General features: G+C 35.8%; 6 protein-coding genes across 19 annotated transcripts in view; 3 read left to right on the forward strand and 3 right to left on the reverse strand.

Annotated features, from left to right (window-relative positions):
- Window positions 1-3,824, reverse strand: part of LOC143304411 (omega-amidase NIT2-A-like) — a 12,740-nt gene extending 8,916 nt beyond the window's left edge. For all 3 annotated transcript variants that reach the window (XR_013061100.1, XR_013061099.1, XM_076626870.1), the window contains exon 1: window positions 3,712-3,824. The gene's annotated coding sequence lies outside the window, so the exon portion shown is untranslated. The remainder of the gene's footprint in view (window positions 1-3,711) is intronic.
- Window positions 1,866-6,261, forward strand: LOC143304412 (venom serine protease Bi-VSP-like). Of its 5 annotated transcripts, none has more exons than XR_013061102.1 (7): window positions 1,896-2,632; window positions 2,961-4,458; window positions 4,671-4,766; window positions 4,843-5,121; window positions 5,197-5,465; window positions 5,526-5,622; window positions 5,785-6,261. XR_013061102.1 is itself a non-coding variant. In XM_076626871.1 (6 exons), the coding sequence occupies exons 1-2, from the start codon at window positions 2,501-2,503 to the stop codon at window positions 3,036-3,038; spliced, it is 210 nt and encodes a 69-aa protein (XP_076482986.1). In that variant the 5' UTR covers window positions 1,866-2,500; the 3' UTR covers window positions 3,039-4,458; window positions 4,671-4,766; window positions 4,843-5,121; window positions 5,197-5,622; window positions 5,785-6,261. The 5 variants fall into 5 exon arrangements, 3 of the variants coding, with proteins under 3 accessions (XP_076482986.1, XP_076482988.1, XP_076482987.1); XR_013061101.1 differs by having other exon boundaries at window positions 2,961-3,838; window positions 3,915-4,458; window positions 5,197-5,622; XM_076626871.1 differs by having other exon boundaries at window positions 1,866-2,632; window positions 5,197-5,622.
- A 9,570-nt stretch (window positions 6,262-15,831) lies between these two features.
- Window positions 15,832-31,311, reverse strand: LOC143304417 (omega-amidase NIT2-A-like). 3 transcript variants are annotated; one of them, XR_013061109.1, is made up of 5 exons: window positions 31,199-31,311; window positions 26,348-26,532; window positions 25,778-25,946; window positions 25,270-25,503; window positions 15,832-16,313 (listed from the first exon to the last, which is right to left on the reverse strand). XR_013061109.1 is itself a non-coding variant. In XM_076626878.1 (4 exons), exons 2-4 carry the CDS (start codon window positions 26,429-26,431, stop codon window positions 25,370-25,372), a joined length of 387 nt encoding a protein of 128 aa, XP_076482993.1. In that variant the 5' UTR covers window positions 26,432-26,532; window positions 31,199-31,311; the 3' UTR covers window positions 24,763-25,369. The 3 variants fall into 3 exon arrangements, 1 of the variants encoding a protein (XP_076482993.1); XR_013061108.1 differs by lacking the exon at window positions 15,832-16,313 and adding an exon at window positions 24,763-25,118; XM_076626878.1 differs by lacking the exon at window positions 15,832-16,313 and having other exon boundaries at window positions 24,763-25,503.
- Window positions 29,656-30,824, forward strand: LOC143304418 (venom serine protease Bi-VSP-like). The gene is made up of 2 exons (XM_076626879.1): window positions 29,656-30,119; window positions 30,448-30,824. Exons 1-2 carry the CDS (start codon window positions 29,988-29,990, stop codon window positions 30,523-30,525), a joined length of 210 nt encoding a protein of 69 aa, XP_076482994.1. The 5' UTR covers window positions 29,656-29,987; the 3' UTR covers window positions 30,526-30,824.
- Window positions 31,312-43,245: 11,934 nt separating the features above from the next.
- On the reverse strand, window positions 43,246-56,204 carry LOC143304414 (omega-amidase NIT2-A-like). Of its 3 annotated transcripts, none has more exons than XR_013061105.1 (5): window positions 56,092-56,204; window positions 51,242-51,426; window positions 50,672-50,840; window positions 50,164-50,397; window positions 43,246-43,787 (listed from the first exon to the last, which is right to left on the reverse strand). XR_013061105.1 is itself a non-coding variant. In XM_076626874.1 (4 exons), exons 2-4 carry the CDS (start codon window positions 51,323-51,325, stop codon window positions 50,264-50,266), a joined length of 387 nt encoding a protein of 128 aa, XP_076482989.1. In that variant the 5' UTR covers window positions 51,326-51,426; window positions 56,092-56,204; the 3' UTR covers window positions 49,657-50,263. The 3 variants fall into 3 exon arrangements, 1 of the variants encoding a protein (XP_076482989.1); XR_013061104.1 differs by lacking the exon at window positions 43,246-43,787 and adding an exon at window positions 49,657-50,012; XM_076626874.1 differs by lacking the exon at window positions 43,246-43,787 and having other exon boundaries at window positions 49,657-50,397.
- On the forward strand, window positions 56,125-58,641 carry LOC143304415 (venom phosphodiesterase 2-like). 4 transcript variants are annotated; one of them, XR_013061106.1, is made up of 6 exons: window positions 56,125-56,218; window positions 56,295-56,838; window positions 57,051-57,146; window positions 57,223-57,501; window positions 57,577-58,002; window positions 58,165-58,641. XR_013061106.1 is itself a non-coding variant. In XM_076626876.1 (5 exons), exons 2-3 carry the CDS (start codon window positions 57,090-57,092, stop codon window positions 57,352-57,354), a joined length of 189 nt encoding a protein of 62 aa, XP_076482991.1. In that variant the 5' UTR covers window positions 56,500-56,858; window positions 57,051-57,089; the 3' UTR covers window positions 57,355-57,501; window positions 57,577-58,002; window positions 58,165-58,641. The 4 variants fall into 4 exon arrangements, 2 of the variants coding, with proteins under 2 accessions (XP_076482991.1, XP_076482990.1); XR_013061107.1 differs by lacking the exon at window positions 56,125-56,218 and having other exon boundaries at window positions 56,500-56,838; window positions 57,577-57,845; window positions 57,906-58,002; XM_076626876.1 differs by lacking the exon at window positions 56,125-56,218 and having other exon boundaries at window positions 56,500-56,858.
- Window positions 58,642-60,948: the final 2,307 nt, after the last annotated feature.

Genomic DNA, 60,948 nt, shown 5'->3' on the forward strand with positions numbered 1-60,948 from the left:
AGTTATCAAGGTTCATCCAGGCGCCGATGGTGTCATCCGGACAGCTACAGTTCAGACGGCAAAGAGCATTTTGGATCGGGGCGTCAAAAGGCTTGTCCCACTGCCAATTCAACCCGATCTCGAGAAACCCGAACAACTAGCCACCGAGACGAAATAAGATGGGAACTTCAACCACACCTCGCTAGTTTGATCGGTACCCTCTCAACGGGGGGAGAATGTTACGCCATGCGGCTTACCATAGGTCATATTCTTAACTATCGATCGCGGCACTATAATGTCGCAGACGGATCGTCGCGTCTGCCCGGCAAACAAACATTGTAGTGGCAAGCGCGTGGTTCATTAAGCAGGGCGACTTCCAGAAACGTCGACTCGTGGCCCGTATTTTACCTCGCAGTAAAAGAATGTGGCGTGATCCGAACGTAGTGGGGGTCGCCTTCCAGAAAAAACGAAAAAAATCGAAAGGCGTTCAGAACTTTTCGAGAAGTCGAACCGTCAACACATGTGGTATGTCGCGCATTACTTATCAACCAAAACGCAGTTACATTTTTTTTGTTCCTTTTTATATCTTTCTAGTTAATAAGTTGTTGAAATAAACATTAATTTATTTGTGTTAATTCTGTGGAATTTCATTGAACTACCCTTATTATCATAATCGAAATAAGGGGATCGATCAGTTCGTGGCGTCGATTATTTAATCGTAACGGGAACTTACAACTCTCGTTGACGTGCTATCTCGCGATCGCGTCTCTCCGCGAACGGTCGAAACAAAATGATTCACTAAAAACTGTCCTGAATTCCTAAGAATTTATTTACCGCAAAACTGACAAAGTGTTTATTTAAAAAATGAGGTTGAAGGTAGTCCTTTTCTTTCATTTCATTCATTTTCATTTTCTTTCTTAAGTATGGCTAACACAATATCTAATCAATTAAAATTTTATATTTTCACGTGAAAAGTTTCTTTAGATAATTATTATCAACATGATGACTAACTCTTACGGATTAATACGTGTCTGTAGGGCAATCCGGTGGACTTGATCGGCTTTTTACTTCGAAAGTTGAGTAATCGGTGTCGCTTTCTTACGCATCTTTGAACTGTATAAATGTTTTAAAATTGTTTGATCCAGAATGTACCACACCGGACAATCAAGAAGGCAGGTGCCTTGACTACAGAAAATGTAAACCTCTGCAAGAAATATGGCAGATACAGTACCGTACAGCCACCGATTTTTATAGACGATCAGTGTGCAGATACCAGGGCAATGTTACGATCGTTTGCTGTCCGAACGATCCAAACAAAGAGAAGAGAGAAATTTTAATAAAAACTGTGTACAAGTATAAGGCTTTGCGACCACCATACTGTGGTTTTAGCAACGTCTCTCATACCAGGCTGGTCGATGGTAAACCAGCTGAACTTGGTACGTTTTATGTCTTTCTTTCCGATTAATAATAAGCCATTTACTGCAAAGAATGAACTTTAAAGGCATTAAACAGCACATCAATGTACATTTCAATTAGACTAAATAATAATGCTATGATTTCATCGGTAGTAACTTTACTTATTAACTTGAATTATTTCTTTCTTTTACTTCATGTTAGAAAGAGTATCTTTTTGCTTGAAATAAAAAATTGATATAGGAGTAATAATATGGATAGAGATCAAAAACTGTTAGGGCAGAAATTACACGTTTGAACTTTATAGTTCAGTATAGTTCAAATAGAAATTATATAGAATTATTTAATAATTTGTATTTCAGTGGAATAAAAATTTAATTTCTGTCTTTATCAAATCTCTATTTCAGAGTATTTGTACGTATGTACTTATCGTCTGCTGTATGATCGAATATCGAATAGGTAATAATCGTTGTTACTCGTTACGTGAGAAAAAATTATGTATATTCACAACTATGACTATTGCATTTTAGGCGCTTGGCCATGGATCGCTGCATTAGGTTTTCGTAATCCCCGACACCCAGACAAACCACTATGGAAGTGCGGAGGTTCCCTGATATCGGCTAGGCATGTTTTGACCGCAGCACATTGTGCACATATGGATGGAATAGAAAACATACGCAATCATAATATTGCCATTCTTAGATTGGCGGAGGAGGTGCCATTTTCGAGTAAGTCCTCAAATATATATATATGTATATATATATATATATATATATATATGCTATTGAGTATTACTGAAGTATCATATCCTGAAATTTCTTACTGTACACATATATTGTGTCATAAAGCGTGTACAATTCTTTCTCATACTTTTGGTCATTCGTTTCCTGCATTTTCATTTATTTTTTTATTTTTCAGGGTACGTATATCCCATTTGTACGAAAGAGCCCCTACGAAAGAGCAACTTCGTCGGCTATAACCCCCTTGTTGCTGGATGGGGAGCGTTAAGATATAGTAAGTGATATCAATTTTATAATAAAATTAAACAGTTCCAGTCTTAAATATCTTTCTTATTTTCTTCGTAGGACGACCACGACGTAATGCATTAATGGTAGTACAAATGCCAGTGATTAAGAACGCCGAATGCAAAATAGCTTGTTCCAAATTTCCTAATGCACCTGATATCACTGATGGTATAATATGCGCCGAACATGCTCAGGGTGGAAAGGATTCTTGTATGGTAATTAAGTTACAGAGTTACTACAAACTATACGGTATCTGAAGACACGTCAATTCGAATTAACATCAAATCGACGTCTTAAACATTAGAAATAATAGATAAACACAATTCAATAGTTTTGCCCACTTCTCACACCTCATTATGGTATTTAATCTAATTTCCTTCTAATCTTAGTTTTGCTCAAAATACATATAACATGTACATTATAAATTGGAGTATTTCAATACACAAATCAATAGAAGATTATTACTGTATATAAGTATAATTTCAATACAATTCGATCGATATATTTCAGTATCTTTGATTAAAAATTTAACGATCCTTTCAGGCTGACCGCGGCGGACCACTGCTGATACAACATTGTATTAACCTCGTATTTAATAGGTATTGTGTCTTATGCTTATAAGTGCGGCACAGCTGGCTATCCCAGCGTTTACACTAGGGTCACATCGTACCTTGACTTCATTCTCCAAGCGATGCAATAATATGATATTACTGTTCCATAAATATCATTGTGTAAAAAACCTAAAGTTGGATTTTCTTATTGTGGAGATCAGAAACAGCACAAATTTGCATTGTTTTGTACGTTACAAATTATAGGCTTAAAATGTACGAAATGTAACTTTGAAACGACACTAATTTTCTACGCACGATAAACCTCCACGACTTAGGTATGTAAAGATGATAAACGTATATTAATTCTATTAATTTGGTAATAATAAACCAACTTTCTGAGAAGTTCTGTAAATTTCGTTTCTGTTGTATCAAGAGAATAATGGAATATTCCACTTAGATCGTATACTTCTTGTATGTACATACAAAATTTTCCGGCTAATCTAAAACACTTCATAAGATAGAGAGATTCTGGAGATTCGGACACAGAGAGTGCATAAAATACAAGATAAGTCTCGTGTCTTTCAAAATTATTTTTTATTCGCTAAAAACATCCTGTGAACTCATGCAATCACATGCAACCTCGAAACTTCGCTTATTTTTTATCACTTTCCAATTCAATACACTGTTTCTGCATTTTTGACTATATGTAAGAGAAATTTCCATTCAGCCAAAGGTGTACTTACAAATTATAGATTCCTATACGACTCTCGGTAAAAATTTATCCGCACTCCAGATAGTTAAAATTTCTGTCGACCGTATTGATCCATCTGCACTCTTCGTATGACGTCAATATCTGTTCAGTGCTGCTGCGTAGGTTTCATTATGTTACGTCAATTCGTTTGTGACCGTTGCGCGAGTAATGGCGCTTTGCAATGGCGATTTGCAGGAGAACAGTGCAGGATGCTGTGATTCGTTTCTTGTGGTCGGAGGTTATGTTTGATGCCTATATTTATCAAAGATTTAATGCACATTATGGAGAAAGTGTTTTGTCACGAAGTGCGTTTGAATGGGCACAAAAGTTCAAAGAAGATCGCACAAGTGTTATGAAAAAACAGCTGGACGCCCGTCCACATCCACGATGACAACATTGAACGTGCTCATGAACTTATGCTCTATGGAATAGACGAGTGACACTGGATAATGTGGCAAATCATTTGCAAATCAGCCACGGCTCTGCTTATGCAATAGTGCACGACAGATTTGGGTTTTAAAAAGTTTGTGCGAGATGGATGCCGAGAAAGCTGATGAAAAGGTGAAGACGACGATGCATTCGTGGTTCGCAGCTCAGCCCAAAACATTTTTTAATGAGAAAATACGAAGGTCCTTCAGCAAATGGACAAAGTGTATACAGAAATTGAGTGATTATGTCAAAAAATGATGTATGTCTTTTTTGACAATTGCTTAAAATAAATTCTACACCGACAGAGCGGGTAACTTTTTACTCACCCTCGTAAGACACTTAAATTTCCAATCTATTATGATGAATAAAAGAGCTTATACTATTAAATCTAATTGTATTTTGTTGCATGAGAGTACACGTGTATGTGATGTACATTACCTTTATATCCCCTTGAACGCTTCAATATTGCGCATATATACTATATTTTGTGCAGCTTCTATAAAATTTTGTATGTTTGTTTAGGCTGCTAATCCAGAGGCTGGAGTACAAAGAAGTGGCACAATGATGTGGGCTGATGACATTTATAATTATCGAGGAATCACCCCTACATTCGCTCAGGTATATATCGTTGACTATAATGTATTTAACATATATGATTGTTAGAATATTAATAATTAATTTTTAATTCTATCAGAATTTTAATGAAACTGTCCCTTGGGAAGGAAGAACTGATACCTTGATATCACGGTTTGTACATCCTATATGTACGACAAATTTTAGAACATTATATAACGAAGAACCAGATCGTCGTGGCCATGTGATGTGAATAAAAGGACTTGAATTTGATGATATTTTTATAATGTTAGATAACATAACTAAGTATCTTCACAGTAAGATAGGATGACATGGTTTACATGATCTTAATGTTGTTCACTTGAGTGATGATATTATAAGGAAAAGTGTAATATCACAGGTAAGATGATTCATAATTTAGAACTACTAACTCATGTATGTATTAAAAATTAAAGAAATATATTAAATTTTATAGGATATTTATGTTTAGTAACCAGTAATTCAGAGATCGGTATTCGTGGTTACTATAACGAGGCTGTAGAAACGCACCCTTTCTTCTTTGCAAATGGTCCTGTATTTATGTCTAAGCCGAAACTGGAACCTCTGAATAATTTAGATTTATTCTTGTTATTTTCTAAAATACTTCTCTACAGTATACCATAAGGAATGATACCGTATCGCACCTAATCAAGTGCCTTAAGAAACATCAACAGGATATCACAGTAATCCCTTATCGACTGATATGTAAGTAAAAGTTATGTGTCATTGTTATACACAGTTATTTATCATTTTCTATTAATTCAGTTGTAGCCACTACAATATCTATGACACTGGTAGTAATTATGAGAACAATAATGATGTTCTATAAGAGGAAATGATGATTGGGAACAAAAACTTACAGGTAAGTCAATGTATATGTTATTTGCCATTTGAAAAGAAAGTTACTAACTTAGAATTTTTTGATAAATAATAATTGTGCAAAATATATTGGATTTCAAATTTGTCAAAAATTGAAATTTAAGAAGCATTGTAATAATATAACATTAATATTTTGATTTTTCAGGAGATATCATGCGGTGGATGGATAATATGTAAAAAATATTAAGCAGTATATGAATTTTCATATTGCGTAGAGATAACAAAATGAATTTTAAAAAATGTCGACATGGTAATAAGAAATAGCATCATGACAAAGAATATATAAAGACAGTTTCATTTTTTATAAATAAAAATTTGTTGTTCCAGATTTTGAAATATAGTGAAACGTTTAATTAGTATCTTAATATCTTCAAATAATTATTATTTTAGAATCAATTGTAATTGTATCATACGTACTTTTGAATTCGTGCAAGAACATATGTAATTTTGAAGTAGTTATTATTAGGAAATTGTTAGATGCGAACAGTATGCGAAATGTTAGTATGCAGTGTAATAATTATCAATCAAAACACAAGAATTAAATTCTTGAGGAAAAAATTTCCGGAATTTCTTATTTACACGATTATAAAGAAATCCATAATAAAAAGGAGCTGCTTTCTAATACTTCTCTTCCTTGTAATGCCTATGTTAATGATAACGAGGTTCGACTTTTTGTTTTTAGAGGGATACTGGAAAATTTGAAAGTACAGTACCATTGGGAAGAAAATCACGATATTGAAAACGATATTTGCAAGTAAATTTCCAAAAAATCTGTTTTCAAATTTTCGCTTTCTATTTCACATTAAAAGAAAGGGAGGGCTGCCTTCTTTTTCTGCAAGACAAAACAAACATTCTGAATCTCGTATCAATGAATGATGTCAATGAGTTATTTTTCTTTTCAGATTGAACAATATTCCAGATTTATTCATAATTTCATACTACGCGAAGAATAGACTTTCATAGGTATATAAAGGAAATATTAAGTATAGGAAAACTCTTTTTCGTTGTAGGTGACATATGCTTCACGGTTGAACACATATAAATGAAAAAGTACTCTTATGGAGAAAAAGAATTGATACCTTCGATTGACATTAGATAATGTATATAAACTTATGAACAATCACTATCAGTTTGTATTTTAGGTGCACACGCAGATTTGTTGGAGTTCTTATAAAATGTACTTCCTGTACGAACGTTTTATTCTTCCAAATTTTACGATACTATGTCTCATATAATAACTATATGGATTAAACGTAATATAAATGATCCGAAAATAGACTCGAACGACATTAATTGTCTTTCTATTTATACCAATATCGAAAATACAAGTAAAGCCGGAGCAATAGTATGCAAGAATGGACTATTTATTATTTTAAAGCAAATCATAGCATATTCAGAATGCACAGTATTATCATGAAATGTAAATGAATCAGTTGTAAACGAACGATTTTACTGTAAAATCGTTGCCTCCTTTTTTTCATCTGAAATATAGCAGCAATGAGTACATTCTTTTAATATATAATAAAACGAGATATCTTTATAAAGTTACATATGTCATCACTGGTAACTGTTATCTCGTATGACACCAAATATACCGTTAGTATGGAATGATATTTTTATGAAGATATACTTTAATGATAGATTTTATGAATGAAACGTTATATAAGAAAAATTATCTCTTGTCATTCTATGAAGTGTAGTAGCTAATGAAGATTAATTTTACGAAGTATTAGAGCAAAAGAGAATTAAAAAATTAAAAAGATCTAAATAAGATTGTTCGTGTGGCTTAATTATCTCAATTCTGGTACACCACTTGTTACATTCTAACTAATTAGCGCTAAACAATAACTTGCAAATATTAAAGATATTAACACCTTAATATTAACACCTAAAGGTTTTCAGGAAATTTTATAATATTTGATTATTGTATATCTAGTCATTGATTGATAAAATTTCTTGTATAAGCATAGATCGAGGTTGACGTCATACGCAGATTGCATATCATTGACAGGTATCGTTTTAATTTATTTTATGGCTAGAATCATTTGAATATTATACGAATAATTATTTCCATTCGAACGATTAATAAATCACGTACCTATAAAAGATATATTATGAAAAAGACGTGACGAAACAAAAAAATATTGGAAATTCCGTTGTCATTAGATCAATTATTTTTGCAATGATTTTTATTTCCATGTAATTACATATGAAATGGGTAATTCATTAACATCTCCTCGAATCGAATATAATTCGTTACACTTCACAACGATTCAAATAATGGACGGGAAATATATAATAAGTTTCCTGTCCTTGCGTTAAAATAGTACTGTACAAATCAGATGATACAGGAAATACCCAAAAAACCCAATTACATCCACATTGCATGACAGCACACTTGCAATGGATTTTTGTGATTTCAATGTCACAGACAATGACACAACTAATCAGAACACGTTCGAGGCTATAGACATTGAAATTACCGCGTGTTTAATACGTTTAAAGCATAAATCTAAATTTCACGCGATTATTTCTTTGTACATTGTGAAACTCTTAAATTATCTTAATCGAATAAATAATCCTAATGTAATAAAACATCTTGAAATAGACCTAGATATCTGAAACAGAAACTCGAAGGATAAGAAATCCTAAAAGGTACTAATCCTAAAATAACAAACTCCTAAATAATAAACAAGTGATAAAACCTGTTATAAATAATAAACCTTACCTGGAATAATCAAATCCTAACTAATCGAAAATAAAATAAGGCAAGCAATTCTTAATCTTTCAAGTAATTTTTCCGAAAACACAGAAAGATAGAGAAATTAAAAAGACGCAGCACAAATTGCAGCACAATGAAAGTTTCAGAGCGATGAATACGATCGTATTAAACTAAATAATTTTCAAAAGTGAAATTACACTGAAACGTATATCGATGATATTTGTCATTTCTACGATCTGTTTCGCTTGATCGTGCTTCTTTTCTGATGTAAATTCAATTTATAATACGAACTAAGTTTCCTTTATTATTATTAGTCCTGCGTCTTTTTAATTCGTCACTTCTTTTATTTCAGAACAATGACGAGCTCCAAGATGCTGTTCGGATGTTTGGCGTTAATTGCTTTTCTGCATCCATTAGTTCACGTTTGTACTTCGAGTAGTACAGCTCAAGGTTTGTACTTCGAGTTGTCTTTTTCCATGCACTTCAAATTCCAATACGATCTGGTCACGTGGCCTTCGTACAATTTCGAAATTTTACCTGTTTGGTAATCGTCAATGAAAAAAGAAGTTATGCGTGACCTCAACACATTGAAACAATTTTTATGATTCTTTATTTGCCGGTTGGTCAGCAAGTTAATGGAAAAATTTCACTTAACTATTCGCGTTAATTTCTTCGGTTTAACTTTTGGGAAATGCTTCGTTAGCTTCGGGAATATTCCAACGATTCGTTTTACGTACAAAATAAGCATGATAAATATTACATCACGGTAATATCGGAATATATTAAAGGTGTAATTTTGTCCGATTAATTATAATTTATTAATAATGGATTGAAAATACAGATATTAGTTAGACAGAGAAACGATGTTTGATTAACAGGAAAACTAAATGCAACGCTCGTATTTGCAACAAATAACTTGACAACTATTTGGTAACTCTCTCTCTCTCTCTCTCTCTCTCTCTCTCTCTCTCACTAGCAACTCTAACACTCGACAACACTCGCAACTCAATTCTAACGACTCTATGCTTCGACGTCTCGATCAACTCTGATTCTCGCAACACGCACACTTTTCGATTCGCCTTGGATAGCGAAACCGTCCTTCTTCTAACGTGGTCTATTGTTTCCCTCATACATACGTAAGAACTACCAACTACGTGCCTTTAGTCACGTAGGCACTCTTAAATGTAAACGAACCACAGAAACACGACGTACACGGTTTTTCTATTTTCAGCCGATCTCCAATCAAAGCTATTCTACGATATTACAATCGGCCTTTCCTGACAATCGCATCTGCCCTCAGATGTGCTCATCATCGCCGCTCGCACTTACATCACTATCGTCAGCATTCTACCATTTCATGTGATCGGCTGCCGTGGAAGTTGTACGTGGCCCTTCGTGCTCCCCCTCTCGCTGCACTATGTATCGGTCATTTCGCAGGACTTTTATCACCCGATACGGTCCAAGAAACTTCGGATGCAGCTTTAGCCCGGGACCCCTCTGCATCCTCTCGATTGCCACTAGATCTGCCGTCCTGTATGCTGTCGCCTTCTTGCGTCTCCTGTTATACGCCCGCTTGTTTCGGATTTGGATCTCCTCAATCCGTCTCTTTGCGTCCGCACGCAGCTGATCTCGTTCCTCTTGGAACACCGCGGCCTGTTCGTCCTCGATGCTACTGCTCCTCTTTCGCTCTTCCTCTATCTTCCTCTCCGTTGTTTGTTTACCCATTTCACTCTTGTCAGGGGCTTTGATCGTCGTGGCAGCATCGTGACATTTTCGTAGGCTCAGTTCGTACATGGAAGACGTTAACAACTTACCATCTACCGAGACTATGATCTCTTCTTTTTCGAAGGTCTTCACGTTCATCGTGTCCTCGACAATCCCATCGTCGTCCTCGTCATCCACATCCTCTGTATATCGAATCTTCGTATCGATATTATTGGAGGGATTCCGCGCGTGCGACTTCCCTTGTCTTTTCGTTCGCCTTGCATTCACTCTCTTCGAGTCTATCCGAAAACTTGAAACAACCCTCACACCCGCAACGCTATCCTTCTCAGTAAATTCGCAAATATCATCAACAACATCCTGTTGCTGTTGTTTAGCCAGATTCTTCCTCCTCGTGATGTTCGCTAAGTCCTCCTGCTGGCCGCAAGAATCCGACGAGGACACCATCTCGTGGTCCACTTTACCAATCACCACGTGTCTTGCCACTATTCTCCGTTCCTCCGACACTTGCTGCACAGCTGCCCGATACTTCTTCAAAACTTCTGCTAACTCTTCTTTATTTTCTTCCAATTGCGACAGTAGCTCAGTTCGTTCGCGACTAGCTACATTAATCACGATCTTCTGCTTCGGAACGTTGCCGCAGTACTTCCTGCAACGAAGCCTGCGTCTCATTCGGTTCTTGCTCCAGTGCCTGTTTCGCTTTAACTGCAACTGCTCTAGCGCATTCTGCATCTTCTAACTGGTTCTTCAGCTGTCGTAAAGCTGCTTTACCCGTCGAGTCACCTTTCGATCTCTCCGGCATCGTTTGAGCGTCTCTTAGCAATGCTTTGGTTCTCTTCAAATCTCTTTTTAGACTATGCTGCATGTCCTTAACGTGTGACAAATCTATCTCACTCGCCTGTGTCTCTACATCTATCTTGAGGACTTCCGGACACTCATCGGGATTTTCGTCCTTTATTCTACTAATAAAAGATTCTCCCCCTTTTATACTTATTTCAACAGTGTCCAAAAAGTCTGCGCCAATAATAAGCGAATGTTGCATCACTGTGTCTGGAACTACGTGTATGGTTATACAGTACGACTCATTGTCTATAATAATGTTCGTCGAAAATTTCCCGAGCGTAAAATTCCTTCCGGAACCGACACCGCCAAATCCAACGATTTCCCGACTTAATCTGGGCGCTCCGATTTTCACATGCTGATCTGCTCGCATTAGAGTCAGCTCACTACCGGTGTCTATCAACGCGCTCTATTCGAAATTTTCCATCTTAATATCCTTACAACGCCTTGTTTGTAACGACCGAAACACGCTGTAAACTTTCTTTGACGGCTCACCCAGTGCCTTGTCGCATTTTGATGCGATGTGTCCGTACTCCCTACATTTGAAGCATTTAGGTCCTCTCGACTTCCTCGCATCTTCAGATCGACCGGGTTCCTTGTTCCTCTCGGTTTCGGACAGCTTCGCCGCCGGCTTTACCCTGCTACTCTTCGGCTCCTCAAATTTCGTCCTCATCTCCATATCTCTTTTTATCGCTTCGTAGCGCCTGAAACGCTCTTTTAATTGCTCGATATTCCTGGCTCCGTATAGCACAGTCTTGTTCGCGACCTCGTCGGGAATGCCTTGAATAATGTAGTCTATCAAGGATTGCGTATCAACCCTTCCTTGTTTTTCAATCCCGCACATGTGATACATATATTGTTGCAGACTCTCATATGCTTTCTTCTTTCTATGGCATAACTCGCCATGTATCTGTTGGTCGCTTACTACATTTTCAAACTCATTCCTCAACGCCTTTTTTAGCTTTGCCCAGAACTTCGCGCATCGCTCTTGTCGTACGAAGGCCTGAGCGGAGCCTGCGAGTAATTTCTTAGCATAGGCCACCATGTGGGCGTCTGACCAACCCCACACTTCTGCCATTTCCTCGAAGTCTTCCACCCACTGATTTACACTCAGCAGATCATCCCCGCTGAATTTCTCTAATGAGTCTTCCACGTCTTTAAGACTCAACATCGAACCGACGCATATACTTCTGCTGATACTCATCGCGGTCCTGATACACCGCTCGCGTGCCTCTCCTGTATTCTCGCGCGCCTTGTTTATCGTCCTCGCCTTCACTTTCGTCGGAGCTCTCTTCTTCCGACGATACATCGTCTCCTTCTAGGGCCGCCTGTAGCCGCGCGCGTAGTTCGGATTTTCTTCCCGTTACCTTCAACCCCAAGCTAACGAGACGCGCTCTCAGCTCTTTCGTCCTCAGCTTCTCGAGGTCTTCCTCTCCCTCTTGACTGCGTTCGGCTCTCTGCTTGCTTCTTAGATCTCGCTGGTTTGTTGGTTCTTCGCCAGGCTTCGAATCCTTAGGAGTAGATCGACCAGGTTTGCACGCTTTGTTCAACCTGGCAACCAGCACTGATCTCGCACCGGATATAGGCAGATTCATCTGTGCGAGCTTACTCCTCAGCTCCTTCAGCGTCAAATCCTCTTCACCCGACAATCGTTCGTCTTCAACGTTTGCCATTTTATTCTATTCTTTTCTACTCCCGCACAAATAGCTCCGTTAAATCGTATCGTTTCTCTGTCTTATTCAATCCCGGACGAGCCCCCACTTGTAATATCGGAATATATTAATAATGGATTGAAAATACAGATATTAGTTAGACAGAGAAACGATGTTTGATTAACAGGAAAACTAAATGCAACGCTCGTATTTGCAACAAATAACTTGACAACTATTTGGTAACACTCTCTCTCTCTCTCTCTCTCTCTCTCTCTCTCACTAGCAACTCTAACACTCGACAACACTCGCAACTCAATTCTAACGACTCTATGCTTCGACGTCTCGATCAACTCTGATTCTCGCAACACGCGCACTTTTCGATTCGCCTTGGATAGCGAAACCGTCCTTCTTCTAACGCGTTTTTAAAACGCGAAGGCGCTATCACTTTCTAAAAGCGTCGTCTTTACATTTCCGATGGCCACGGGCACATCCGACTGCCAGATATACAATGTATTATAAGAGTATCATTACCATACTTTTCATGAAAAGAGCAATTTTTCTTGATAACTATACTCTGTAACATAGATTGAAGTCGCTGATTTGATCCCTCTGATATCGTTGTCTTATGAGAGTCTCGCCTGGTCTTGATTGGTTCTGTTGACTCTTATCGTTGTGAAAAATCGATTCGTTGTGTACCTTTTTTGTATAGAGAATTATTTTGTGGTAGAATATAACGTTGTAATATTTGTGGTCTTTACTTTGCTAATTTTGTCACTGAGCCGCTCTTTGGTTCGTTGAGCGATTCATATTCCGCATATATTCCGTACTTGCTTCGCTTGGTACTTTTATAATTTTCGCAGTTACAATAAAAAATTTAATTCTTAACAGATTAAAGATTTAACCTCTTGCTTTATAGTGTACAATAATTTTTTTCTTTTTTCTTTTTTTTTTTTTGTATAGGTTATGTGATCCATAGTTTGAGTAAGTAGTACATATATATATATTTACGTGACAAGCTTTCATTTCAATCTATATTTAAGATTAATATTTTATCAGTTTCTGTTCGTAACAACATCGAAGTAGTCAATAAGTTTGAAGAGTATAATTAAGGAAGTTATGAAGCAAGAGCTTAAGAACAAATTCTGAAAGAGGTTATGTACAACTCAGTAGTACTGCTTTACATTACTTTGCGAATTACTTTTCAAGCATAAAAATAGTTTAACAGCCACTTATAGTTACTTCCTTACCATTACATTCATTAAATTCGTTTGATTTTGTAAACAAAATAACCACGCTGACCAGTCTCTCATTTAAAATAGAATTATTTTGTCATATATCCAACAGTTTACTTTCTCTTCGTAAATATTATTAATAATTTTATCGATTTCGTATACTTCCATCCTTCGTATAAGTGACAATGAATCAGAAGAGTTTCATAGCAATATTGAACAACATACAGTCAACTACAACACCATTAGATACATCCACCATACAGTCAACTACAACACCATTAGATAACAGCAATACAATAGATTATAATTTTCTACGTGTCATTGATTCATCATCATCATTTTCCATTTTTTTAGCATATGTAAAAACCATCCAATTTAAAATGTTTAAATAACAATAGCCTATACAATATAATTTTATGTAAAAAAATTGATTATACCGTGTTTTAAAACCGTGCTTTAAAATCGATATTCGCTGAAACAATACATCGCTCTGCGCTTCCAATTTGTTTTCGCACGAAGTATCAGTCCACTCATTGTTACCGTCACCATCTCTACCGTAATCTATATTACTCGAATAAATTCTATATCTTGATTATTTTAACGAACTTCCTTATTTTTTGTTTTTTATGACTTTAATTGGCAATTTCCATAATGTTCTATAACTTGACAATAGACTGATAATATTTCAGGATATATATATACATACATCATGTTTTTGAGGATTCTGTAGTAAAATATATTATAATAAATTATAGGAAAAACAAACTATTTAAGAAAAAATTACCACCTTCGAGTAATAAATTATAGAAGGTTACCAATGTAATTTAAAACTTAAAACTTAAAAATAATCTATTACACGTAACAAAGAAAAAGATTTCTTCGCAAACGGTAACTCGAAAATTACAGCCATTGCTGTAGAAACATAGTTTTACAGGGAGAAGAATTTCGCTAGAAACTCTCGACGATGTCACATCAAGCGAAAATTCAATAAAGCGATTACTAACCATACTACCAGCGGCAATCGTGTTACGGCAATTCGTAAATAAGTTAGTCTTCTATTTGCAGAAACGTCTCTGGCAATATCGTCACACTCTTGATTACGTCGGCGCTATCAAATGGTCTTTGGAAGAAAGTTTTCCATTATCTACTTTTGCCCATGGCGTCGTTCCAACAAATGAATTCGAGTTCTGAATCGCTTTGTCTCGTATTACGACTTTATAACGGTGTTTCTTTAAACTTTAAACGATCGTAATAAATGTATTTACCCTGAATCATTTATAAACTGAACCGGAATATAAAATTTTATTCCGCAAAAATCATAAAGTTGAAAGTTAGGAACGAATAACAAATGAATAACCTAGTTTCATTAAAAGGCACGTGGTTAAGGTACGCCAATCCGCGTAATAACTTTGACACTCCAATTATTATAAAATATGTATCCTTAAGGGATTTTTTTGCGCGAATGCAAAATACTTTTCATACGTGCATAAATACTGAATAAATGGGACGTGATTTTCAATATTTCTTTTTGTAGAATTTATAACAAAGTAACTTTTTCACAAATGTTTTCGCTAACATTTTTACAACGTAAATGTCTTCTTTTGTAATTAATAATTTCAACATTTCTCTGAACTTTCTTCGTTGCGATAAAAAAAATATACAAAGCTTATGACGTGCTTGTTTAAAAATATTTATACGGAACAAGACTTTGAATTTGTCAGACCAATCGTCCTAACGAACGAATAAATTAAACGACCCGTAACAAAAAATTATTCCTGTCATTGAGTTGCGTTGAGTGGCGGAAACCATTTATAACACGTCCCATACAGCGTAGATCGCATACACGTCTTAGGATGTATTTTTGGTACTTATATATACTCTATATATATTCTTACTCTATATATACTTATATGTACTCTATATATATTCTCTATCTTAGATATACCATAAAATATTTCGTGAAATCGCGTATTCGTGTCTAATGTCAGGGATCCTCTTTCCACAAGTCCGCGTTTTCTATATTATCTTTCTTCCTTATCAGTAGGCATTCTCACAATTTGTGATTAATACTGCTCGTACAGGAATGTTAGGTTTTTGACGTTGTAAAATTTCACGTGAAATAATAATGCCTATATATTGACTAATTTATCAATTAATTAAATCCGTGTATATCAAGTTTTCTATAATTTACTACTTTCGTGTAACTACAGAAATTTGATGCAATATAAAACTTGATTAAAACAGCGATTCATTAGGAAACGAGAATAATGATGCAAATATTTTTTGTAGCCATTATATAAGATTTCGATCGCATAATTAATCAGTATCAACTTACCGGTCTTTAACGGTAGAATAGAAAGAAGTGCAGGCGGTACAGAGACCGCAATTATGATCACTTTCAGGTAGAATCTCCAACAGTGGTACATCTTCTTAGTCGTAATAAGTCGCGATCAGAAGCGTAAAAGAAGTTTAGCAGTGGCGTAAGTACCGCACTAGCCAGAAGTATCTGCGACAGAAATCAGAATACACTCTTTTTCGCATGGTTGGATCAATTTCGCGTGGGACTAACCTGATTGAACCTAACGCGGGATAATTGTGTTAAGGAAGTGATACATTTACACTGTACATGAGAGTGTGTGTGTAAGGGCCAGAGGGCGTCAAGGTCTTAGTGGAGACAAAAGACTGTTGCCAGATGTTAGAAGAATCTAGGATAGTCGGTTGGCGACAAGCGTGCGTGCAAGACGTTCTTCAGAGTGTAATATAGATGTATAACTGTTGTGTGGGAAATATAGTCAATTATTTGTATTCCCAAATCCTCGAATTTCCTTAACATGGTAGCAGAGCGTGGTTACTAGTTTTGCAAGATATTTAGTGCGTGGTTACGATCTTGCGAGTGAGTTTTCAGTAAAGAAAAAAAAACTTTCAGAGGAACAAAATATACTTCGAGCACGTAGGAACGCTTGAGTAAGAAAAGAAAAAAAAAAGAAGAATCAATTAAAATGGAGAGATCGGAAATCATGATACCTATATTCGATGGCGAGGATTATGGAATGTGGAAGCAAAGAATCACGATGTTTCTCAAATATAAGGAATGCGAGGTTGTTACAACTAGAATGAAGAACGAAAGAGACGATGAAGACTGGGACAAAAAGGATTTGAAGGCGATAAATATAATTTATAGTGCAATATCGAACAGACAATTGGAGTATGTTAGGGAAGGAAAAACGGCGTATGATATAATAAAAAGGTTCGATGAAATGTACTTGAAAGAGTCGACGGCACTGCAGATCGTATGCAGAAGGAGATTGGAAAACATAAGACTGGAGAACTACAGTGATTCAGCATCATTCTTTAACGATTTCGAAAAATTAATAAATGAATTAAAAAGTGCGGGCGCACAAGTAAGTGAGAGGGAAAAGCTGAATTACATGCTGAATACGTTAGCCGAAGAATACAGCTACATAGCGGACATAATAGACGCATTGAAAGAAGAGAATCAAACGGTAGCGTATGTGAAAAATAAAATAGAAATAGCAGAGAAGAAAAATAAATCCAATGGAGGAGAAAGGCAAACCAACGCCTTTTCTGCAAAAAAGGAAGGATGCTTCAGATGTGGAAGATTAGGACACTTTGCGAGAGAGTGTCAAAATGGCGTCCAAGCGGGAAGCAGTAACGGCTATTGGCATGGGCCAACACGTGGTCGAAACAGAGGAAGAGAGAACAAAGGCAATACGAGCAGAGGACGTGGAAACTTTCATCGTCAATCAAGAACCGGCACGGGCGAGCATGGAAACTCAAGAGCAGGCATATGGACAGCAACGGCGCACGCAGCAAACAGCAGTGAGACGAATGAAATAAGTAAGAACGAAATAGTGTGGCTATTAGATAGCGGTTGTACCGATCACATAATTAATAATATAAATTATTTCGATAAATCTATCGACCTAAAAGAACCGGTAAATATATTATATATTTAGGCGATAATAGACCGATAAAAGCGACAAAAGTTGGGAATGTTATAAGTCATTTTGAAGCATTCGGAAAACAAAATAAAATAAATATGAGGAAAGTATTTTACGCGAAAGAAATGTCCGCAAATTTGATTAGTTTAGGTAAACTAACAGACAATAAGAATACGGTTATTTCCAAAGGAAATATTGCGAAAGTAATAGATGAGGATAATATACTTACAGCTGTAGCGTTCAAAGAGAATGGGACATATAGAATAAAAAGTATATTGAAAGGGAAGAAGCACTTAGTAAACAGCGCCGAACGTAGTGGTATGAGTAAAAAGGAAAGATGGCATAGGATGCTAGGACACGTAAATTTTAAATATTTAGAGATTTTGGGTAAAGAGCAGCTAGTGACTGGCATACCGAATGAATTTGAAAAGGAACTTTTGAAATGTAGGGTGTGTATAGAAAGCAAAATGCATAACTTACCTTTCAAAAATAATCGAACTAAGGCTAAGGAAATAATGGAAATTATTCATACGGACGTATGTGGTCCCTTTAAGACTACCGGATTCAATGTAGAAAAATATTTCATTTCATTTATCGATGATTATAGTAAAATAGCTAGGATCTATTGTATAAAATCAAAAGATGAGGTCTTTGATTCTTTCGTACAGTTCGTAAATGAAGCCGAAAATTTAACGGGCAAGAGGTTAAAAATATTAAGATGCGATAATGGTAAAGAATATTTAAATAATCGAATTTATAAATTTGCTAGGGATAAAGGTATAAGAATAAATAATTGCCCAACATACGTACATGAATTAAACGGGACAGCGGAAAGGTATAATAGAACAGTGATGGACATGGCGCGTTGCTTGTTAGCGGAAGCGAAAGTACATAAAAGGTACTGGCCGGAAATAGTTTGTACAGCGGAATAACACCAGCTCAGATAAATGACCCTCTAACTTACCTTTGTCCTCATCGACGTCAGTGATTTTAAAGCTAGTTATAAAGTGCACTTCTCAGCCAGCGTCCACGGCAGTCAATATTATTTAACGGGTCTTAACGCGATGTAAAAAGGGAAAAAGGAGGAAAGAAGGAACAGGGAAGCAAAGAGGAAAAACGAATATTTCATTTTCTCGAAACTGGATCAAGTTTCAGGCTGCTCGCCAAAGAGTCTGTAGCTAACGAGACAAGATTAGACAAACCACGCTTTAAAATTCCCACAGAACTATAATAATCCTCGAAATCAATACGATTCGTCGATCCATCGCCTGATTAAAAAATGAGATAGGATGAAGCTCACTAGTCGGCCTTTGAACCTTCAATAGTGATTCTCTGTAAATGCTTGAAATTGACGCTTGGATTCTTTCCGGATTAACTAGCTTTGCCCCTCCCTCCCTTTATCTATTTTCTTAGATCGACTTAGACTGCCACAACATATTATCTTTCTTCTTTTCTTTTCTTTTCTTTTCTTTTCTTTTCTTTTCTTTTCTTTTGATCTTTTAAAGCCCTAAATCGCTGGCTATTTTGTATACTATATATTTTGTACACTCAATTACTCTGTAAGTCATAAGTACATATGTTTTACAACGTTATTTGTCATATTTCAGTTAAACCCCAGAAAAGCCAGAAATATATGTAATATCGTGATGTAATATGTTTACAAAACGTGGACAATAGAGATGTTAATCAGACAGATAAGACGATTGTGGCTTAACTTGAACTATTCACACCAAACGTACAGAACACAGCGCAATCCACACTCTCTCGGCAACGCCACTCGCAACCTCCGTCTCCGCTCGACTCGCACTCTGCTTCTCGACTCGCACTCTCGTTCTCGACTCGCGCTCTGTTTCCCGACTCGCACACTGTTTCTCGACTAACTGTTGTCGCATTCTATTGCCCTTTTCCTAGGCCCACCGCACACGTGTTCCGCAGACGCTCGTGGCCAGGGTCACGTAGGTCTTTTCCACGAAACTATGCACTTGAAAAGACCGATGACACATTGATGGGCCCGACGGCGCCTCGGCTCTCGCGACACTGTTCATAGTTCGTCCGATATTGCCCAGGCCTTTCGTCCACGATACTACATTCGGCCATCCTGCAATAACATCTGCCCTCAGATGTTGCCTTCTATCTCGCTGTCATCAGATGCGTCACTTTCGGCATTTAGGACCCAAGGTTTCATAAAATCGAGGTGTGCACGGGTCCTTCCTCAGGTACTGCTTCGCACGCTTTCTTCTTTTCTTGTAATTTCGCAGGTTCCCTTCCAGCTTACCTATGTTTCGTTCGGTTAGGCTACAGTCAAGGCAGTTGGATACCACGTGTTCGACCCTTTCGCGTAACCCCTTGAACCAGAAGTCCTTCTTGACCATAGCTTCTGTTTTGGTAACCTCGAAATGCCCACGCTCGTGCGCTTGCCTGACTACCTGAGCCCGCATCGCCTTCGATACTACTATTAGCACATCGTCCTCACACTCCTTATACAAAATATTGTTTCTTACTACCTGCCCATCGGCCTGACTGCACGTTGCGGCGTCCAAAATCCTACAGACTTCAATGTCCTTGTTCTGTGCCCTTCTCAACCGTGCAATCAGCCCGTCTTCACTCTCCGTTACATACATAGTGCTCGGCAGGGGGTTCCTACTCGGAGCATCTACATGCTGCATACTTTTCCCCGGCCGATGACACGCCTGATACTTAATCTCGCCTAGTAACAAGGCCCATCTAGCCACACGCACACACAAATCTTTCTTTCTAACTACACCTATCGGACTCGCATACTCCAAGTCTGACGATTTGATGACACCCTCGTTTATCCACGCTTCCATCAGATCATCTACTTCCTTTCTTTCCGACGGCGCCAGTCTTCGCGGTCTTCGCGCTACCGGTTTGTCGCTTTTCAGAACTATTTTCTCGGTTATTCCGACGTCTCGCTTCTTCTCCGGCCTATACCCCCTAACGATATCGCGAATCGCTTCACGATAATGCGGTTCCCGTACGCGTGTCAGGTCTGTTTCGTCGGTCTGTTCTACCGCGTTTACCCCCAGTACATCCGGCGCGTCCTCGTGACCGTCGGTCTGATCGTCGAGTCGTAAAAATGTCACCTCGCCCCGTTTGACTCGCAACTCTACCTGGTCTAAAAAGTCGGTACCTAAGAGTAGACTGTGTCTTGTCATTACCTTATTCGAGACAACATGCAGAGTGACAGTAAAGTCGCACCCGTCGACCGTCATTACCCTTGTGAACTCGCCCCAGGTACTATTGCCAACAGAACCAAAACCATCGAACCTAAGTTTGCAGTTTCCCAAAGGTGGTGATCCTAACCCCGCATACTCATCCGCTCGTATGAACGTAAGGTCACTACCTGTATCCACTAACGAGACAAACCTGCAGCCATCTATCGACACGTCCTTCAAGTACTTTCCCTTTTCGGATCTTGACACTACGCAAGTCTCTTTCGGTCGTGCCGTACACCTCGCTGCAATATGTCCAAATCCGCTGCACTTGAAACACTTAACACCTTCTCCCCTCTCCGGACACGTAACACTTAGATGATCCTCACTACCGCAAATGAAGCATCTTCTTTTCTTCATTGCGTCTACAGATTGACTGGGCTTCCCGTTCTTCTGGGTTTTAGCCGGCTTCACAATCGACTTTGCTCTGCGACTCTTCTGCTCTTCGTACATTACTAACCTCTTCCTCAACTCTTTGATTGACGTAGCGCCGTACAATACAGCCTTATTGTTCTCGTCGTCTATTATTCCATCCACTATGTATTCCACCTTTGCTTCCTCCTCCATGTCCACATGGCTGGCTATCTCGAGCATACGGTACATGTACGCCAAACATGCTTCATCACTCTCCTTTTTTGTTTCTTCAAGTTTCTGATGAACTTGCCTACTGTTGACTTTCCTCGAAAATTCTTTCACTAGCCCCCTCTTCAACTCATGCCAAGTCCTGGCATGACACTCGAAGCTCGCAAATATTTTCGCTGATCCCTTCAGCAGCTTCCTGGCGTAGACTGCCTTCTGCCCATCCGACCACATGCACGTATCAGCGACTTCCTCGAACGACTCGAACCATCGTTCGACATTTTCACCTCTGTTGCCACTAAACGACTCTAATGGATCTTCGACGTCTCTAAAATTCAGCGTCGAACCAACACATGCCCTTCGACAACATTCTTTTCTTTTCTTTTCTTTTCTTTTCTTTTCTTTTCTTTTGATCTTTTAAAGCCCTAAATCGCTGGCTATTTTGTATACTATATATTTTGTACACTCAATTACTCTGTAAGTCATAAGTACATATGTTTTACAACGTTATTTGTCATATTTCAGTTAAACCCCAGAAAAGCCAGAAATATATTTGCAGCGTGTTTTAACGCGTCCCTGGCAAAGATCTCAAAAACGAGTTGCGACACAATTTAAAGCGACAAATAGCACCGCGTATCTCGTTGTGGTAACACACGGTTCGCCAGCTTTTTAAAAGCGCTCTCCGTTTGCTTTTTCCTCTCTTCTCTTCCCCTGTCTCTTCGTTTTTTCTTAACGAGCAAAACCATTTTCGCGAGGACGAGAGTACGGAAATGACGTACTGGCAATTTTGTTTTGTGATAATACAAGCAGCTCGGTTTCAGTGAATTAAACTTGGCCCCAAGCTTCTACTTATCCCCACCTTCCTTTCCTTTATTTTCCCTTCTATATCCCGTGTTACTCGTGAAAACGAACAATGGTTCAGATAGATGATAGGCAGATTTTCGAGAACTAAATAAATATACGGTCGCGGATCGGTATCCTTTACCCCTCATTGCGGATCGAGTCGCGAGATTGCAAAAGCGAGATATTTTATTATTCTGGACATGGCCGGTGGGTTTCTCCAAATCCCTATTCATCCTAATTCTAGGAAGTATACAGCATTGATTACCCTCGATGAACAATTTGGATAATAAGTTGTTGTTTTCTTCGAATTCTTTTGTGCCTTTGTTCGATCCATTCTAAGTCGATCTAAGAAAATAGATAAAGGGAGGGAGGGGCAAAGCTAGTTAATCTGGAAAGAATCCAAGCGTCAATTTCAAGCATTTACAGAGAATCAAGCGGGCTGGTTAAGGTCGTGAGTTGAGCAATTATCCCGCGTTAGGTTCAATCAGGTTAGTCCCACGCGAAATTGATCCAACCATGCGAAAAAGAGTGTATTCTGATTTCTGTCGCAGATACTTCTGGCTAGTGCGGTACTTACGCCACTGCTAAACTTCTTTTACGCTTCTGATCGCGACTTATTACGACTAAGAAGATGTACCACTGTTGGAGATTCTATCTGAAAGTGATCATAATTGCGGTCTCCGTACCGCCTGCACTTCTTTCTATTCTACCGTTAAAGACCGGTAAGTTGATACTGATTAATTATGCGATCGAAATCCTATATAATGGCTACAAAAAATATTTGCATCATTATTCTCGTTTCCTAATGAATCGCTGTTTTAATCAAGTTTTATATTGCATCAAATTTCTGTAGTTACACGAAAGTAGTAAATTATAGAAAACTTGATATACACGGATTTAATTAATTGATAAATTAGTCAATATATAGGCATTATTATTTCACGTGAAATTTTACAACGTCAAAAACCCAACATTCCTGTACGAGCAGTATTAATCACAAATTGTGAGAATGCCTACTGATAAGGAAAAAAGATAATATAGAAAACGCAGAATTATGGAAAGAGAATCCCTGACATTAGACACGAATACGCGATTTCACGAAATATTTTATGGTATATCTAAGATAGAGAATATATGTAGAGTACATATAAGTATATATAGAGTAAGAATATATATAGAGTATATATAAGTACCAAAAATACATCCTAAGACGTGTATGCGATCTACGCTGTATGGGACGTGTTATAAATGGTTTCCGCCACTCAACCGCATTTGAATTTGTGAACACGATCGAACAATTGACACGAATTATTAATTCCCGTCTCTACTCTAGTAACGATTTGCTTTGGAACGAGGTCGAATCGTTCTGATTCCGCGCATGATTAACAAATAATTACAGAGGACATCAATTACTTGGATGGTCTTCCTGAAACTTGATCCAGTTTCGAGAAAATGAAAAATTCGTTTCTTCTCTTTGCTTCCCTGTTCCTTCTTTCCTCCTTTTTCCCTTTTTACATCGCTTTGTTTTACATCGCAATTTACATTTATTTGTAAAGTTTGAATCTCCTCGATATTGAAGATGTTGAAGCTGCAAGTATGTATTTCATTTTAATCCATTCGAGACCGAGATTTAATTGTAAGACGATACCTAGGTGTCGGTACGATCTGAATGTTTAGTTGGAATGATTCTGTGTTTTACTCTCTCCAGGGTATCCTTTTCATACTTTGATTTTAAATCGATGACAATCTTAAATAGTATGCTTCATATTTTTAAAATATAAAATTATATACTATGTTATTCTATAATGTATTATGTACAGTTATATATATATATATATATAATAATAATTCTATGTTGAAAAAAATATGAAACTAACATGATATATACATTACTACATAAGTTATATATAAAATATGTATATTATATCCTTGCCTACTGACTGATATGAATTTCTTTCGGTCTCGAATGCGTTAAAAGAGAGCGCAAAGAAGTCGAAATTACTTATTGTAATTAGTAAAACGACCTGAGAGGCAGACAGATACAAGAAAGAAGGAATATTATATTAGCGGCATCATCATGTTTTTGCTCTCTTTAAGTCTTTCATCGAGACAGACAATCTACAGGTATTAATCGACCAATTTCTTCAAGCTGATAACTTCGAATTGATGTTTATATATAAGAAGTGTTATGTGTTAATCTGTCTAAATGTTTAAAAGGTGTTATAAATTAAATGTTGTTAAACGATACGTAATTGCCTTTTGATCGTAAATTTTACTATCAAGGGGTCTTTTATGTATGCGTAATCATTGTGAATTATACCAATTTATGTGATCGATATTAAAGGTGTTTAAAAGCATGTATTTTTTTCTATATTATTATTCTCCTATATTATTATCCTATATTATTATAGCATTCCTATATTATTATAATATCCAATTACATGTTGATACACAAGATATACAGATTATTATTTATAACGTTTTGGTTTTCTTAATTGAGTCATTCGTTTAGTACAAATGATAAGAAATTAGTAATAATTCACAAAAAAGGGATATTGCAGTAGAAATATTATAAAAAAACATTTTCTGTTTTAGTGTAGAGTTACTCCTTCTTACAGACAGTGTCGTACAAATCTGTACGTCTCTGAGAAAATGTAGGCATCTGAGCCCTTACTTCCTCAACAACTTTTAGATCTGATAGAAAAAAGAAACATACGAAGTAATAAGTAATGCTTACTAATAAATTCAACAAATACAGAGGAAGATGGCTAAATCGATAAATTAACGAGACTAAAAATTAATTACATCATGGATCTCTCGCTTTTAATTTTAAGCTGTAAATTACCGATATCGGTGACTGCCATATTCTCTTGAGTTTCCAAATCGTAAAGAATCTTTCCCCAGGGATTGGTCAACTGTGTATGTCCCCATGCGACGTAACTTGCTTAAGGAACACGAGCCGGTGATATGCAGGCAACGTATAATTGATTATCATTCGCTCTGAAACGCTGAAGTAATGACCAGTGCAGTGGTCCAGTGGTCATATTGAATGCCGCTGGATATATCAGCATTTGGCAACCTAACCCAGAGAAGCAGGAAATATGAAGCCACCGAATACCAATTAACTTCGTAGTTGCACGGTTCACATTCCATCATTTCTGAATATGCGAGGACAGTCCTCTTATTGTGCTTTTAATTCTTTTATTTGTTTCATTTTCAGCAAATATACTGGTTTTTTAAATTAAGCTTCTTTTTATACAGAGTTACAGATTATATTAATTTTATATAGAATATATTTAAGAAAGATATTTAATTTTTTGCTAGTTAAGTATTGATCGATTAAGTTACTGTACCTTTGTTCCGATAAATGCGTGCCATTTCCTCGAATCTAATATCATAGCAAATGCCAATACCTATTTTGCAGCCCTTCACATCGAACGTCGTTAGGGAGTTACCAGGACTGAGTGAATCACTCTCTCGAAAAGTAATCTTATTAGGAATGTCGATGTCGAATAGATGTACCTAATAACATAAAAATGTGGTCGCTAATTCTATTGCTGCAACTTTTCTAATTTAATATCAAAGTTACCAACTCCTAAACTTTAATTATTTTTTATTTAATAACTGACAGCGTTTTTATCACTTTCTTTTATTAAAGAATCTTATCATTTAATAATGTTTAAAAAGGAGAAAAAATAAGTATAATAATATTTTAAGTATGTGAAAAATTTATACAACAACAAACACATTACAACAAAAATGGGCGTTTCCCGTATCATAACGTATTTTATAAACCGTAAATTATAGAATTGGTTATAGTATACGTATGTACATATGTATATTCCTAAATTATTCCTAGATAGAGTCACTTTCTTCACCCCAATATTTTCAAATTCAAAGCCATAAAGGAATATATTACTTACCTTTCGGTGCTTTGCTATCAAAGTTCCATCGGGACCCCAAATAGTACAGGTATTGTACAATTTATCGCCCTCTATTTCAGGCATCGTACCACCAACTACATAGATGTTGTTTTCTTTAGCTGCGTTCGATGAAGCAACGCTCGTTTCACCATCAGGAATACTCTCGGCGTATTTTGGAAAGTACTCTGCATTGCAATATTTCAATTAATGAAAAATAACTGTCTTTTGATCCAACCATAAATTAAATTGAAATGTTTGTCAGTTTTTTATTTTTTAAATTATTAAAATAACTAAGTTTTATATTTCGACTTAATTAAATATGCAATTACTTAGCTAATAGTATATATAATAAATCGTTTCTACAGGTTCAAAATGAAAAATGAATATTTAGAAATATTTAATTACGACAATGCTATTTGTGTTAGCATCAGTGGCTTGTTACTCAACGACTTTGCTAGTACTTTTTGAAACATAAAGTTAGTTTTCAATTAACACTTATACTAGAGGCGGAATTATAAATGCAAAATAATTGACAATACTAATTTATAAGTACCTAATTATTAGTATCTTCACAAATATATTTATACAAAAATCACGATAATCATGAAAATGGGGAAATCCTATATTCTCGAATCAATTCACAATTTATTTTGTATATTAATTAGATTCCGCGCTCATCAGTACGTACTCACTGGCGACATCGAGAAAATGTATCGGCAATTCCTCGTACGACCAGAGGATCGGAAATATCAAAGGATATTATGGCGCAGCGCGAGTGGAGAAACAGAAACATATGAGCTTAACACCGTAATACTCTTATCATAGAAATAGAAGCAGTCCTCAATTCCCGCCCGCTAACTCCTATCTCCACCGATCCAAATGATCTCCTAGCCCTCACTCCCGGACATTTCCTCATTGGCGATTCATTAATGTGCTTACGTGATCGAGATTTCAGAGACATTCCATCGAACCGACTCTCCAAATGGCAGCTGGCATAAGGAGTATTTGAACGAGCTAACCAACCGCAATAAATGGAGCAAGGGTGGACACAGCATCCAAAAGGGCACAATCGTCATCCTCAGAGAGGACAACGTTCCCTCCATGCATTGGCCTCTGGGCCGAGTTATCAAGGTTCATCCAGGCGCCGATGGTGTCATCCGGACAGCTACAGTTCAGACGGCAAAGAGCATTTTGGATCGGGGCGTCAAAAGGCTTGTCCCACTGCCAATTCAACCCGATCTCGAGAAACCCGAACAACTAGCCACCGAGACGAAATAAGATGGGAACTTCAACCACACCCCGCTAATTTGATCGGTACCCTCTCAACGGGGGGAGAATGTTACGCCATGCGGCTTACCATAGGTCATATTCTTAACTATCGATCGCGGCACTATAATGTCGCAGACGGATCGTCGCGTCTGCCCGGCAAACAAACATTGTAGTGGCAAGCGCGTGGTTCATTAAGCAGGGCGACTTCCAGAAACGTCGACTCGTGGCCCGTATTTTACCTCGCAGTAAAAGAATGTGGCGTGATCCGAACGTAGTGGGGGTCGCCTTCCAGAAAAAACGAAAAAAATCGAAAGGCGTTCAGAACTTTTCGAGAAGTCGAACCGTCAACACATGTGGTATGTCGCGCATTACTTATCAACCAAAACGCAGTTACATTTTTTTTGTTCCTTTTATATCTTTCTAGTTAATAAGTTGTTGAAATAAACATTAATTTATTTGTGTTAATTCTGTGGAATTTCATTGAACTACCCTTATTATCATAATCGAAATAAGGGGATCGATCAGTTCGTGGCGTCGATTATTTAATCGTAACGGGAACTTACAACTCTCGTTGACGTGCTATCTCGCGATCGCGTCTCTCCGCGAACGGTCGAAACAAAATGATTCACTAAAAACTGTCCTGAATTCCTAAGAATTTATTTACCGCAAAACTGACAAAGTGTTTATTTAAAAAATGAGGTTGAAGGTAGTCCTTTTCTTTCATTTCATTCATTTTCATTTTCTTTCTTAAGTATGGCTAACACAATATCTAATCAATTAAAATTTTATATTTTCACGTGAAAAGTTTCTTTAGATAATTATTATCAACATGATGACTAACTCTTACGGATTAATACGTGTCTGTAGGGCAATCCGGTGGACTTGATCGGCTTTTTACTTCGAAAGTTGAGTAATCGGTGTCGCTTTCTTACGCATCTTTGAACTGTATAAATGTTTTAAAATTGTTTGATCCAGAATGTACCACACCGGACAATCAAGAAGGCAGGTGCCTTGACTACAGAAAATGTAAACCTCTGCAAGAAATATGGCAGATACAGTACCGTACAGCCACCGATTTTTATAGACGATCAGTGTGCAGATACCAGGGCAATGTTACGATCGTTTGCTGTCCGAACGATCCAAACAAAGAGAAGAGAGAAATTTTAATAAAAACTGTGTACAAGTATAAGGCTTTGCGACCACCATACTGTGGTTTTAGCAACGTCTCTCATACCAGGCTGGTCGATGGTAAACCAGCTGAACTTGGTACGTTTTATGTCTTTCTTTCCGATTAATAATAAGCCATTTACTGCAAAGAATGAACTTTAAAGGCATTAAACAGCACATCAATGTACATTTCAATTAGACTAAATAATAATGCTATGATTTCATCGGTAGTAACTTTACTTATTAACTTGAATTATTTCTTTCTTTTACTTCATGTTAGAAAGAGTATCTTTTTGCTTGAAATAAAAAATTGATATAGGAGTAATAATATGGATAGAGATCAAAAACTGTTAGGGCAGAAATTACACGTTTGAACTTTATAGTTCAGTATAGTTCAAATAGAAATTATATAGAATTATTTAATAATTTGTATTTCACTGGAATAAAAATTTAATTTCTGTCTTTATCAAATCTCTATTTCAGAGTATTTGTACGTATGTACTTATCGTCTGCTGTATGATCGAATATCGAATAGGTAATAATCGTTGTTACTCGTTACGTGAGAAAAAATTATGTATATTCACAACTATGACTATTGCATTTTAGGCGCTTGGCCATGGATCGCTGCATTAGGTTTTCGTAATCCCCGACACCCAGACAAACCACTATGGAAGTGCGGAGGTTCCCTGATATCGGCTAGGCATGTTTTGACCGCAGCACATTGTGCACATATGGATGGAATAGAAAACATACGCAATCATAATATTGCCATTCTTAGATTGGCGGAGGAGGTGCCATTTTCGAGTAAGTCCTCAAATATATATATATGTATATATATATATATATATATATATATATATATATATATATATATATGCTATTGAGTATTACTGAAGTATCATATCCTGAAATTTCTTACTGTACACATATATTGTGTCATAAAGCGTGTACAATTCTTTCTCATACTTTTGGTCATTCGTTTCCTGCATTTTCATTTATTTTTTTATTTTTCAGGGTACGTATATCCCATTTGTACGAAAGAGCCCCTACGAAAGAGCAACTTCGTCGGCTATAACCCCCTTGTTGCTGGATGGGGAGCGTTAAGATATAGTAAGTGATATCAATTTTATAATAAAATTAAACAGTTCCAGTCTTAAATATCTTTCTTATTTTCTTCGTAGGACGACCACGACGTAATGCATTAATGGTAGTACAAATGCCAGTGATTAAGAACGCCGAATGCAAAATAGCTTGTTCCAAATTTCCTAATGCACCTGATATCACTGATGGTATAATATGCGCCGAACATGCTCAGGGTGGAAAGGATTCTTGTATGGTAATTAAGTTACAGAGTTACTACAAACTATACGGTATCTGAAGACACGTCAATTCGAATTAACATCAAATCGACGTCTTAAACATTAGAAATAATAGATAAACACAATTCAATAGTTTTGCCCACTTCTCACACCTCATTATGGTATTTAATCTAATTTCCTTCTAATCTTAGTTTTGCTCAAAATACATATAACATGTACATTATAAATTGGAGTATTTCAATACACAAATCAATAGAAGATTATTACTGTATATAAGTATAATTTCAATACAATTCGATCGATATATTTCAGTATCTTTGATTAAAAATTTAACGATCCTTTCAGGCTGACCGCGGCGGACCACTGCTGATACAACATTGTATTAACCTTGTATTTAATAGGTATTGTGTCTTATGCTTATAAGTGCGGCACAGCTGGCTATCCCAGCGTTTACACTAGGGTCACATCGTACCTTGACTTCATTCTCCAAGCGATGCAATAATATGATATTACTGTTCCATAAATATCATTGTGTAAAAAACCTAAAGTTGGATTTTCTTATTGTGGAGATCAGAAACAGCACAAATTTGCATTGTTTTGTACGTTACAAATTATAGGCTTAAAATGTACGAAATGTAACTTTGAAACGACACTAATTTTCTACGCACGATAAACCTCCACGACTTAGGTATGTAAAGATGATAAACGTATATTAATTCTATTAATTTGGTAATAAAAAACCACCTTTCTGAGAAGTTCTGTAAATTTCGTTTCTGTTGTATCAAGAGAATAATGGAATATTCCACTTAGATCGTATACTTCTTGTATGTACATACAAAATTTTCCGGCTAATCTAAAACACTTCATAAGATAGAGAGATTCTGGAGATTCGGACACAGAGAGTGCATAAAATACAAGATAAGTCTCGTGTCTTTCAAAATTATTTTTTATTCGCTAAAAACATCCTGTGAACTCATGCAATCACATGCAACCTCGAAACTTCGCTTATTTTTTATCACTTTCCAATTCAATACACTGTTTCTGCATTTTTGACTATATGTAAGAGAAATTTCCATTCAGCCAAAGGTGTACTTACAAATTATAGATTCCTATACGACTCTCGGTAAAAATTTATCCGCACTCCAGATAGTTAAAATTTCTGTCGACCGTATTGATCCATCTGCACTCTTCGTATGACGTCAATATCTGTTCAGTGCTGCTGCGTAGGTTTCATTATGTTACGTCAATTCGTTTGTGACCGTTGCGCGAGTAATGGCGCTTTGCAATGGCGATTTGCAGGAGAACAGTGCAGGATGCTGTGATTCGTTTCTTGTGGTCGGAGGTTATGTTTGATGCCTATATTTATCAAAGATTTAATGCACATTATGGAGAAAGTGTTTTGTCACGAAGTGCGTTTGAATGGGCACAAAAGTTCAAAGAAGATCGCACAAGTGTTATGAAAAAACAGCTGGACGCCCGTCCACATCCACGATGACAACATTGAACGTGCTCATGAACTTATGCTCTATGGAATAGACGAGTGACACTGGATAATGTGGCAAATCATTTGCAAATCAGCCACGGCTCTGCTTATGCAATAGTGCACGACAGATTTGGGTTTTAAAAAGTTTGTGCGAGATGGATGCCGAGAAAGCTGATGAAAAGGTGAAGACGACGATGCATTCGTGGTTCGCAGCTCAGCCCAAAACATTTTTTAATGAGAAAATACGAAGGTCCTTCAGCAAATGGACAAAGTGTATACAGAAATTGAGTGATTATGTCAAAAAATGATGTATGTCTTTTTTGACAATTGCTTAAAATAAATTCTACACCGACAGAGCGGGTAACTTTTTACTCACCCTCGTAAGACACTTAAATTTCCAATCTATTATGATGAATAAAAGAGCTTATACTATTAAATCTAATTGTATTTTGTTGCATGAGAGTACACGTGTATGTGATGTACATTACCTTTATATCCCCTTGAACGCTTCAATATTGCGCATATATACTATATTTTGTGCAGCTTCTATAAAATTTTGTATGTTTGTTTAGGCTGCTAATCCAGAGGCTGGAGTACAAAGAAGTGGCACAATGATGTGGGCTGATGACATTTATAATTATCGAGGAATCACCCCTACATTCGCTCAGGTATATATCGTTGACTATAATGTATTTAACATATATGATTGTTAGAATATTAATAATTAATTTTTAATTCTATCAGAATTTTAATGAAACTGTCCCTTGGGAAGGAAGAACTGATACCTTGATATCACGGTTTGTACATCCTATATGTACGACAAATTTTAGAACATTATATAACGAAGAACCAGATCGTCGTGGCCATGTGATGTGAATAAAAGGACTTGAATTTGATGATATTTTTATAATGTTAGATAACATAACTAAGTATCTTCACAGTAAGATAGGATGACATGGTTTACATGATCTTAATGTTGTTCACTTGAGTGATGATATTATAAGGAAAAGTGTAATATCACAGGTAAGATGATTCATAATTTAGAACTACTAACTCATGTATGTATTAAAAATTAAAGAAATATATTAAATTTTATAGGATATTTATGTTTAGTAACCAGTAATTCAGAGATCGGTATTCGTGGTTACTATAACGAGGCTGTAGAAACGCACCCTTTCTTCTTTGCAAATGGTCCTGTATTTATGTCTAAGCCGAAACTGGAACCTCTGAATAATTTAGATTTATTCTTGTTATTTTCTAAAATACTTCTCTACAGTATACCATAAGGAATGATACCGTATCGCACCTAATCAAGTGCCTTAAGAAACATCAACAGGATATCACAGTAATCCCTTATCGACTGATATGTAAGTAAAAGTTATGTGTCATTGTTATACACAGTTATTTATCATTTTCTATTAATTCAGTTGTAGCCACTACAATATCTATGACACTGGTAGTAATTATGAGAACAATAATGATGTTCTATAAGAGGAAATGATGATTGGGAACAAAAACTTACAGGTAAGTCAATGTATATGTTATTTGCCATTTGAAAAGAAAGTTACTAACTTAGAATTTTTTGATAAATAATAATTGTGCAAAATATATTGGATTTCAAATTTGTCAAAAATTGAAATTTAAGAAGCATTGTAATAATATAACATTAATATTTTGATTTTTCAGGAGATATCATGCGGTGGATGGATAATATGTAAAAAATATTAAGCAGTATATGAATTTTCATATTGCGTAGAGATAACAAAATGAATTTTAAAAAATGTCGACATGGTAATAAGAAATAGCATCATGACAAAGAATATATAAAGACAGTTTCATTTTTTATAAATAAAAATTTGTTGTTCCAGATTTTGAAATATAGTGAAACGTTTAATTAGTATCTTAATATCTTCAAATAATTATTATTTTAGAATCAATTGTAATTGTATCATACGTACTTTTGAATTCGTGCAAGAACATATGTAATTTTGAAGTAGTTATTATTAGGAAATTGTTAGACGCGAACAGTATGCGAAATGTTAGTATGCAGTGTAATAATTATCAATCAAAACACAAGAATTAAATTCTTGAGGAAAAAATTTCCGGAATTTCTTATTTACACGATTATAAAGAAATCCATAATAAAAAGGAGCTGCTTTCTAATACTTCTCTTCCTTGTAATGCCTATGTTAATGATAACGAGGTTCGACTTTTTGTTTTTAGAGGGATACTGGAAAATTTGAAAGTACAGTACCATTGGGAAGAAAATCACGATATTGTAAACGATATTTGCAAGTAAATTTCCAAAAAATCTGTTTTCAAATTTTCGCTTTCTATTTCACATTAAAAGAAAGGGAGGGCTGCCTTCTTTTTCTGCAAGACAAAACAAACATTCTGAATCTCGTATCAATGAATGATGTCAATGAGTTATTTTTCTTTTCAGATTGAACAATATTCCAGATTTATTCATAATTTCATACTACGCGAAGAATAGACTTTCATAGGTATATAAAGGAAATATTAAGTATAGGAAAACTCTTTTTCGTTGTAGGTGACATATGCTTCACGGTTGAACACATATAAATGAAAAAGTACTCTTATGGAGAAAAAGAATTGATACCTTCGATTGACATTAGATAATGTATATAAACTTATGAACAATCACTATCAGTTTGTATTTTAGGTGCACACGCAGATTTGTTGGAGTTCTTATAAAATGTACTTCCTGTACGAACGTTTTATTCTTCCAAATTTTACGATACTATGTCTCATATAATAACTATATGGATTAAACGTAATATAAATGATCCGAAAATAGACTCGAACGACATTAATTGTCTTTCTATTTATACCAATATCGAAAATACAAGTAAAGCCGGAGCAATAGTATGCAAGAATGGACTATTTATTATTTTAAAGCAAATCATAGCATATTCAGAATGCACAGTATTATCATGAAATGTAAATGAATCAGTTGTAAACGAACGATTTTACTGTAAAATCGTTGCCTCCTTTTTTTCATCTGAAATATAGCAGCAATGAGTACATTCTTTTAATATATAATAAAACGAGATATCTTTATAAAGTTACATATGTCATCACTGGTAACTGTTATCTCGTATGACACCAAATATACCGTTAGTATGGAATGATATTTTTATGAAGATATACTTTAATGATAGATTTTATGAATGAAACGTTATATAAGAAAAATTATCTCTTGTCATTCTATGAAGTGTAGTAGCTAATGAAGATTAATTTTACGAAGTATTAGAGCAAAAGAGAATTAAAAAATTAAAAAGATCTAAATAAGATTGTTCGTGTGGCTTAATTATCTCAATTCTGGTACACCACTTGTTACATTCTAACTAATTAGCGCTAAACAATAACTTGCAAATATTAAAGATATTAACACCTTAATATTAACACCTAAAGGTTTTCAGGAAATTTTATAATATTTGATTATTGTATATCTAGTCATTGATTGATAAAATTTCTTGTATAAGCATAGATCGAGGTTGACGTCATACGCAGATTGCATATCATTGACAGGTATCGTTTTAATTTATTTTATGGCTAGAATCATTTGAATATTATACGAATAATTATTTCCATTCGAACGATTAATAAATCACGTACCTATAAAAGATATATTATGAAAAAGACGTGACGAAACAAAAAAATATTGGAAATTCCGTTGTCATTAGATCAATTATTTTTGCAATGATTTTTATTTCCATGTAATTACATATGAAATGGGTAATTCATTAACATCTCCTCGAATCGAATATAATTCGTTACACTTCACAACGATTCAAATAATGGACGGGAAATATATAATAAGTTTCCTGTCCTTGCGTTAAAATAGTACTGTACAAATCAGATGATACAGGAAATACCCAAAAAACCCAATTACATCCACATTGCATGACAGCACACTTGCAATGGATTTTTGTGATTTCAATGTCACAGACAATGACACAACTAATCAGAACACGTTCGAGGCTATAGACATTGAAATTACCGCGTGTTTAATACGTTTAAAGCATAAATCTAAATTTCACGCGATTATTTCTTTGTACATTGTGAAACTCTTAAATTATCTTAATCGAATAAATAATCCTAATGTAATAAAACATCTTGAAATAGACCTAGATATCTGAAACAGAAACTCGAAGGATAAGAAATCCTAAAAGGTACTAATCCTAAAATAACAAACTCCTAAATAATAAACAAGTGATAAAACCTGTTATAAATAATAAACCTTACCTGGAATAATCAAATCCTAACTAATCGAAAATAAAATAAGGCAAGCAATTCTTAATCTTTCAAGTAATTTTTCCGAAAACACAGAAAGATAGAGAAATTAAAAAGACGCAGCACAAATTGCAGCACAATGAAAGTTTCAGAGCGATGAATACGATCGTATTAAACTAAATAATTTTCAAAAGTGAAATTACACTGAAACGTATATCGATGATATTTGTCATTTCTACGATCTGTTTCGCTTGATCGTGCTTCTTTTCTGATGTAAATTCAATTTATAATACGAACTAAGTTTCCTTTATTATTATTAGTCCTGCGTCTTTTTAATTCGTCACTTCTTTTATTTCAGAACAATGACGAGCTCCAAGATGCTGTTCGGATGTTTGGCGTTAATTGCTTTTCTGCATCCATTAGTTCACGTTTGTACTTCGAGTAGTACAGCTCAAGGTTTGTACTTCGAGTTGTCTTTTTCCATGCACTTCAAATTCCAATACGATCTGGTCACGTGGCCTTCGTACAATTTCGAAATTTTACCTGTTTGGTAATCGTCAATGAAAAAAGAAGTTATGCGTGACCTCAACACATTGAAACAATTTTTATGATTCTTTATTTGCCGGTTGGTCAGCAAGTTAATGGAAAAATTTCACTTAACTATTCGCGTTAATTTCTTCGGTTTAACTTTTGGGAAATGCTTCGTTAGCTTCGGGAATATTCCAACGATTCGTTTTACGTACAAAATAAGCATGATAAATATTACATCACGGTAATATCGGAATATATTAAAGGTGTAATTTTGTCCGATTAATTATAATTTATTAATAATGGATTGAAAATACAGATATTAGTTAGACAGAGAAACGATGTTTGATTAACAGGAAAACTAAATGCAACGCTCGTATTTGCAACAAATAACTTGACAACTATTTGGTAACTCTCTCTCTCTCTCTCTCTCTCTCTCTCTCACTAGCAACTCTAACACTCGACAACACTCGCAACTCAATTCTAACGACTCTATGCTTCGACGTCTCGATCAACTCTGATTCTCGCAACACGCACACTTTTCGATTCGCCTTGGATAGCGAAACCGTCCTTCTTCTAACGTGGTCTATTGTTTCCCTCATACATACGTAAGAACTACCAACTACGTGCCTTTAGTCACGTAGGCACTCTTAAATGTAAACGAACCACAGAAACACGACGTACACGGTTTTTCTATTTTCAGCCGATCTCCAATCAAAGCTATTCTACGATATTACAATCGGCCTTTCCTGACAATCGCATCTGCCCTCAGATGTGCTCATCATCGCCGCTCGCACTTACATCACTATCGTCAGCATTCTACCATTTCATGTGATCGGCTGCCGTGGAAGTTGTACGTGGCCCTTCGTGCTCCCCCTCTCGCTGCACTATGTATCGGTCATTTCGCAGGACTTTTATCACCCGATACGGTCCAAGAAACTTCGGATGCAGCTTTAGCCCGGGACCCCTCTGCATCCTCTCGATTGCCACTAGATCTGCCGTCCTGTATGCTGTCGCCTTCTTGCGTCTCCTGTTATACGCCCGCTTGTTTCGGATTTGGATCTCCTCAATCCGTCTCTTTGCGTCCGCACGCAGCTGATCTCGTTCCTCTTGGAACACCGCGGCCTGTTCGTCCTCGATGCTACTGCTCCTCTTTCGCTCTTCCTCTATCTTCCTCTCCGTTGTTTGTTTACCCATTTCACTCTTGTCAGGGGCTTTGATCGTCGTGGCAGCATCGTGACATTTTCGTAGGCTCGGTTCGTACATGGAAGACGTTAACAACTTACCATCTACCGAGACTATGATCTCTTCTTTTTCGAAGGTCTTCACGTTCATCGTGTCCTCGACAATCCCATCGTCGTCCTCGTCATCCACATCCTCTGTATATCGAATCTTCGTATCGATATTATTGGAGGGATTCCGCGCGTGCGACTTCCCTTGTCTTTTCGTTCGCCTTGCATTCACTCTCTTCGAGTCTATCCGAAAACTTGAAACAACCCTCACACCCGCAACGCTATCCTTCTCAGTAAATTCGCAAATATCATCAACAACATCCTGTTGCTGTTGTTTAGCCAGATTCTTCCTCCTCGTGATGTTCGCTAAGTCCTCCTGCTGGCCGCAAGAATCCGACGAGGACACCATCTCGTGGTCCACTTTACCAATCACCACGTGTCTTGCCACTATTCTCCGTTCCTCCGACACTTGCTGCACAGCTGCCCGATACTTCTTCAAAACTTCTGCTAACTCTTCTTTATTTTCTTCCAATTGCGACAGTAGCTCAGTTCGTTCGCGACTAGCTACATTAATCACGATCTTCTGCTTCGGAACGTTGCCGCAGTACTTCCTGCAACGAAGCCTGCGTCTCATTCGGTTCTTGCTCCAGTGCCTGTTTCGCTTTAACTGCAACTGCTCTAGCGCATTCTGCATCTTCTAACTGGTTCTTCAGCTGTCGTAAAGCTGCTTTACCCGTCGAGTCACCTTTCGATCTCTCCGGCATCGTTTGAGCGTCTCTTAGCAATGCTTTGGTTCTCTTCAAATCTCTTTTTAGACTATGCTGCATGTCCTTAACGTGTGACAAATCTATCTCACTCGCCTGTGTCTCTACATCTATCTTGAGGACTTCCGGACACTCATCGGGATTTTCGTCCTTTATTCTACTAATAAAAGATTCTCCCCCTTTTATACTTATTTCAACAGTGTCCAAAAAGTCTGCGCCAATAATAAGCGAATGTTGCATCACTGTGTCTGGAACTACGTGTATGGTTATACAGTACGACTCATTGTCTATAATAATGTTCGTCGAAAATTTCCCGAGCGTAAAATTCCTTCCGGAACCGACACCGCCAAATCCAACGATTTCCCGACTTAATCTGGGCGCTCCGATTTTCACATGCTGATCTGCTCGCATTAGAGTCAGCTCACTACCGGTGTCTATCAACGCGCTCTATTCGAAATTTTCCATCTTAACATCCTTACAACGCCTTGTTTGTAACGACCGAAACACGCTGTAAACTTTCTTTGACGGCTCACCCAGTGCCTTGTCGCATTTTGATGCGATGTGTCCGTACTCCCTACATTTGAAGCATTTAGGTCCTCTCGACTTCCTCGCATCTTCAGATCGACCGGGTTCCTTGTTCCTCTCGGTTTCGGACAGCTTCGCCGCCGGCTTTACCCTGCTACTCTTCGGCTCCTCAAATTTCGTCCTCATCTCCATATCTCTTTTTATCGCTTCGTAGCGCCTGAAACGCTCTTTTAATTGCTCGATATTCCTGGCTCCGTATAGCACAGTCTTGTTCGCGACCTCGTCGGGAATGCCTTGAATAATGTAGTCTATCAAGGATTGCGTATCAACCCTTCCTTGTTTTTCAATCCCGCACATGTGATACATATATTGTTGCAGACTCTCATCTGCTTTCTTCTTTCTATGGGATAACTCGCCATGTATCTGTTGGTCGCTTACTACATTTTCAAACTCATTCCTCAACGCCTTTTTTAGCTTTGCCCAGAACTTCGCGCATCGCTCTTGTCGTACGAAGGCCTGAGCGGAGCCTGCGAGTAATTTCTTAGCATAGGCCACCATGTGGGCGTCTGACCAACCCCACACTTCTGCCATTTCCTCGAAGTCTTCCACCCACTGATTTACACTCAGCAGATCATCCCCGCTGAATTTCTCTAATGAGTCTTCCACGTCTTTAAGACTCAACATCGAACCGACGCATATACTTCTGCTGATACTCATCGCGGTCCTGATACACCGCTCGCGTGCCTCTCCTGTATTCTCGCGCGCCTTGTTTATCGTCCTCGCCTTCACTTTCGTCGGAGCTCTCTTCTTCCGACGATACATCGTCTCCTTCTAGGGCCGCCTGTAGCCGCGCGCGTAGTTCGGATTTTCTTCCCGTTACCTTCAACCCCAAGCTAACGAGACGCGCTCTCAGCTCTTTCGTCCTCAGCTTCTCGAGGTCTTCCTCTCCCTCTTGACTGCGTTCGGCTCTCTGCTTGCTTCTTAGATCTCGCTGGTTTGTTGGTTCTTCGCCAGGCTTCGAATCCTTAGGAGTAGATCGACCAGGTTTGCACGCTTTGTTCAACCTGGCAACCAGCACTGATCTCGCACCGGATATAGGCAGATTCATCTGTGCGAGCTTACTCCTCAGCTCCTTCAGCGTCAAATCCTCTTCACCCGACAATCGTTCGTCTTCAACGTTTGCCATTTTATTCTATTCTTTTCTACTCCCGCACAAATAGCTCCGTTAAATCGTATCGTTTCTCTGTCTTATTCAATCCCGGACGAGCCCCCACTTGTAATATCGGAATATATTAATAATGGATTGAAAATACAGATATTAGTTAGACAGAGAAACGATGTTTGATTAACAGGAAAACTAAATGCAACGCTCGTATTTGCAACAAATAACTTGACAACTATTTGGTAACACTCTCTCTCTCTCTCTCTCTCTCTCTCTCTCTCTCACTAGCAACTCTAACACTCGACAACACTCGCAACTCAATTCTAACGACTCTATGCTTCGACGTCTCGATCAACTCTGATTCTCGCAACACGCGCACTTTTCGATTCGCCTTGGATAGCGAAACCGTCCTTCTTCTAACGCGTTTTTAAAACGCGAAGGCGCTATCACTTTCTAAAAGCGTCGTCTTTACATTTCCGATGGCCACGGGCACATCCGACTGCCAGATATACAATGTATTATAAGAGTATCATTACCATACTTTTCATGAAAAGAGCAATTTTTCTTGATAACTATACTCTGTAACATAGATTGAAGTCGCTGATTTGATCCCTCTGATATCGTTGTCTTATGAGAGTCTCGCCTGGTCTTGATTGGTTCTGTTGACTCTTATCGTTGTGAAAAATCGATTCGTTGTGTACCTTTTTTGTATAGAGAATTATTTTGTGGTAGAATATAACGTTGTAATATTTGTGGTCTTTACTTTGCTAATTTTGTCACTGAGCCGCTCTTTGGTTCGTTGAGCGATTCATATTCCGCATATATTCCGTACTTGCTTCGCTTGGTACTTTTATAATTTTCGCAGTTACAATAAAAAATTTAATTCTTAACAGATTAAAGATTTAACCTCTTGCTTTATAGTGTACAATAATTTTTTTCTTTTTTCTTTTTTTTTTTTTTTGTATAGGTTATGTGATCCATAGTTTGAGTAAGTAGTACATATATATATATTTACGTGACAAGCTTTCATTTCAATCTATATTTAAGATTAATATTTTATCAGTTTCTGTTCGTAACAACATCGAAGTAGTCAATAAGTTTGAAGAGTATAATTAAGGAAGTTATGAAGCAAGAGCTTAAGAACAAATTCTGAAAGAGGTTATGTACAACTCAGTAGTACTGCTTTACATTACTTTGCGAATTACTTTTCAAGCATAAAAATAGTTTAACAGCCACTTATAGTTACTTCCTTACCATTACATTCATTAAATTCGTTTGATTTTGTAAACAAAATAACCACGCTGACCAGTCTCTCATTTAAAATAGAATTATTTTGTCATATATCCAACAGTTTACTTTCTCTTCGTAAATATTATTAATAATTTTATCGATTTCGTATACTTCCATCCTTCGTATAAGTGACAATGAATCAGAAGAGTTTCATAGCAATATTGAACAACATACAGTCAACTACAACACCATTAGATACATCCACCATACAGTCAACTACAACACCATTAGATAACAGCAATACAATAGATTATAATTTTCTACGTGTCATTGATTCATCATCATCATTTTCCATTTTTTTAGCATATGTAAAAACCATCCAATTTAAAATGTTTAAATAACAATAGCCTATACAATATAATTTTATGTAAAAAAATTGATTATACCGTGTTTTAAAACCGTGCTTTAAAATCGATATTCGCTGAAACAATACATCGCTCTGCGCTTCCAATTTGTTTTCGCACGAAGTATCAGTCCACTCATTGTTACCGTCACCATCTCTACCGTAATCTATATTACTCGAATAAATTCTATATCTTGATTATTTTAACGAACTTCCTTATTTTTTGTTTTTTATGACTTTAATTGGCAATTTCCATAATGTTCTATAACTTGACAATAGACTGATAATATTTCAGGATATATATATACATACATCATGTTTTTGAGGATTCTGTAGTAAAATATATTATAATAAATTATAGGAAAAACAAACTATTTAAGAAAAAATTACCACCTTCGAGTAATAAATTATAGAAGGTTACCAATGTAATTTAAAACTTAAAACTTAAAAATAATCTATTACACGTAACAAAGAAAAAGATTTCTTCGCAAACGGTAACTCGAAAATTACAGCCATTGCTGTAGAAACATAGTTTTACAGGGAGAAGAATTTCGCTAGAAACTCTCGACGATGTCACATCAAGCGAAAATTCAATAAAGCGATTACTAACCATACTACCAGCGGCAATCGTGTTACGGCAATTCGTAAATAAGTTAGTCTTCTATTTGCAGAAACGTCTCTGGCAATATCGTCACACTCTTGATTACGTCGGCGCTATCAAATGGTCTTTGGAAGAAAGTTTTCCATTATCTACTTTTGCCCATGGCGTCGTTCCAACAAATGAATTCGAGTTCTGAATCGCTTTGTCTCGTATTACGACTTTATAACGGTGTTTCTTTAAACTTTAAACGATCGTAATAAATGTATTTACCCTGAATCATTTATAAACTGAACCGGAATATAAAATTTTATTCCGCAAAAATCATAAAGTTGAAAGTTAGGAACGAATAACAAATGAATAACCTAGTTTCATTAAAAGGCACGTGGTTAAGGTACGCCAATCCGCGTAATAACTTTGACACTCCAATTATTATAAAATATGTATCCTTAAGGGATTTTTTTGCGCGAATGCAAAATACTTTTCATACGTGCAACTGAATAAATGGGGCGTGATTTTCAATATTTCTTTTTGTAGAATTTTTAAACAAAGTAACTTTTTCACAAATGTTTTCGCTAACATTTTTACAACGTAAATGTCTTCTTTTGTAATTAATAATATCAACATTTCTCTGAACTTTCTTCGTTGCGATAAAAAAAATATACAAAGCTTATGACGTGCTTGTTTAAAAATATTTATACGGAACAAGACTTTGAATTTGTCAGACCAATCGTCCTAACGAACGAATAAATTAAACGACTCGTAACAAAAAATTATTCCTATCATTGTTGAATGGCGGAAACCATTTATAACACGTCCCATACAGCGTAGATCGCATACACGTCTTAGGGTGTATTTTTGGTACTTATATATACTCTATATATATTCTTACTCTATATATACTTATATGTACTCTATATATATTCTCTATCTTAGATATACCGTAAAATATTTCGTGAAATCGCGTATTCGTGTCTAATGTCAGGGATTCTCTTTCCATAAGTCTGCGTTTTCTATATTATCTTTCTTCCTTATCAGTAGGCATTCTCACAATTTGTGATTAATACTGCTCGTACAGGAATGTTAGGTTTTTGACGTTGTAAAATTTCACGTGAAATAATAATGCCTATATATTGACTAATTTATCAATTAATTAAATCCGTGTATATCAAGTTTTCTATAATTTACTACTTTCGTGTAACTACAGAAATTTGATGCAATATAAAACTTGATTAAAACAGCGATTCATTAGGAAACGAGAATAATGATGCAAATATTTTTTGTAGCCATTATATAAGATTTCGATCGCATAATTAATCAGTATCAACTTACCGGTCTTTAACGGTAGAATAGAAAGAAGTGCAGGCGGTACAGAGACCGCAATTATGATCACTTTCAGGTAGAATCTCCAACAGTGGTACATCTTCTTAGTCGTAATAAGTCGCGATCAGAAGCGTAAAAGAAGTTTAGCAGTGGCGTAAGTACCGCACTAGCCAGAAGTATCTGCGACAGAAATCAGAATACACTCTTTTTCGCATGGTTGGATCAATTTCGCGTGGGACTAACCTGATTGAACCTAACGCGGGATAATTGTGTTAAGGAAGTGATACATTTACACTGTACATGAGAGTGTGTGTGTAAGGGCCAGAGGGCGTCAAGGTCTTAGTGGAGACAAAAGACTGTTGCCAGATGTTAGAAGAATCTAGGATAGTCGGTTGGCGACAAGCGTGCGTGCAAGACGTTCTTCAGAGTGTAATATAGATGTATAACTGTTGTGTGGGAAATATAGTCAATTATTTGTATTCCCAAATCCTCGAATTTCCTTAACATGGTAGCAGAGCGTGGTTACTAGTTTTGCAAGATATTTAGTGCGTGGTTACGATCTTGCGAGTGAGTTTTCAGTAAAGAAAAAAAAACTTTCAGAGGAACAAAATATACTTCGAGCACGTAGGAACGCTTGAGTAAGAAAAGAAAAAAAAAAGAAGAATCAATTAAAATGGAGGGATCGGAAATCATGATACCTATATTCGATGGCGAGGATTATGGAATGTGGAAGCAAAGAATCACGATGTTTCTCAAATATAAGGAATGCGAGGTTGTTACAACTAGAATGAAGAACGAAAGAGACGATGAAGACTGGGACAAAAAGGATTTGAAGGCGATAAATATAATTTATAGTGCAATATCGAACAGACAATTGGAGTATGTTAGGGAAGGAAAAACGGCGTATGATATAATAAAAAGGTTCGATGAAATGTACTTGAAACAGTCGACGGCACTGCAGATCGTATGCAGAAGGAGATTGGAAAACATAAGACTGGAGAACTACAGTGATTCAGCATCATTCTTTAACGATTTCGAAAAATTAATAAATGAATTAAAAAGTGCGGGCGCACAAGTAAGTGAGAGGGAAAAGCTGAATTACATGCTGAATACGTTAGCCGAAGAATACAGCTACATAGCGGACATAATAGACGCATTGAAAGAAGAGAATCAAACGGTAGCGTATGTGAAAAATAAAATAGAAATAGCAGAGAAGAAAAATAAATCCAATGGAGGAGAAAGGCAAACCAACGCCTTTTCTGCAAAAAAGGAAGGATGCTTCAGATGTGGAAGATTAGGACACTTTGCGAGAGAGTGTCAAAATGGCGTCCAAGCGGGAAGCAGTAACGGCTATTGGCATGGGCCAACACGTGGTCGAAACAGAGGAAGAGAGAACAAAGGCAATACGAGCAGAGGACGTGGAAACTTTCATCGTCAATCAAGAACCGGCACGGGCGAGCATGGAAACTCAAGAGCAGGCATATGGACAGCAACGGCGCACGCAGCAAACAGCAGTGAGACGAATGAAATAAGTAAGAACGAAATAGTGTGGCTATTAGATAGCGGTTGTACCGATCACATAATTAATAATATAAATTATTTCGATAAATCTATCGACCTAAAAGAACCGGTAAATATATTATATATTTAGGCGATAATAGACCGATAAAAGCGACAAAAGTTGGGAATGTTATAAGTCATTTTGAAGCATTCGGAAAACAAAATAAAATAAATATGAGGAAAGTATTTTACGCGAAAGAAATGTCCGCAAATTTGATTAGTTTAGGTAAACTAACAGACAATAAGAATACGGTTATTTCCAAAGGAAATATTGCGAAAGTAATAGATGAGGATAATATACTTACAGCTGTAGCGTTCAAAGAGAATGGGACATATAGAATAAAAAGTATATTGAAAGGGAAGAAGCACTTAGTAAACAGCGCCGAACGTAGTGGTATGAGTAAAAAGGAAAGATGGCATAGGATGCTAGGACACGTAAATTTTAAATATTTAGAGATTTTGGGTAAAGAGCAGCTAGTGACTGGCATACCGAATGAATTTGAAAAGGAACTTTTGAAATGTAGGGTGTGTATAGAAAGCAAAATGCATAACTTACCTTTCAAAAATAATCGAACTAAGGCTAAGGAAATAATGGAAATTATTCATACGGACGTATGTGGTCCCTTTAAGACTACCGGATTCAATGGAGAAAAATATTTCATTTCATTTATCGATGATTATAGTAAAATAGCTAGGATCTATTGTATAAAATCAAAAGATGAGGTCTTTGATTCTTTCGTACAGTTCGTAAATGAAGCCGAAAATTTAACGGGCAAGAGGTTAAAAATATTAAGATGCGATAATGGTAAAGAATATTTAAATAATCGAATTTATAAATTTGCTAGGGATAAAGGTATAAGAATAAATAATTGCCCAACATACGTACATGAATTAAACGGGACAGCGGAAAGGTATAATAGAACAGTGATGGACATGGCGCGTTGCTTGTTAGCGGAAGCGAAAGTACATAAAAGGTACTGGCCGGAAATAGTTTGTACAGCGGAATAACACCAGCTCAGATAAATGACCCTCTAACTTACCTTTGTCCTCATCGACGTCAGTGATTTTAAAGCTAGTTATAAAGTGCACTTCTCAGCCAGCGTCCACGGCAGTCAATATTATTTAACGGGTCTTAACGCGATGTAAAAAGGGAAAAAGGAGGAAAGAAGGAACAGGGAAGCAAAGAGGAAAAACGAATATTTCATTTTCTCGAAACTGGATCAAGTTTCAGGCTGCTCGCCAAAGAGTCTGTAGCTAACGAGACAAGATTAGACAAACCACGCTTTAAAATTCCCACAGAACTATAATAATCCTCGAAATCAATACGATTCGTCGATCCATCGCCTGATTAAAAAATGAGATAGGATGAAGCTCACTAGTCGGCCTTTGAACCTTCAATAGTGATTCTCTGTAAATGCTTGAAATTGACGCTTGGATTCTTTCCGGATTAACTAGCTTTGCCCCTCCCTCCCTTTATCTATTTTCTTAGATCGACTTAGACTGCCACAACATATTATCTTTCTTCTTTTCTTTTCTTTTCTTTTCTTTTCTTTTCTTTTCTTTTCTTTTCTATTCTTTTCTTTTCTTTTCTTTTCTTTTCTTTTCTTTTCTTTTCTTTTCTTTTCTTTTCTTTTCTTTTCTTTTCTTTTCTTTTCTTTTCTTTTCTTTTCTTTTCTTTTCTTTTCTTTTCTTTTCTTTTCTTTTGATCTTTTAAAGCCCTAAATCGCTGGCTATTTTGTATACTATATATTTTGTACACTCAATTACTCTGTAAGTCATAAGTACATATGTTTTACAACGTTATTTGTCATATTTCAGTTAAACCCCAGAAAAGCCAGAAATATATTTGCAGCGTGTTTTAACGCGTCCCTGGCAAAGATCTCAAAAACGAGTTGCGACACAATTTAAAGCGACAAATAGCACCGCGTATCTCGTTGTGGTAACACACGGTTCGCCAGCTTTTTAAAAGCGCTCTCCGTTTGCTTTTTCCTCTCTTCTCTTCCCCTGTCTCTTCGTTTTTTCTTAACGAGCAAAACCATTTTCGCGAGGACGAGAGTACGGAAATGACGTACTGGCAATTTTGTTTTGTGATAATACAAGCAGCTCGGTTTCAGTGAATTAAACTTGGCCCCAAGCTTCTACTTATCCCCACCTTCCTTTCCTTTATTTTCCCTTCTATATCCCGTGTTACTCGTGAAGACGAACAATGGTTCAGATAGATGATAGGCAGATTTTCGAGAACTAAATAAATATACGGTCGCGGATCGGTATCCTTTACCCCTCATTGCGGATCGAGTCGCGAGATTGCAAAAGCGAGATATTTTATTATTCTGGACATGGCCGGTGGGTTTCTCCAAATCCCTATTCATCCTAATTCTAGGAAGTATACAGCATTGATTACCCTCGATGAACAATTTGGATAATAAGTTGTTGTTTTCTTCGAATTCTTTTGTGCCTTTGTTCGATCCATTCTAAGTCGATCTAAGAAAATAGATAAAGGGAGGGAGGGGCAAAGCTAGTTAATCTGGAAAGAATCCAAGCGTCAATTTCAAGCATTTACAGAGAATCAAGCGGGCTGGTTAAGGTCGTGAGTTGAGCAATTATCCCGCGTTAGGTTCAATCAGGTTAGTCCCACGCGAAATTGATCCAACCATGCGAAAAAGAGTGTATTCTGATTTCTGTCGCAGATACTTCTGGCTAGTGCGGTACTTACGCCACTGCTAAACTTCTTTTACGCTTCTGATCGCGACTTATTACGACTAAGAAGATGTACCACTGTTGGAGATTCTATCTGAAAGTGATCATAATTGCGGTCTCCGTACCGCCTGCACTTCTTTCTATTCTACCGTTAAAGACCGGTAAGTTGATACTGATTAATTATGCGATCGAAATCCTATATAATGGCTACAAAAAATATTTGCATCATTATTCTCGTTTCCTAATGAATCGCTGTTTTAATCAAGTTTTATATTGCATCAAATTTCTGTAGTTACACGAAAGTAGTAAATTATAGAAAACTTGATATACACGGATTTAATTAATTGATAAATTAGTCAATATATAGGCATTATTATTTCACGTGAAATTTTACAACGTCAAAAACCTAACATTCCTGTACGAGCAGTATTAATCACAAATTGTGAGAATGCCTACTGATAAGGAAGAAAGATAATATAGAAAACGCAGACTTATGGAAAGAGAATCCCTGACATTAGACACGAATACGCGATTACACGAAATATTTTATGGTATATCTAAGATAGAGAATATATGTAGAGTACATATAAGTATATATAGAGTAAGAATATATATAGAGTATATATAAGTACCAAAAATACATCCTAAGACGTGTATGCGATCTACGCTGTATGGGACGTGTTATAAATGGTTTCCGCCACTCAACCGCATTTGAATTTGTGAACACGATCGAACAATTGACACGAATTATTAATTCCCGTCTCTACTCTAGTAACGATTTGCTTTGGAACGAGGTCGAATCGTTCTGATTCCGCGCATGATTAACAAATAATTACAGAGGACATCAATTACTTGGATGGTCTTCCTGAAACTTGATCCAGTTTCGAGAAAATGAAAAATTCGTTTCTTCTCTTTGCTTCCCTGTTCCTTCTTTCCTCCTTTTTCCCTTTTTACATCGCTTTGTTTTACATCGCAATTTACATTTATTTGTAAAGTTTGAATCTCCTCGATATTGAAGATGTTGAAGCTGCAAGTATGTATTTCATTTTAATCCATTCGAGACCGAGATTTAATTGTAAGACGATACCTAGGTGTCGGTACGATCTGAATGTTTAGTTGGAATGATTCTGTGTTTTACTCTCTCCAGGGTATCCTTTTCATACTTTGATTTTAAATCGATGACAATCTTAAATAGTATGCTTCATATTTTTAAAATATAAAATTATATACTATGTTATTCTATAATGTATTATGTATAGTTATATATATATATATATATATATATATATATATATATAATAATTCTATGTTGAAAAAAATATGAAACTAACATGATATATACATTACTACATAAGTTATATATAAAATATGTATATTATATCCTTGCCTACTGACTGATATGAATTTCTTTCGGTCTCGAATGCGTTAAAAGAGAGCGCAAAGAAGTCGAAATTACTTATTGTAATTAGTAAAACGACCTGAGAGGCAGACAGATACAAGAAAGAAGGAATATTATATTAGCGGCATCATCATGTTTTTGCTCTCTTTAAGTCTTTCATCGAGACAGACAATCTACAGGTATTAATCGACCAATTTCTTCAAGCTGATAACTTCGAATTGATGTTTATATATAAGAAGTGTTATGTGTTAATCTGTCTAAATGTTTAAAAGGTGTTATAAATTAAATGTTGTTAAACGATACGTAATTGCCTTTTGATCGTAAATTTTACTATCAAGGGGTCTTTTATGTATGCGTAATCATTGTGAATTATACCAATTTATGTGATCGATATTAAAGGTGTTTAAAAGCATGTATTTTTTTCTATATTATTATTCTCCTATATTATTATCCTATATTATTATAGCATTCCTATATTATTATAATATCCAATTACATGTTGATACACAAGATATACAGATTATTATTTATAACGTTTTGGTTTTCTTAATTGAGTCATTCGTTTAGTACAAATGATAAGAAATTAGTAATAATTCACAAAAAAGGGATATTGCAGTAGAAATATTATAAAAAAACATTTTCTGTTTTAGTGTAGAGTTACTCCTTCTTACAGACAGTGTCGTACAAATCTGTACGTCTCTGAGAAAATGTAGGCATCTGAGCCCTTACTTCCTCAACAACTTTTAGATCTGATAGAAAAAAGAAACATACGAAGTAATAAGTAATGCTTACTAATAAATTCAACAAATACAGAGGAAGATGGCTAAATCGATAAATTAACGAGACTAAAAATTAATTACATCATGGATCTCTCGCTTTTAATTTTAAGCTGTAAATTACCGATATCGGTGACTGCCATATTCTCTTGAGTTTCCAAATCGTAAAGAATCTTTCCCCAGGGATTGGTCAACTGTGTATGTCCCCATGCGACGTAACTTGCTTAAGGAACACGAGCCGGTGATATGCAGGCAACGTATAATTGATTATCATTCGCTCTGAAACGCTGAAGTAATGACCAGTGCAGTGGTCCAGTGGTCATATTGAATGCCGCTGGATATATCAGCATTTGGCAACCTAACCCAGAGAAGCAGGAAATATGAAGCCACCGAATACCAATTAACTTCGTAGTTGCACGGTTCACATTCCATCATTTCTGAATATGCGAGGACAGTCCTCTTATTGTGCTTTTAATTCTTTTATTTGTTTCATTTTCAGCAAATATACTGGTTTTTTAAATTAAGCTTCTTTTTATACAGAGTTACAGATTATATTAATTTTATATAGAATATATTTAAGAAAGATATTTAATTTTTTGCTAGTTAAGTATTGATCGATTAAGTTACTGTACCTTTGTTCCGATAAATGCGTGCCATTTCCTCGAATCTAATATCATAGCAAATGCCAATACCTATTTTGCAGCCCTTCACATCGAACGTCGTTAGGGAGTTACCAGGACTGAGTGAATCACTCTCTCGAAAAGTAATCTTATTAGGAATGTCGATGTCGAATAGATGTACCTAATAACATAAAAATGTGGTCGCTAATTCTATTGCTGCAACTTTTCTAATTTAATATCAAAGTTACCAACTCCTAAACTTTAATTATTTTTTATTTAATAACTGACAGCGTTTTTATCACTTTCTTTTATTAAAGAATCTTATCATTTAATAATGTTTAAAAAGGAGAAAAAATAAGTATAATAATATTTTAAGTATGTGAAAAATTTATACAACAACAAACACATTACAACAAAAATGGGCGTTTCCCGTATCATAACGTATTTTATAAACCGTAAATTATAGAATTGGTTATAGTATACGTATGTACATATGTATATTCCTAAATTATTCCTAGATAGAGTCACTTTCTTCACCCCAATATTTTCAAATTCAAAGCCATAAAGGAATATATTACTTACCTTTCGGTGCTTTGCTATCAAAGTTCCATCGGGACCCCAAATAGTACAGGTATTGTACAATTTATCGCCCTCTATTTCAGGCATCGTACCACCAACTACATAGATGTTGTTTTCTTTAGCTGCGTTCGATGAAGCAACGCTCGTTTCACCATCAGGAATACTCTCGGCGTATTTTGGAAAGTACTCTGCATTGCAATATTTCAATTAATGAAAAATAACTGTCTTTTGTTCCAACCATAAATTAAATTGAAACGTTTGTCAGTTTTTTATTTTCTAAATTATCAAAATAACTAAGTTTTATATTTCGACTTAATTAAATATGCAATTTCTTAGCTAATAGTATATATAATAAATTGTTTCTACAGGTTCAAAATGAAAAATGAATATTTAGAAATATTTAATTACGACAATGCTATTTGTGTTAGCATCAGTGGCTTGTTACTCAACGACTTTGCTAGTACTTTTTGAAACATAAAGTTAGTTTTCAATTAACACTTATACTAGAGGCGGAATTATAAATGCAAAATAATTGACAATACTAATTTATAAGTACCTAATTATTAGTATCTTCACAAATATATTTATACAAAAATCACGATAATCATGAAAATGGGGAAATCCTATATTCTCGAATCAATTCACAATTTATTTTGTATATTAATTAGATTCCGCGCTCATCAGTACGTACTCACTGGCGACATCGAGAAAATGTATCGGCAATTCCTCGTACGACCAGAGGATCGGAAATATCAAAGGATATTATGGCGCACCGCGAGTGGAGAAACAGAAACATATGAGCTTAACACCGTAATACTCTTATCATAGAAATAGAAGCAGTCCTCAATTCCCGCCCGCTAACTCCTATCTCCACCGATCCAAATGATCTCCTAGCCCTCACTCCCGGACATTTCCTCATTGGCGATTCATTAATGTGCTTACGTGATCGAGATTTCAGAGACATTCCATCGAACCGACTCTCCAAATGGCAGCTGGCATAAGGAGTATTTGAACGAGCTAACCAACCGCAATAAATGGAGCAAGGGTGGACACAGCATCCAAAAGGGCACAATCGTCATCCTCAGAGAGGACAACGTTCCCTCCATGCATTGTCCTCTGGGCCGAGTTATCAAGGTTCATCCAGGCGCCGATGGTGTCATCCGGACAGCTACAGTTCAGACGGCAAAGAGCATTTTGGATCGGGGCGTCAAAAGGCTTGTCCCACTGCCAATTCAACCCGATCTCGAGAAACCCGAACAACTAGCCACCGAGACGAAATAAGATGGGAACTTCAACCACACCTCGCTAGTTTGATCGGTACCCTCTCAACGGGGGGAGAATGTTACGCCATGCGGCTTACCATAGGTCATATTCTTAACTATCGATCGCGGCACTATAATGTCGCAGACGGATCGTCGCGTCTGCCCGGCAAACAAACATTGTAGTGGCAAGCGCGTGGTTCATTAAGCAGGGCGACTTCCAGAAACGTCGACTCGTGGCCCGTATTTTACCTCGCAGTAAAAGAATGTGGCGTGATCCGAACGTAGTGGGGGTCGCCTTCCAGAAAAAACGAAAAAAATCGAAAGGCGTTCAGAACTTTTCGAGAAGTCGAACCGTCAACACATGTGGTATGTCGCGCATTACTTATCAACCAAAACGCAGTTACATTTTTTTTGTTCCTTTTATATCTTTCTAGTTAATAAGTTGTTGAAATAAACATTAATTTATTTGTGTTAATTCTGTGGAATTTCATTGAACTACCCTTATTATCATAATCGAAATAAGGGGATCGATCAGTTCGTGGCGTCGATTATTTAATCGTAACGGGAACTTACAACTCTCGTTGACGTGCTATCTCGCGATCGCGTCTCTCCGCGAACGGTCGAAACAAAATGATTCACTAAAAACTGTCCTGAATTCCTAAGAATTTATTTACCGCAAAACTGACAAAGTGTTTATTTAAAAAATGAGGTTGAAGGTAGTCCTTTTCTTTCATTTCATTCATTTTCATTTTCTTTCTTAAGTATGGCTAACACAATATCTAATCAATTAAAATTTTATATTTTCACGTGAAAAGTTTCTTTAGATAATTATTATCAACATGATGACTAACTCTTACGGATTAATACGTGTCTGTAGGGCAATCCGGTGGACTTGATCGGCTTTTTACTTCGAAAGTTGAGTAATCGGTGTCGCTTTCTTACGCATCTTTGAACTGTATAAATGTTTTAAAATTGTTTGATCCAGAATGTACCACACCGGACAATCAAGAAGGCAGGTGCCTTGACTACAGAAAATGTAAACCTCTGCAAGAAATATGGCAGATACAGTACCGTACAGCCACCGATTTTTATAGACGATCAGTGTGCAGATACCAGGGCAATGTTACGATCGTTTGCTGTCCGAACGATCCAAACAAAGAGAAGAGAGAAATTTTAATAAAAACTGTGTACAAGTATAAGGCTTTGCGACCACCATACTGTGGTTTTAGCAACGTCTCTCATACCAGGCTGGTCGATGGTAAACCAGCTGAACTTGGTACGTTTTATGTCTTTCTTTCCGATTAATAATAAGCCATTTACTGCAAAGAATGAACTTTAAAGGCATTAAACAGCACATCAATGTACATTTCAATTAGACTAAATAATAATGCTATGATTTCATCGGTAGTAACTTTACTTATTAACTTGAATTATTTCTTTCTTTTACTTCATGTTAGAAAGAGTATCTTTTTGCTTGAAATAAAAAATTGATATAGGAGTAATAATATGGATAGAGATCAAAAACTGTTAGGGCAGAAATTACACGTTTGAACTTTATAGTTCAGTATAGTTCAAATAGAAATTATATAGAATTATTTAATAATTTGTATTTCACTGGAATAAAAATTTAATTTCTGTCTTTATCAAATCTCTATTTCAGAGTATTTGTACGTATGTACTTATCGTCTGCTGTATGATCGAATATCGAATAGGTAATAATCGTTGTTACTCGTTACGTGAGAAAAAATTATGTATATTCACAACTATGACTATTGCATTTTAGGCGCTTGGCCATGGATCGCTGCATTAGGTTTTCGTAATCCCCGACACCCAGACAAACCACTATGGAAGTGCGGAGGTTCCCTGATATCGGCTAGGCATGTTTTGACCGCAGCACATTGTGCACATATGGATGGAATAGAAAACATACGCAATCATAATATTGCCATTCTTAGATTGGCGGAGGAGGTGCCATTTTCGAGTAAGTCCTCAAATATATATATATGTATATATATATATATATATATATATATATATATATATATATATATATGCTATTGAGTATTACTGAAGTATCATATCCTGAAATTTCTTACTGTACACATATATTGTGTCATAAAGCGTGTACAATTCTTTCTCATACTTTTGGTCATTCGTTTCCTGCATTTTCATTTATTTTTTTATTTTTCAGGGTACGTATATCCCATTTGTACGAAAGAGCCCCTACGAAAGAGCAACTTCGTCGGCTATAACCCCCTTGTTGCTGGATGGGGAGCGTTAAGATATAGTAAGTGATATCAATTTTATAATAAAATTAAACAGTTCCAGTCTTAAATATCTTTCTTATTTTCTTCGTAGGACGACCACGACGTAATGCATTAATGGTAGTACAAATGCCAGTGATTAAGAACGCCGAATGCAAAATAGCTTGTTCTAAATTTCCTAATGCACCTGATATCACTGATGGTATAATATGCGCCGAACATGCTCAGGGTGGAAAGGATTCTTGTATGGTAATTAAGTTACAGAGTTACTACAAACTATACGGTATCTGAAGACACGTCAATTCGAATTAACATCAAATCGACGTCTTAAACATTAGAAATAATAGATAAACACAATTCAATAGTTTTGCCCACTTCTCACACCTCATTATGGTATTTAATCTAATTTCCTTCTAATCTTAGTTTTGCTCAAAATACATATAACATGTACATTATAAATTGGAGTATTTCAATACACAAATCAATAGAAGATTATTACTGTATATAAGTATAATTTCAATACAATTCGATCGATATATTTCAGTATCTTTGATTAAAAATTTAACGATCCTTTCAGGCTGACCGCGGCGGACCACTGCTGATACAACATGAATGAACCTCGTATTTAATAGGTATTGTGTCTTATGCTTATAAGTGCGGCACAGCTGGGTATCCCAGCGTTTACACTAGGGTCACATCGTACCTTGACTTCATTCTCCAAGCGATGCAATAATATGATATTACTGTTCCATAAATATCATTGTGTAAAAAACCTAAAGTTGGATTTTCTTATTGTGGAGATCAGAAACAGCACAAATTTGCATTGTTTTGTACGTTACAAATTATAGGCTTAAAATGTACGAAATGTAACTTTGAAACGACACTAATTTTCTACGCACGATAAACCTCCACGACTTAGGTATGTAAAGATGATAAACGTATATTAATTCTATTAATTTGGTAATAAAAAACCACTTTTCTGAGAAGTTCTGTAAATTTCGTTTCTGTTGTATCAAGAGAATAATGGAATATTCCACTTAGATCGTATACTTCTTGTATGTACATACAAAATTTTCCGGCTAATCTAAAACACTTCATAAGATAGAGAGATTCTGGAGATTCGGACACAGAGAGTGCATAAAATACAAGATAAGTCTCGTGTCTTTCAAAATTATTTTTTATTCGCTAAAAACGTCCTGTGTACTCATGCAATCACATGCAACCTCGAAACTTCGCTTATTTTTTATCACTTTCCAATTCAATACACTGTTTCTGCATTTTTGACTATATGTAAGAGAAATTTCCATTCAGGCAAAGGTGTACTTACAAATTATAGATTCCTATACGACTCTCGGTAAAAATTTATCCGCACTCCAGATAGTTAAAATTTCTGTCGACCGTATTGATCCATCTGCACTCTTCGTATGACGTCAATATCTGTTCAGTGCTGCTGCGTAGGTTTCATTATGTTACGTCAATTCGTTTGTGACCGTTGCGCGAGTAATGGCGCTTTGCAATGGCGATTTGCAGGAAAACAGTGCAGGATGCTGTGATTCGTTTCTTGTGGTCGGAGGTTATGTTTGATGCCTATATTTATCAAAGATTTAATGCACATTATGGAGAAAGTGTTTTGTCACGAAGTGTGTTTGAATGGGCACAAAAGTTCAAAGAAGATCGCACAAGTGTTATGAAAAAACAGCTGGACGCCCGTCCACATCCACGATGACAACATTGAACGTGCTAATGAACTTATGCTCTATGGAATAGACGAGTGACACTGGATAATGTGGCAAATCATTTGCAAATCAGCCACGGCTCTGCTTATGCAATAGTGCACGACAGATTTGGGTTTTAAAAAGTTTGTGCGAGATGGATGCCGAGAAAGCTGATGAAAAGGTGAAGACGACGATGCATTCGTGGTTCGCAGCTCAGCCCAAAACATTTTTTAATGAGAAAATACGAAGGTCCTTCAGCAAATGGACAAAGTGTATACAGAAATTGAGTGATTATGTCAAAAAATGATGTATGTCTTTTTTGACAATTGCTTAAAATAAATTCTACACCGACAGAGCGGGTAACTTTTTACTCACCCTCGTAAGACACTTAAATTTCCAATCTATTATGATGAATAAAAGAGCTTATACTATTAAATCTAATTGTATTTTGTTGCATGAGAGTACACGTGTATGTGATGCACATTACCTTTATATCCCCTTGAACGCTTCAATATTGCGCATATATACTATATTTTGTGCAGCTTCTATAAAATTTTGTATGTTTGTTTAGGCTGCTAATCCAGAGGCTGGAGTACAAAGAAGTGGCACAATGATGTGGGCTGATGACATTTATAATTATCGAGGAATCACCCCTACATTCGCTCAGGTATATATCGTTGACTATAATGTATTTAACATATATGATTGTTAGAATATTAATAATTAATTTTTAATTCTATCAGAATTTTAATGAAACTGTCCCTTGGGAAGGAAGAACTGATACCTTGATATCACGGTTTGAACATCCTATATGTACGACAAATTTTAGAACATTATATAACGAAGAACCAGATCGTCGTGGCCATATGATGTGAATAAAAGGACTTGAATTTGATGATATTTTTATAATGTTAGATAACATAACTAAGTATCTTCACAGTAAGATAGGATGACATGGTTTACATGATCTTAATGTTGTTCACTTGAGTGATGATATTATAAGGAAAAGTGTAATATCACAGGTAAGATGATTCATAATTTAGAACTACTAACTCATGTATGTATTAAAAATTAAAGAAATATATTAAATTTTATAGGATATTTATGTTTAGTAACCAGTAATTGAGAGATCGGTATTCATGGTTACTATAACGAGGCTGTAGAAACGCACCCTTTCTTCTTTGCAAATGGTCCTGTATTTATGTCTAAACCGAAACTGGAACCTCTGAATAATTTAGATTTATTCTTGTTATTTTCTAAAATACTTCTCTACAGTATACCATAAGGAATGATACCGTATCGCACCTAATCAAGTGCCTTAAGAAACATCAACAGGATATCACAGTAATCCCTTATCGACTGATATGTAAGTAAAAGTTATGTGTCATTGTTATACACAGTTATTTATCATTTTCTATTAATTCAGTTGTAGCCACTACAATATCTATGACACTGGTAGTAATTATGAGAACAATAATGATGTTCTATAAGAGGAAATGATGATTGGGAACAAAAACTTACAGGTAAGTCAATGTATATGTTATTTGCCATTTGAAAAGAAAGTTACTAACTTAGAATTTTTTGATAAATAATAATTGTGCAAAATATATTGGATTTCAAATTTGTCAAAAATTGAAATTTAAGAAGCATTGTAATAATATAACATTAATATTTTGATTTTTCAGGAGATATCATGCGGTGGATGGATAATATGTAAAAAATATTAAGCAGTATATGAATTTTCATATTGCGTAGAGATAACAAAATGAATTTTAAAAAATGTCGACATGGTAATAAGAAATAGCATCATGACAAAGAATATATAAAGAGTGTTTCATTTTTTATAAATAAAAATTTGTTGTTCCAGATTTTGAAATATAGTGAAACGTTTAATTAGTATCTTAATATCTTCAAATAATTATTATTTTAGAATCAATTGTAATTGTATCATACGTACTTTTGAATTCGTGCAAGAACATATGTAATTTTGAAGTAGTTATTATTAGGAAATTGTTAGATGCGAACAGTATGCGAAATGTTAGTATGCAGTGTAATAATTATCAATCAAAACACAAGAATTAAATTCTTGAGGAAAAAATTTCCGGAATTTCTTATTTACACGATTATAAAGAAATCCATAATAAAAAGGAGCTGCTTTCTAATACTTCTCTTCCTTGTAATGCTTATGTTAATGATAACGAGGTTCGACTTTTTGTTTTTAGAGGGATACTGGAAAATTTGAAAGTACAGTACCATTGGGAAGAAAATCACGATATTGAAAACGATATTTGCAAGTAAATTTCCAAAAAATCTGTTTTCAAATTTTCGCTTTCTATTTCACATTAAAAGAAAGGGAGGGCTGCCTTCTTTTTCTGCAAGACAAAACAAACATTCTGAATCTCGTATCAATGAATGATGTCAATGAGTTATTTTTCTTTTCAGATTGAACAATATTCCAGATTTATTCATAATTTCATACTGCGCGAAGAATAGACTTTCATAGGTATATAAAGGAAATATTAAGTATAGGAAAACTCTATTTCGTTGTAGGTGACATATGCTTCACGGTTGAACACATATAAATGAAAAAGTACTCTTATGGAGAAAAAGAATTGATACCTTCGATTGACATTAGATAATGTATATAAACTTATGAACAATCACTATCAGTTTGTATTTTAGGTGCACACGCAGATTTGTTGGAGTTCTTATAAAATGTACTTCCTGTACGAACGTTTTATTCTTCCAAATTTTACGATACTATGTCTCATATAATAACTATATGGATTAAACGTAATATAAATGATCCGAAAATAGACTCGAACGACATTAATTGTCTTTCTATTTATACCAATATCGAAAATACAAGTAAAGCCGGAGCAATAGTATGCAAGAATGGACTATTTATTATTTTAAAGCAAATCATAGCATATTCAGAATGCACAGTATTATCATGAAATGTAAATGAATCAGTTGTAAACGAACGATTTTACTGTAAAATCGTTGCCTCCTTTTTTTCATCTGAAATATAGCAGCAATGAGTACATTCTTTTAATATATAATAAAACGAGGTATCTTTATAAAGTTACATATGTCATCACTGGTAACTGTTATCTCGTATGACACCAAATATACCGTTAGTATGGAATGATATTTTTATGAAGATATACTTTAATGATAGATTTTATGAATGAAACGTTATATAAGAAAAATTATCTCTTGTCATTCTATGAAGTGTAGTAGCTAACGAAGATTAATTTTACGAAGTATTGGAGCAAAAGAGAATTAAAAAATTAAAAAGATCTAAATAAGATTGTTCGTGTGGCTTAATTATCTCAATTCTGGTATACCACTTGTTACATTCTAACTAATTAGCGCTAAACAATAACTTGCAAATATTAAAGATATTAACACCTTAATATTAACACCTAAAGGTTTTCAGGAAATTTTATAATATTTGATTATTGTATATCTAGTCATTGATTGATAAAATTTCTTGTATAAGCATAGATCGAGGTTGACGTCATACGCAGATTGCATATCATTGACAGGTATCGTTTTAATTTATTTTATGGCTAGAATCATTTGAATATTATACGAATAATTATTTCCATTCGAACGATTAATAGATCACGTACCTATAAAAGATATATTATGAAAAAGACGTGACGAAACAAAAAAATATTGGAAATACCGTTGTCTGTTGATTTTTATTTCCATGTAATTACATATGAAATGGGTAATTCATTAACATCTCCTCGAATCGAATATAATTCGTTACACTTCACAACGATTCAAATAATGGACGGGAAATATATAATAAGTTTCCTGTCCTTGCGTTAAAATAGTACTGTACAAATCAGATGATACAGGAAATACCCAAAAAACCCAATTACATCCACATTGCATGACAGCACACTTGCGATGGATTTTTGTGATTTCAATGTCACAGACAATGACACAACTAATCAGAACACGTTCGAGGCTATAGACATTGAAATTACCGCGTGTTTAATACGTTTAAAGCATAAATCTAAATTTCACGCGATTATTTCTTTGTGCATTGTGAAACTCTTAAATTATCTTAATCGAATAAATAATCCTAATGTAATAAAACATCTTGAAATAGACCTAAATATCTGAAACAGAAACTCGAAGGATAAGAAATCCTAAAAGGTACTAATCCTAAAATAACAAACTCGTAAATAATAAACAAGTGATAAAACCTGTTATAAACAATAAACCTTACCTGGAATAATCAAATCCTAACTAATCGAAAATAAAATAAGGCAAGCAATTCTTAATCTTTCAAGTAATTTTTCCGAAAACACAGAAAGATAGAGAAATTAAAAAGACGCAGCACAAATTGCAGCACAATGAAAGTTTCAGAGCGATGAATACGATCGTATTAAACTAAATAATTTTCAAAAGTGAAATTACACTGAAACGTATATCGATGATATTTGTCA

Source organism: Bombus vancouverensis, unplaced genomic scaffold, assembly GCF_051014615.1.
Source record: "Bombus vancouverensis nearcticus unplaced genomic scaffold, iyBomVanc1_principal scaffold0034, whole genome shotgun sequence".
Classification (NCBI taxonomy): domain Eukaryota; kingdom Metazoa; phylum Arthropoda; class Insecta; order Hymenoptera; family Apidae; genus Bombus; species Bombus vancouverensis.

Coding starts and splice junctions, on each gene's coding strand:
- LOC143304412 (XM_076626871.1), top strand. CDS start 2,501: ATGGTAGTACAAATGCCAGTGATTAAGAACGCCGAATGCAAAATAGCT. Junction 2,633..2,960: donor GTGGAAAGGATTCTTGTATG/GTAATTAAGTTA, acceptor CGATCCTTTCAG/GCTGACCGCGGCGGACCACT.
- LOC143304417 (XM_076626878.1), bottom strand. CDS start 26,431: ATGCCTGAAATAGAGGGCGATAAATTGTACAATACCTGTACTATTTGG. Junction 25,947..26,347: donor TGATAGCAAAGCACCGAAAG/GTAAGTAATATA, acceptor TTATGTTATTAG/GTACATCTATTCGACATCGA. Junction 25,504..25,777: donor ACGCATTTATCGGAACAAAG/GTACAGTAACTT, acceptor TCTCTGGGTTAG/GTTGCCAAATGCTGATATAT.
- LOC143304418 (XM_076626879.1), top strand. CDS start 29,988: ATGGTAGTACAAATGCCAGTGATTAAGAACGCCGAATGCAAAATAGCT. Junction 30,120..30,447: donor GTGGAAAGGATTCTTGTATG/GTAATTAAGTTA, acceptor CGATCCTTTCAG/GCTGACCGCGGCGGACCACT.
- LOC143304414 (XM_076626874.1), bottom strand. CDS start 51,325: ATGCCTGAAATAGAGGGCGATAAATTGTACAATACCTGTACTATTTGG. Junction 50,841..51,241: donor TGATAGCAAAGCACCGAAAG/GTAAGTAATATA, acceptor TTATGTTATTAG/GTACATCTATTCGACATCGA. Junction 50,398..50,671: donor ACGCATTTATCGGAACAAAG/GTACAGTAACTT, acceptor TCTCTGGGTTAG/GTTGCCAAATGCTGATATAT.
- LOC143304415 (XM_076626876.1), top strand. CDS start 57,090: ATGATGTGGGCTGATGACATTTATAATTATCGAGGAATCACCCCTACA. Junction 57,147..57,222: donor TCACCCCTACATTCGCTCAG/GTATATATCGTT, acceptor TAATTCTATCAG/AATTTTAATGAAACTGTCCC.